At 37.9% G+C, this 64,436-nt stretch overlaps 1 pseudogene across 1 annotated transcript; it reads right to left on the bottom strand.

The window, feature by feature from the left end:
• Positions 1 to 4,055: 4,055 nt before the first annotated feature.
• On the bottom strand, positions 4,056 to 26,480 carry LOC147498043 (monosaccharide-sensing protein 2-like; annotated as a pseudogene). The gene is made up of 6 exons (XR_015195365.1): positions 26,241 to 26,480; positions 25,976 to 26,022; positions 25,604 to 25,874; positions 23,996 to 24,935; positions 23,268 to 23,455; positions 4,056 to 4,195 (listed from the first exon to the last, which is right to left on the bottom strand). The product of XR_015195365.1 is annotated as a monosaccharide-sensing protein 2-like (transcript).
• Positions 26,481 to 64,436: the final 37,956 nt, after the last annotated feature.

Raw genomic sequence — 64,436 nt, 5'->3', positions numbered from 1 at the left:
AATTAATTCGGGGCTGGGGGAAAATTCATCGTAGTGATAGCAAGAGGTGGATCTTCTTCCCAATCATGGGCAGATGACAACTTGGAGTCAATTAGGGGATTGTAGGGAGGTGGAGGACATGGGGGAATAGGGGATGGGGTCCTCTTGTGAGGGGGAGATGGGGACACTTTGGATTTCGCCTTGGGGGCAAAGGGTTTGCGGTACATGGGATGCTTGTGTTAGTTCTTTAATAGTAAACAGTGAAAGATTCGAAAGGAGGGGGTAACCCGTCTCATAGTCCAGACCGAGGACGTGGTTTTGTTGCTCCCCAAGATTGTAGATGTCAGCGAGAATGGGCGAAATACTCCCTGTATGACTTTTCAAGTCTGTGAACCAGCCTAAAATCAAACATGAAAAGATTAAGAAATAAGCTATCAAATGAAAATAACGAATAATGGCACAGAACTCACCGCGCCTTTGGAATTTAAAGTATCTCAAAGGAACAAGGGGTTGAGCCTATACGAACATCCAATTCCCCAACAGATACACTGAAAAGAATTCCCAATTTTTATCAGATTTAGGGAAAGACACTAGAAATGACTTCTTGCCAGGACGAGCGCAAAAGTAATGGTATCCAACCTTTTTGGCCTTAGCAAACCGTTTTAGATGATAATTAGTCACGAGGTCGTGAACTCCTATTTTATCTGAGTGAGTTTGATTGTAATAGTTTGATGCATAAAGGATTCGCTAAAAATTACCGGTTCCCTGGAAGGGAGCAATGCGGCAGTAATTACAAGCCTCGTGGTCAAGGTCTGTTAGAGGAACACGAAGACCGGCCGCAATTTGTCCAATGATGGCAACTAGTTTGTCTGTGTAGAATGGAGCCAAGTGCAGAAATTAGCTTTGATTGGGAACTAATTCCATATCCACATCTGTCGGAATGTCGAAGGGCAATCTTACAAAATCCAAATTGGGCAATCTAGGGAGGACAGCCGCCCTTTCGACGTCTGTCGAGACAAGCGTTGGTTAGGAACGAGAAGAAAAGGGAACCGACTCATTTGGGTGTTTTAAAATTGGTTTATTTGGTCTAGTGAACATCGTCAAGATGCGGAGGGTGAACAATTAAAAGTAGAAGTTGGGAACTTAGATCGGTGGATCTAGAATAACCTCAGCTAAAAAGGGAAATAATTTATCAAAACAGTAAAAGAAAAAGGGAGAGATAATAACTGACCTAGAGAACATAACGGCTACTCAAGGGGTCTAAGTAGAGCTCCAATATGGCGAGTGATGAGTGAAGGTCAAGGAGGCCGGTGTCGGCGCATTAGGATGGGGAGTAAAAGAGAGATATGTTTGTCTGCCATGGAAGAAGAGAAATGAGAGTAAAAAAAAGGTTTAATGAGAGATTGTTTTTTATCTTGATATCACTGATATCGAGAAACTCTTCCTAAAAACACAATGGATCGAAGGGTGTAACCAAAATGAGTTGCATAGTGGACTAAAGATAAAAGAGGATGGTTGGGGGTGGATGAGATTCCAACAATCTAGGGAGAGCGTAAGAACGTAGTGGACTGCTTCTTGGCACCGTGGACTAGCCTAGATCCACGATACCAAAGACGGGGCAACTGTTATAGCAATATTTCTGTCTATGGAGGCACATAGCCCAATGTAAAGGGTTTAGGTAACTAGGCCCAAGAGAACTCCACAGACCTAGGGAGTACGTATACCACGTGGCGTACCTAAGGAGTACACCACGTGGAAGAACAACAATGGAAGGATAAGTGGAGAGATCAAGGGTTGAGGAGAGACCGCGGAGTAGAGATATAAAAGGGGAAGAGGAAGAGAAAAAGAGGGAGAAAAAAGATAGAGATCACATAAATTTAGGTCATAGAAATATAGGTCATAACACAACTCAATGACCTTATAGCATGAGAGAGAGAGAGATGTTTCTTAGAATGTAATGATCATGTCGTCCAATTATGTTTGCTTTAATAATGGCTTTTCTTGTAAATTGGCCGAGAATGACTACGCTGAACTAAATCTTTACAAAATGATTGGTTCAACCAAATTCTAATTCAAATAACTTGAGAATGGTGCAAACAGTTCATAAAAATTGAATTCGGACTTTTGTGATAATCATAAAAGTGTTGCTCATGCATGGGCCCATTGTTATTTTGATTCCAGTTGATATGAGAATTGTAATATGCGGTGTTATTGAGCTCCATGTTTACAGAGTTTGCACTAATTAACCATCAATTTCACATAAGAGAAAATGGTGGGAAGGAATTTGAGCACCACCATCTTTGTAAATTTGATAAGTGTTAACCTGAAAAATGTCTTTAGTGCTATTGATTAAAACTTAAACTAATTTAATTAAGCAATAAAATATGTGATTCATTGAAGGAGAAGATATAGAGTGAATGAATAATCCACATAACGAGTTAATCCATGCAAATTCTAATTACTTCATTGTAAAACTATATTCTAATGATTTCCCAACAAAGTTCCAACAAAAGATTTGAACTTTCTTGATCCTCATCAATAACCTACATCTCTATAATCATTACTACTAGCATAATAACCTACATCTCTATAATCATTACTACTAGCATAAAGGAGAATTATGATTAAACATTTCTATTTTAAGCCTAACAATCATTGGTTCAATTTAATGTATAGTTTATCTTTAAGCACATATAAGAAACTAATGGTTAGGCTATGTTGACACCCCTAAATGACACCTTCAATTGACACTCTTACCAAAAAGTGCACTTTTACAATGAATTAATAGCTAATTTTTTGTGAAGATGACCCTCTTACCATGTTGATCATGTTTACAAAATTTCAATTCATTTCAACATCTCTAGCCTTGTCAAATTTATTTACAAAACTGAAAAAATATAGACCGTTAAAAAAATTGCAAACTTCAACACAACTTTTGACAAGGTTACACATTGAAATGAGCTGATTTTTTTTTCGAGATCATATCCATAGTGGGGAGATCATATCTACCAAAAATTGGCTATTAAATCTTTGTGTTTAGTAGGGGTGTCAATTCGGGGTGTCATTTAGGGGTGTCAACGTAGCATGACTGAGAAACTAAACATGTTTAACCTTATATAATGAAATAATTATCATCTACATTAAAATCCCTCTTTAGGCTTCATGATCATCCTCCCTAATGAGAAGATTAGCGTAAACTCATTGGAATAACAAATATACTAACAATTAAATAAGACATTTAACTAAATTAATGAAGAAATGAATGAACTTTATTAAAAGAATGGTGTTTTAATAGAGGTTGGAGGCAAGAACATTAAGCCCTAATTAAACTAAACTAATGGGGGAGGAGATGCTTAGGGTTTTGCCTTCATCCTCTTTAGAAACTAGAGGTTTAGGTTACAATTTTCGTGCATAGGCTTGAATTTGGAGCTGAGTTTTGAGCCACTAAATCAAGTCCAAAGCCCAAAGAATTAAATCCAAAAAGGTGCAAACTGCTGGACTTTACTGCACTGCCCTTTTCATCCACTTTTACTACTTTGATTGGGTCAAGGCCTGAATTATTAGAAAGCTATATCTAAGTCGGTCATTTTGATATAAAATAGGCCCAATTCAAAGTTCTGAGTCCAAAGATACGGCATGTTGAAGTTCTGTTGACTTTCTGTCATTTTTCTACCCAAATTGACTTTGACTTTTTAGTTTTAACTAGGTTTTATAAGATTTTTTCTTCTTGAAACTTGGGCTTTAAACTATATAATTTTTTTAGTAATCATTTTAACTCATTTTTTCATGTAAAAGTGATATTTTTATACACATATTCAGCTCTAAGACTTGAAATACACAAAACAAGTAAATATTGATAAACTCATACTATTATAAACATAATTGGGTGATTTTAGTGATTATCAGTAGGTATGCAAATTCAAGGTTGATCCCACCAAGAATGCACTTTAGAAACAATTGAGTACTAAAATATTACGTATCATAATTCGAACAATATTTTTAGATGGAAATTCTAAACTAGTATCAATTATTTTGCATCAAACTTCTCATTTCCCATCTCATGGGTGCTTTGAGATTGATTCAATTCCTTTACATTAAGCTCCTTATTTCCCGTCTTGTAGGTGCTTTGAAATTAATTCGATAGCTTCAGATTTCTCGTTGATTAATCAATTAAGGTGGTCTATAATAACCAACTGTGTAGATCCTCCTGCAGTGTCTGCAAAAAATAGCAATAAAAATCAAATTCACAAATACTTCTATTAGTTATCAAATGATAATTTCACAATTATGCTTGCTTTTTTACACACATCCAAAATCACAAATAATTTCCTATTATTGTTACTGGTTGCATACTATTATTGTATTATAAAAAATAAATAAATAAAAAAAAGGGTGAGATTGTGCCTCACTTGGAAAATTTTCCAGCAAAAATATAATCATATATTATCCTATATGCCAAAAGGTACATGTTTCTAACAATTATAGTATTAGGCTTAACTCTGTATAGGATTAAACATTTGATAGACCAATATCAATAATCATTTGGAATGCCCTATTCAATTCCAACCCAATAAATTCACTGCACCAAAACTGTTAAAATAGGACAAAATCGTTTTAACCCAAACGACACTTGTCATCTATCGAGCGCTTCCAACACAAATAAGCATCGTGTCCTGTCTAAAACCATTGATACGTACAACCAGAGGGTATGTTTGGAATTTACTCAAAAGTAGTAAAAAATATGAAATACGCCTTCTTCCTCATTTTTATTTTCCAAGTTGAATTTCTCTGAGATTTCAATGGCGAAAACCTTACGGTTTTGATTCGCTTATTTTCCCTCTACTCAATTGTTCATCTTCTCTCCCAAACTCCCAATCTTTTTCTCTCTGAACTGCATTGAAAAGCTTTGATTGCTACCTTCTGGTAAGTGTTCTTCTTTCCATGGTTGTTTTTTTTTAATCAATTTCGTCAATTCACCTATTTGTTCAAGTAATGCTAGTTAAAATATTATTTAGAACAAAGAATCGTATAATATATCCTAATTATAACCTTTAGCTTGGATTGAATTTATTTGTCTCATTTTTCATAATTGCAAATCAAGTTTTATGATTGAATGGAACTCATTGAAATCAAATTTTCAAGTTTTATATAAAACCTAGAAGAATCAATACACATACTAATTAAGTTGAAGCTCACAGTAGAATATCGAATATTCACAAGAGAAAGCTTGTAGCATGGTAAAACAGGTTTAATATCTTGTTATTCTATGTAATTTGAGTTTAATGTTGTTGAAAATTTGAAACTTGAGAGAGATTTGTTTTATAGGGGGCGAATACATGAAAAGCTACTCCAAGGTGAGGATGATGAAGTTGAATGAAGTAATGGTCAAGCAAGTGCAATACCAGCACTAGAAAAAATACAGAGCCTTCGAACTGTAGAAGAAGGAGTTGGAACTGGGAAGGGTACAAGTCCTAGATCTGATAATTTAGGATCTGAGGGGAAAAAAAACCGGCATGGGATGATGAAATGAGCAACAAATGTGGAAAATCAGCTAGAAGGGAAACAAGACTCAGAAATGGTTGTCGTACAAGAGGGAGAAAATGTCCAAGGAGTGGAAGGGAAGAAGGCTACATGAGCAAGCATTCTGAATAGGAAAGCTGTTGGTCAGGAGTCATTATCGTACGTGCCACCTACTATAGTTGATGGTAGACTAGTGATACATGTTAAATCGAGCCAGTTCACAAAATTGCAGAAAAAATTTGAGAATATAATTGTGGGCAGCTTTGTTGGTAAGAAACTGGGCTTCTCATATGTTAAGGAGATGGTTTCAAGAACTTGGAGGCTACAAAATCAGTTCATCATGAAGCCTTATGGAGATAATATGTTCATGTTTCATATTAGTAATGAGGATGATATGAATACTGTATTGGATATTGGATTCTTCCATATTGCCAGCCATCTATTTGTTAAGACAATTCCTATTTGGGTTATTATGAAGAACTTTCCAATGGAGATGTGGACAAAAGAATGATTTAGCCAAGTTGCTAGTGTTGTTGGTAACCTATTGTTTATGGATAAGCCAATGGAGAATATGTCACGAACTGCTTATGCCAGAGTGCGTGTTGAGATTAAAACAAATTGCAAGTGTCCGGAGAGTGTACATGTGGTACTTGATCAAACGAGAGCATTTGAAATTAAAATTGAATATAATTGGAGTCCTGCTAAGTGCTCACATTGCCAAGTTTTTAGGCATACAAATGCTACATGCCCTTACAATGTAAGAAAGGAACATGATCCAAAACAAGGGGTTTGGGTACAAAAGAAACATGCACTAATGAGATGAAGGCACATGAAGAGGAGAAGCAAAATGAGCCAAAACAAACAACAGTCCTAATAGAGGGGCCTAATAAGACACCTGATGAGATTCATGAAGTGGTAACAGTACAAGATGAAAAGGAAGAAGGGTGGGAAACACCTTCAAGGAAGCATAATGTTAGAGTACGAGAAGAACACAACATGCAATCAGGGGTTACAAAGGAACAAACAACCGAAGTAAGCATGAGCCAAGGAGGGAAAGAGGGTAGTCCAAATGCAAAAAGGAATAAGCCTATTCCTGTTAAAACACATGCATCTGGAAGTGGTTCGGGGATTATAAGAGCATCTTTAATAATTAGACCTGAAAAACACTAATTTTTTTGACCAAATAAACACCAAACAACTTCAGCCTAGACATCAAAAATTCGACACCAAACTACATTGCTTTGGATAAACCGTGCCAAAATAGCCAACGCAGCTTTTGAAACACTGCGCCAGAAAGCCCACAATTTATCCCAAAGCCCACACAGTGTTTCGAACACCGCGCGTTTTTTGAAACACCGCGTCGTACAGTTTAGCCCAAAGCCCATGTTATTTCGAAGCCCACGCTGCTTTCTGAAAATTGCTCCAAAATAGCTCATAGGCCCACGCGGTGTTTGAAAAATCGTGCGGCTTATTGAACACCGCGTCGTACATTTGATATGACATCAATCCAAACACCAAATGGGAGCCCATTTGGTGTTTGGTTTGGTGTTTTTTATATGTTTTTTAGGTTTGGTCTCACCACTGAAGATGGTTTTCACCAAATTTTCAAGAATTTGGTGTTTGGTATTTATTTGGTCTCACCATTAAAGATTCTCTAAACAAAACTCAGAAGTTGGGTGAATAGGTTACTGTGGTGAGAAGAGAGAGTAAAAGCAAAGATTTGACCAAGACAGGCCAATTAAAACATCCTCATTTGTTTAAATTATACAAATTTGATGTTGGAACATGAGGGGGATGAATGCGGGATTCAAACAAGTGGAAGTCAGAGAGATGATCAAGAAACACAAAATTAGCCTCGTGGGGATGGTAGAGACAAAAATGCAGCAACAGAACATGGATAAAACTGTTTGAAGGTGCTGCGAGGGATGGAGTATGGAACATAATTACATGTATAGTGACCAGGGTAAGATTTGGGTATGCTGGATACAAATATGTGCAAAGTTAGAGTTATGGAGAGGGAGTTGCAGCATATAACAATGGAGGTTACTCTAACTAGTAGCAAGGTGTTTATGGCTACATTTGTATATGCAAGTACTGATTTGGTTACTCAGAGAGAGCTTTGGCACAGGTTGGTTAACTATTCATGTGTGTATCATGGGCCATGGGTGGTATTAGGGGACTTCAACTAAGTTTTGAGCTCAGAAGAGAGTGGGAGGGAAACCTACTCATCCGATTTATTATACTGATTTTTTGGAATGTGTCACTATGGCGAGCCTCACGGATATGAAATACAGGAGAGGTGTTAGAATATGGCGAAAGCTAGATAGAGTTCTAGTAAATTCTGAATGGCAAGATGAGTTTGATGAAGTAGAAGCTGAGTTCTTAAACCTAGGTACTATATCAGACCACTCCTCTATGATAATTGACTCTTTGAAACAAAAGCGTCTGAATAAAAAGCCTTTTCAGTTCTTTAACTTTTGGACTCGAGAGGAGGGATTCTTGGAGACCGTCCAGCAGGCTTGGCCAAATGAAGTAGTAGGAAACCCTATGTATGTCTTCATGAGAAAGATTAAGCTTGTGAAAGGTGCATTGATTGAATGGAATAGAGAGAGAATCGGGAATGTCAAGACAAGAACTCAAACAAAAAAGGAAGAGATAGATGTCATTCAAACAAATATGCAAATAGAGCCTTTGAATAGGGTTTGGATTGAGGAAGAGAAAACATGTATTAGAGAGTATGTCAGAGCTGCAAAATTAGAGGTGTGTGTGAGACAGAAATCAAGAGATCAGGTGATCAGCTTGGGGGACAACAATACAGAGTACTGTTTGTCAGAGCAAGAAGATCAATGAATAAAATAACATGTTTGGGGGATGATGAAGGAAATGTAAAAGAGGATGTGGAAGCTATAGGCGCTGAATGTGTGCAGTTCTACAAGGAGCTCTATGCACCAGATGGGTTGCAGGAACTAGACTTCACTTATTTCGATACAATAGTCCCTACAAAAATTATTAGTAATGATACAAGTGAACGGTTAGTAGCAGATATCACTAGGGATGAAATAATTAAGGCGTTGGAATGTATAGACAGTGATAAGTCTCCAGGGAATGATGGGTCTCCTTTTTGTTCTTCAAAGTTGCCTAGAGAATTGTGGGTGATGAGTTTGTGAGGGCAGTACAGAATTACTTTAGGTCTAGCAGGATGTTTCGATAAGTAAATGCTATTTGTATCTCTCTAGTCCCAAAGACACAAACCCCTATAAGTTTGAATGGTTATAGGCATATTGCTTGTTTGAATGTGATGTACAAGTGTATAACTAAGGTTATGACACTGAGAATGAAACTTATCATGCATGATGTGGTGTCACTCAACCAAGCAGCTTTTATACCAGGAAGGAGCATACAGGATAACATTTTATTGTCCCATGAATTGTTGCACAATTATCATATAGATGCTTACCCCCCAAGATGTGTGGCTAAGATTGATCTTGAGAAGGCATATGACTCAGTGAGATGGGAGGTTGTGATTTTTACCCTCAGAAGGATTGGTATACCAGAAAAATTCATAAACTGGGAGAGAGAGTGTATGGGAATTGCTTTTTTTTCTATCATGGTGAATGACACTCCATATGGGTATTTTAAGGGGAAGAGGGGAATAAGGCAAGGGGATCCTATATCACCATACCTATTTGTTTTGGTTATGGAATTGTTCTCTGACCTCTTGACACAAGCAACCACAAGGGGAGAATTTAAATTGCATTATAAATGCAAGGAACCCTCTTATTACTCATCTTTCATTTGCAGATGATCTAATTATGTTTATAAATGGGGATGTTGCTACAGTTAGAAGCCTAGTAAGCACTCTGGGGAAATTCAGAACTTGTTCTAGACTTGAAGTGAATGTGGACAAGAGCTAGGTGTTCTTTGCAGGAATGAGTGAGGATATGTGTGAAGAAGCCAAGGGAGTTTTACAATTTCCAGTTGGTACTTTGCTAGTTAAGTATCTTGGGTTACCTTTTATCACAACTAAACTCTCATATTCTGATTGTTTACCTCTAGTTACAAAAGTGGCAAAGAAGATTCAGAGTTGGAAAGGGAAAAGTCTGTTATATACATGAAGGGCACAGTTAATCAAGGCTGTGCTATGCAACTTAAACATTTATTGGATCTCTTCATTTATTCTCCCTAAAGGAATAGTTGATGAGATTCATGAACTGTTTCGAAATTTCCTATGGAAAGGACCAGATTGTACTACAGCACATGCACTCATTGGTTGGAAAGATATATGTTATCCATATGAAGAGGGGGGCCTGGGCATAAGAAACTTGGAGGTAATGAACATAGCAGCTAACATGAAACATATATGGAACATTGTCAGTAAGAAAGATACATTATGGGCTCAATGGGTGTGGAAGAATTTAATCAAGACGAAATATTTTTGGGACATGAAAATCCCAAATGATTGCTCATGGAGCTAGAGGTGTATTCTACAGGGTCGAGATGATACCAAGAATATAGCATGCTACCAAGTTGGGACTGGAAATGAGATAAGTCTATGGATGGACCCCTGGCACCCAATGGGCATTTTGAAAGGTTATTTTTCTCCAGTTCTCACTTATGACTCAAATGCAAGTCTAAATGCAAAGGTATCAAAACTGATTCAGAATGGAGAGTGGCAAGTGCCGCGAACACTCAGAATGCACATGCCAGAGATAATGCAACAAGCTGAAGATGAGGTGGAAGTTTTCGGTGGTTCAGATAAAGTAATTTGGTCTACATCATTGCATGGGGAGTTTCAGCTAAAGGAAACGTATCACACTCTAAGGAGAAAGAAACAATCAGTTACATGGTGGAGTCTGGTATGGTTTGCGAATAAAATCCTGAGGCATTCTTTTATTTCGTGGATGTTGTTTCAAGATGGTATTAAAACGCTGACTAAATTAAAGGAGCAGAAGGTTGTAAAGTCAGATTTATGTGTTTTATGTGGACAGAAGGCAGAAACAGAATGTCATCTTTTTTATGAATGTTGTTTTGCATAGTACGTGTGGAACAATATGCTCATAAGAGCTGGATATCAGAGAAACATAGAGGGAGACTGGGAAGATGAACTGGAATGGATAATTGGAGTGTGCAAAGGCAAAGGATGCAAGAAAGATGCAATGCGGTTATGTACTAATGCCTTTTTCAATTGGGTATGGCAGGAACGAATTGCAAAGATCTTCGAGAATAAGTATCGCATTACGTAGCAGGTGGTGGAACTGATCATTAAAGATGTGAAAATTAAACTGCACAGTATGGAGCTGAAGATGGTGGAAAAGCCCAATATTATTAGATTCATGGAACTTTGGAATTTGGACGTGCAAATCATCACTAAGGAACCTATCCTTTGCAAATGGGAAAGAGCAGAAAATGGCATCACTATTCGGAACACTGATGGCATGCTACAGGGCATCATATGAGGGTGGGCAGCAGCACTGCGAGACAATGAAGGACATGTAAAGGCAGTAGCAAAAGGGCGATCCAGGTTTATCTCTATTGCACTAATAGAACTGGAGGGATTATACAAAGGCTTAAAGCTAGCACAACAACATCATATCAGTAGGGTGGAAGCTAGGACTGACTCGACCAATGTCATTTCGTTTTTAAGAAAAAAGAGTAAAGTGTCATGGACAACAAGAAAGATTCTAATAGATGTGTTAGAAATTATAGACCAACTGGAAATGTTTTCTATTAAGCATATTTATAAGGAATGTAATAAGTTAGCAGATGCTTTAGCTTATAATATTCCATATGTCAGATTCATTGAAGTTATCCCTAACTCATTTTCTGAGGATATAAAGGAAATTGTATATGATGATGCTATGGGACAAACTTATATCCAATTGTAACTTACTCTATTATTCTTATTAATGAGAAAGGGTAGGGGACCCTGTTAACAACCTCACTTGCCGATCAAAAACAAAATCGGTAAGTAAACAAACGATTGAATGAATTGCTTTGTTTTTGGGTGATTAGTAGTTTTTAGTAAGAAATAAGGCTTGGGTATGTTCTCAATTTGATTCATTTGAATTTTTGCTTAATTTGAATGTTAAAATATATAGCTCTAACAAAACCCCAAGTTTATCTCAGCAATGCAGGTTTACATGTTTAGTTTCTTTAATTTTACATGTTTGAATAAATTCCTCGGATTCACATCAGGTTTGAATTAATAACTAACTAAGTTGACTATTAGATTTAACTGATTAGCGGGAAAAAAAAATGACTCCTAGAGTTAACCTTGAAGGAACTAGAGTTGAACACCTTAATTTAAAATTTTGCTTAATTTGAGATGAATGTGGTAGTAATTCTAGCTTTGACGTCCCAAGTTTAAGTAAATTAATGAGAACCAAGTATGTATAGGTATATTAATGTAATATTATCGGTTTTATGTATACTTAGTAATTTATATTTACTTGTTCTATTTTTATGGGTTTCAATTCTTAAGTTATCCATAACTTTTATATGTTACATTAAGTAGGGATGACTTTGTCACCCCCAAACAGAGAGTAGATGAAGGAACCAGTGGGCAGTGATGTGTATCTAGATGGAATTGAATCATTCGTTGAATTTATGAGGGATAGTTTAGGAAAAGGAACTTGATCATCTTGTCCGTGTACCAAGTGTTGATCCAAAAACCATTTTTGTTCATTTAATTCGCTCTAGATTTGATGAGTCTTACACTACAAGGTATTTTCATGGGGAGTCATTTGTAAATAATGTTTGGAATTTTGAACCTTTTGGTTCATCCTCTCATAACTCTCCTGAAGATATCCATCTTCAAGAAATTAACTTTGTGAATAAAGAGCTTATGAATGTCCAGCTTGATGATTTAGATGAATGCATTGATAAGATTAGTGCGGATGAATAATTCAATGCAGATGAGAGTAGTTTGGATGGGGATTTGGTTGCGGATGAGATTAGTTTGGATGAAGATGTGGATGTCAATTGCCATAATGAACATCATAACCAAAATTCGGTTAATTTTAAAAAGGAGATGAAGTTCAATAATAGTTTTTTTTTTAATGCAAAGACCTAACAAGGAGTGGCTGGAATGTCGTGTTACATGCTCCGAAAGAATTTTCTAGTTTGCTTGGTGGGAAAACAAAGACACATTGTCCCATCTCTTATGAGAGTTTTAACAATATACCTAGTCCAACAAAAGACATGATTTGGAGCAGCTTTGTGGTTAGTCTTTTTTATCTTAATTTGTTATATTGAATCTTTGTATTTATAAGTTGCAAAGAGTCGTATTTTAACCGATCTATGATAATCCTGTACTTTTTTTTTTCTTACTATCTTTTCTCCTATAACATCATTCACCTTATAGTATCTGTTATTAGATTCTAAGTAATGCTCTCTCTTTTGTAGACTATCATTTTAACCTCCATAATTATTGTTACAAATTAAGAATTCACTGCTTTGAAGCATGACTTCGTAATTTATTGAAAGGACTTACCATTATCAATGTTTTGCCATTTTTGACAGATTTTTGGTCTAATTGTAACTGCTTTTAATATGTTTTCTAGTAACTATGAAGGTTTAAGATGAAATCTTCTATGTATTAATTTATTTATATAAATGCTAATAACTTATTAAGATAGAATTGATGAGGAATCCATCCCAATATGTCCTTTTTCTAATTATAAAGAAGGTTGATCTTCCTTGAAATAAGACTTGAAACCCCTTAGTAAAGTCCTTGATGACTCTGTAGGTTCCGAAAGCTCTCGGTTCATTCGTCAGTCAAATTAGAACCCACCAGAAAATTTTCTCATTCTCAGTTAGTGTGTTGTGCTAGGTGACTAAGCACCTCTTCCTATAAATGAATAGTATCAATGACTTTCAGGGAATGCTTATATTTTCTTGAGATTTATTTACAAAAGATTTCGCGATAGTAATCCTTCTATATTGAATGCTCTGGATATTATAGTTCAATCTGTATAATATGTACTTATCTGAAAGATGGACCTTAGACATTCCAAGGTTGTCAGACTGGTTGTTTAATTGTTCTAACATAAGCTATCCCAGAAAAATGATTTCCTGAAAATTTTGAAAGATGGGTTTATAGTGACTGTATGATTGCGTCCTAAACTATATTTATATTTGATAATCACCCAAAACTGTAATATTAAACCTCGTAGAGACATAGCAATTTGGTTGATTATGTGTTTAATAATTATGAAATAATTATATTTTCGTACTTTTGCAAGTTTTCGTAGTTAATATAAAAATGATGATAAAACATGTATTAAATCACGGGAATAGTATATATATATCTGAAGTCTTCTTACCTAGCCCATGGGAAGCCCAACAAAGCCGGACTAAAGCCCGGATACTCAAACAGGACAGAATCAAGTCAGAACGGGATTACATGCACAGAAGCATCAAACTTTTGAAGCTCATATCTTTTGAACCGGGACTCCGATTTCAACGAGTGAGTTGGTCAGACGATTAGTGCGACGAACTCTATGCAAAGGCGAAAAGTTGTAAAAATGCCAAAATCCAGACCCGCCATTGGACGCAGCACATAGACCCACTTTGCGGGCCCATAAGATTAGATGAGTCATCAATCATGGAGCAAGTCAAGACAAAATATGCAAATTATTGGCACAAATTGACACCTTGCATGACATTAATTAAGTTGACTAGACTTTAGTTGCTAATAGTGTCAATTTGTGCAAGGTGTCAATTGGTTTGTTTTAGAGATAAGATGGAATTGAATGTGGAAGGTGGTTTCACGTGGGAAAAATGAGGGAAGGCTCTAATATGTATTGAATGGAGAATGGGAGCATTCACTTTGATTTATGCATATTTTATTTGTTAGCAAAAACTTAAGTTCTTGGAATAGTGTTAATGGAAGCCATTTTTTAGTTTTCTTAATATAATCTTTTGCCTTCTAGCTTAAATTCAGCTCTTTACATTATTTTTATTATGTTTCTTTTCATTTTAACTCAGCATACATCAAACATCTTTCATAATCATTTCTAGGATTATGAAAGATGTTCATGTGAGGATCAAACTACACCAAGGGGAGGGTTAATGATGCTTATGTGAGGATCATGTTATGAATTAGGATTCCAGTTTCACTGCTTAGGTACTTAGGTTTTCTTTGACATCCTGTCACAAAATGACGAAGACCGACCAAATTTGGAGCCTAGATCTTTAGATTAGCTCACACACACGACCTATTGACACTGGGATAACTCGCTTGCGTGAGTTTCTAGCGAAACAGACCTTTGAATTTGACTGGCTGGTGGAAAATGAAACCATGAGTTGAAGGGATATTTCAGAGATGAAATATCAGTTTAACTCCTCATGCTAGCAAGATAGCCTCAGAAATGAGTACATATTGCTAGGGACTTGAGATGTAGTGATCTTGTTTTCTAAAAGCTATGTAACTAATTCTTGCATGAGTAGGTTAATCATTTCCCTATCTTTCTCTCTCTATCTCATTTAAAAAAATAACTTGTAATCTCTAGATAATTTGTGTAGTAAGTCATCTTTAGGAAGTAGAAATCTATCTATCAAATCCTTCTCACTAGTTTCCCCAAAAAGATAAATTTTAGTTGTGATAATTGGCCTAGTCCTAAGGTTTGGATGAACACCTTTACTCTAAGTATACACGCGAGCAAACATGAGTAAGGTGACATTGAATATTAGTATCTTTTGAGGATTTGTGTCTCAAAGACATTAAACTATCAAAAGGGCTAACATCAAATGGAGCCGCGACACGCCTAAGGACTAAAGGAACATCCTTAAACACCTGGATTAACTCAACGGGAACCCTCCTCCCCATCTCTAAACCCTTCATCTCTTTCATTTTTTATTTCCATTTCCGTTTGTTTGCCGCAACGTGCCTGACGTGCTCACTGGAGTATTTTTCCACAAACAGGTACCTCGGACCTAGACTTGGAAAAGGACTTGCAGGAAATTTTAAGGGAACCTGACTCGGATTTCATCAGTACGATCATATTTCACTAAGTACACGTGATCTCGATCGGACGCTTATTTCTTTGGCGGAGTTTCGGGACGCTCACAGGCAGCCTATCTTCTTTCATACTCTTTCATCCATCCTGGCAGACTTTATTGGATACTTCTCTTAGTCCATCAGGCGTGGCGGACATATTTGATTCCCTTGAGGTGGGACCTTCTCGTTGCTTCACGCAACGTGACTATTTCATTTGGACGTTTTCTTACATTGATTGATAGTCTGTCGGGACTCCCTGCCTTACCCCTCTTTCTACTCCTACTGAACTATCTTCATCAAGCATGGCTACACCACGAATCATTCTTGAGCAATCCTTCCAGGCTATGATGGATTTCAATGCTTATAACCTTCATTTTCGTGAATACATCACCAACATCGGGTGGTCTTCCCTACTTCTTCAACATGACCAAACTTATTCTCCAAGTTTGGCTGTATACTTTTATGCCAATTGATAGGGTTATATACTAAAAGCATTACTTTTGTATTAATTTTAATTCTTTATATTTTGAATGAGAATCATATGGGCAAATGTTAAGCATATTATATATGTTATTAGTTATATGCATGTGTTTAATACTTTATGTTGTAGATAATATGGTATGTGGTGACACACAAAGATCATATCATTAGTACCTTATAAAGTATAAGTAAACGTTCACAACCTAGATTGATTTGGACAAACCATTGGTACGGTTGTAATATAATCTTGTATTAGTCTATCTTGACTACAGGATTACACTAGTACACTTTGTGTGTATTGAACAGGACCAAGTGAGGTTGTTTCTCTTTATACTTACTATATAAGAGAACAAACACCTCTATTATTATGGATGTTTGTCTTCTTAATCCGGATATAATAACGAGCACTTACATGCATTGTACATTGCTTTAAATCATCGATCAATGAGTGAGATTCATTTGTGAATCAATAAACTCGATAGATTGGGTAATGACATTGTATGTAAGGTGTGTTGTTGATTATAGAAGGAATCTGTGACCCGTATGAAGTCAGGTTGATGATGTCCCCTTGAGGAGCTCATAAGGATTGTCATGTAAACCCTGCAGGTGGATTTAATCTGACTTGACAATAAGGTTGAGTGGTACTACTCAAGAACATAAGAAGTTGATTAATGTAGTTGTCAATAACTTGACTTAATCAATATGCATTCGATATCTTAAACATGGGGAGATCAACAAGCATATAATATGGAGCCCATAAACGTAATTTTGGGATTAGGGCGGTAGTGCAACAATGACCTTTAGTGGAATAAGCCATTTGTTGACAGACTTAGGCTGTGTGTTCTGGGCAAATATGGGAAGCCCAAGCCCGTCAGGAAACCTAATCCTAATTTCTCCTCATGGTCCTTGTTGTAGCCTATATAAAGAAATCCCTCTTTCTCTGGCCGAAATACTCAGGTTTTGCTCAAGAAAAGTGAGTTCCTAAATTCGGTTCTAAACTAAAAGAGTGAGGGAGGCCAAGAGAGAAAGAAGGGGTTGGAAGATCGTTGCCCACACAACGTCTTTTCTAATTGATAGGAATACAACAGAAGATCAAGAGGTTGCTGATTCGGATTCTCAAAGAAATCACAACTGATAAAAAAGGTATGATTCCTAACCAAACCGTGAACACCCCTTATTCTGCTGCGCATGGGTTTACGCGGTTTGTAATCATTTGATGCAACCATAACGGTTCCTACACCAATATGGGAGACACACAAGCATTTAATCATGCTTAAGGCTTCTTCTTAGATGGTTTCACAATCCAAGTTGGTGGCACACAACATATCTTTTCTGAGCCAACACTTGCCCTAACCTTGGATCTTCCCTATCATGAGCCGGCGACAACATGGTCATACATCAGCCAAAACTCTACTTGTTCCTTTCCATGGGCTACTTTTCATGGAACATATGGGGATGGTCTTGCAATTAAAGAAGAAGGCACTGCACCTGGCAGATGGTCAAACACCACTATTCCATTAGCAAGAATGACCATGAACGTGGGGAATGCGATGTTGTTTATCCTTTTGAACATCATGGGAGATTGGCATTTTTCTACTGCCAATGATGCTGCCTGTGTAGTTTTCAATGCGCTTGCTCAAGGTTATACATTGTTTGATATCATTAATTGTGTTACCACCAATCAGAAAAGAGCTTGCACTGTACGACATCAGTATATACTTTTACCTGTAACCACTTGCTGAATTATGAGCACACATTTCCTATAGTTTTTGGTTACTTTTCACTACTGGGTTAAAGTAGATTCTATGTGCCCTGTGAACAGAATTATTCGTTCATTAAGATTTCAACAATGGCGAGATCATCATTCACGGCTCCTGAGGAACGTTCATTGTTTCCCTGACGACGATGATATGTTGGCACATTTAAACGAATCGGGAGAACAACAATGGAGCACCATTTGGCAAACTATTATCTATTGGCGCGATGCTAAGGAAATGCATTTCACTCGAGATGACGAGAGAACAGCAGTATCGACTGGTTGGTAAATTTGAGTAGGCCACTGTGTATATATATCTAACTGTATATAGTTGTTTTTATTGTGTTATTGTTTTTCTTTGGTTATTTATGTATAATATATTATGTTAGAATAACTTTCTGTTACATCGATCCAGCCCTAATTTTGCTCACGGTTCTTAGGTAATTTCTTTCTTTATCTATTGATACTACGAGGACTAAACATCATTCTGTTTAGGGGTGCTTTGAATATGTAGAAAAAATTAGGGAACTTATAGGTTGTATATAGTTTCTAGTTTCTTTTTAGTGAATGTACTTAGTGACAAAGTCTTGTTTTCTTTTCTATGATGAAAATTATCTAGAAATCTCACATTAGCATTTGAATTAGGATTTGTTCTTAAGAAACTTAAGATAATACGTACGCAATAGTTTTTACATCTTTTCATGAGTATTCATGCACTAAGTATCATCGATTGTACATAGCAGTAAGTTTCTGGAACTCACGGATAGTCTACTTAAATTATTAATCCTGTGAGAATCTAACAAAAAAGCCTCGATATGTGTGATATATGAGTAATGACATAGAGGAATAGCTTTTCCGAATAGAGAAAATCACATGTCAACTTACTTGATCACCTTCCGAACCCTAGGCCAGAATTTTGGCCGTCTTTGGATTGACATAGCCAAAAATTCATATATGTTACAAATTTTACCCCTAGTCACCCCACTGAACCTTTCATCAAACCTTTCAATTTCACCAAAAATTCCTTACCCATCTATTAACCCCAAATAAAATAAACCTACCTAAATGATGAGTATGAGAAATAGGATGAAATGTAGAAAAATAAAGAGAAAGACTTGTCTCAAATTAGTTACTTGCCTCAGGAAAGAAAAAGAAAATAAAGATAGAATTATTTTTTCATAAGCTTTTGAAAATATATATATATTTTAGAACTCCAAAAGCTTAAGAGCAAAGTATGGAAACTTATGCAGAAGAAAAAATGGACATTTTGTACCATGAACTTTGATGGTTTTATCAATTTGGGCCAATAACTTTTTTTTTTTAGCAAATTGGGCCATGACCTTTCTTTTTGTATCAGTTTGGGCTACCGGTGTATTTCCATTAGAAAATTTGCTTATGTGTACAAACGGCTGCCTATGTGTGCTAACGGAAGATGGTGTGTCGGTATTGAAATGGACAGCTAACAAAATTTGATGTGGTGCTTACGTGACAAGCACCTGAAATTTCAAGGAAATTGAAATATACGGTTTTTGTTAGATAATCACATTGGGATACATTGAACGGGAGGAGAAAAGGAGAAGACAAGAAGAATCTATTTTTCTGAGTGATGAATTAATAATGTATGTGATACTGCGTTGGGTACCTGTTAAATCTTTATTCAGATTCAAGTTAGTTTGCAAGCAATGGAACAATTTAATCTCAAGGGATTCCGTCTTTATAAAATCCCAATCTGAAAGATGCTCAAGCCTACCTCCGGCTCACATGTATCGAGCAGTTACAAAGCACGTATGTCTCTCTCCAACTCAAGTGATTGGCCTACCAGTACCGGATCCAACATTAAATTATGTAAGGAGATTATGTAGAGAGTCAATGGCTTCAAGCAATGGGCTTATTTGTGGCTACTATTACGAAGAACGAGGTTGGAAATTCTTGGTGACTAATCCTATCACCGAAGAAACAGTATATATTACCAATCCACACAGCATTCAACCAAACAGTGAACGACACACTGTTGGTTTTGGGTTTAATCCAAACAGTGATCGACACACTATTGATTGGGGTTTGATTAGGTTTTTTAATTTAAGAATTTGGGAATTTGGGAATTAGGGTTCGAAACACTTTGAAATTTCAGGTGCAACTTCTGTGAAATTTCGGGTTCAAAACACTTTGAAATTTCGAGGCCACATCACCGGTGATTAGGTGTGCACTTCAACGGTGACACGTGAGCATTTGGTCGGACACATATACATCCGACATGCCACATAAGCATGTGAAGTAACGGAATGGTAATGGTAGCCCAAACTGATACAAAAACGAAAGTTCATGGCCTAATTTGCTCAAAAAAAAGTTATTGGCCCAAATTGATAAAACCAGCAAAGTTCATGGTACAAAACGTCCATTTTTTCTATGCAGAAGCAGGAAAGGAAAACAAGGATTTCTCTAGTGTAAATATCTTGAAGACCTTATTCTCTCATACTTGTTATTTTTTATTTTCCATTCACATTTTCTTTTACGCCACCACCTAAGCCCCACAATACCTAATAAAGACCTCTAGTTCAATTAGGAGTAGGATGATGTGATATTAAGTAGTAGATGTGATTGATCGACCTTGACTCCTCTGTTTTTCATTGAGATGTGAGAAAACGTGTACCACTGCACACTGGAGTTAGCGAAACTTGAGTGGAAAAATTAAGATCGAATTTGTGTTTCGACACATACCTGTGAGAACCTAGTTAGGAAACCTGAGTGGAAAAATTTGTGTTTCGACACATGCTCTCCAAAGGATCCAGAAACGGCCCTATTTGTACATTTCAATGTAAAGTTCACTGTATGCATGTTTATATGTAGATGCATATTTTAATTATTATATACATATTAACTTGAGTTTCAAAGGAATTAATCATCGTTCCCCGCTAAGGAGATGTATAGATATCTGAAATTAATTTATGAAATAAGTTTTTGTTACTGAGTCATTGTAGTATAGATGAAGTTTATGAGTATCTTCTTTGAAAAACTCTCACGAGGCTATAACTCATTGACTAGGAAATTCCTAGTGGTTTAAGGCAGTGTTATCAGACCTGGCCCGGTGGGTTTACCCGATAAATCGACGAACCGGTCTCCTAACCGGATTGGGTTGATAATTAGATCTTTTAAACACTTAACCCAGTGCTGAACCGGTTAACTCGGGCAGTTTTCTATTGAACCCGACTAAACCGGATAGTAAACTAGCGGGCCGACTTATCACTCAACTATTAAATTCAAAATTAAATTGTTCATACCAAGCATCTTACACATCAAGAATTGCCAACATATCACTCAACAATTACTGATTATTGGTTATATATAAATATATATACTATATAGTCCAAATAGTGACCCACTGGTCTAACCAGTGAATCACTAGTCCAACCACTAACCCCGTGACCCAGTCCCTTCACCGGGTTGACCTCCGAGCTGGGTCTGATAACACTGGGTTTAAGGCCTTGTTGTATACGGTCAATGCAACCGCACTCTACGAAACGAGAATTAGCTTAGGGCTGCACATTTTTGGCCACTTATCTATTTAATGTCTCTTCTTTGCTTAAGGACAAGCAAAGTGATGTTTAGGAGTGGTGTGATAAGCACCCAAAACTGTAATATTAAATTTCGTAGAGACATAGTAATTTGGTTAATTATGTGTTTAATAATCATGAAATATTTATATTTTTGTATTTTTGCAGGTTTTTACAGTTAATGTAAAAATGGTGATAAAACATGTATTTAAGCACGGGAATAGTGTATATATCTGAAGTCTGATAAACGATAATTTGTGGTTTGATTTACTTAAGTCCGATAGTCCATAGTCCGAAGTTCAAAGTCCAAAGTCTGTAAACGTACGTTTAGTCAAGTTACCTTACTCACGTGGGTTTGTAAGATAGGTCGAGTAAGGGATCGTCCATACAAGAAACAGGGTCTTTAGCGACAAAAATAAACATCGCTGAATATTGATAAAACGTCACCCATGATATTTAGCGACGATTTTTGGAGTGTTTCCACATCGTAGCCAATGATATAGTCGGCAATTATATAGAGCTATGCTTTTTTAACATCACTAAATGTGGCACTTTCAACGGCGATGGTAACTGTCGCCATTGTCCGAATTTCGTCGCTAATTTATTTTCGCATTCTCAATACAATAACGTCGCAAAAGGTGAATGTTTTGCGACGTTTGCCAAATCGTCGATAATGAGGCCGTACTTAGCAACGTTTCATCGTCGGTAAATGCCCAAAAAATTTGAAAATTTTAGTATTATTGGCGACATTTTGATAATCACTACAAATCCAAAAAATTTGAAAAATTGGTGTTATTAACAACGTTTTTATCGTCGTCAAAGGTCTAAAATATTTAAAATTTTAGTGTTTTTAGCGACATTATTACCGTCTACAAAAGTCTAAAATATTTGAATTTTGAGTATTTGAGCGACGTTTTTATTGTTGTCAAAGCTCTAAAATATTTGAATTTTGAGTGTTTTAAGCAACATTCTAATCGTCGCTAGAGACAATAGATATGAAACTATTTTCATTACTAATATTGTCGTTAATTTTGCACCATTTGTACAATTTTCACCTGTCCCCCCTCCCATCCAATTACCATTCAACAAATAAACCTAAAATAAAACAACTAGAACATCAATTATTTAATAATATGTAATACACAACAAAATTTCAATAAATAAAAATAAGTCAATTCACTCAATTAGAAACAAAAGAGAATTGCATCATCCCCTTTCATAATTTTTTTCTAAAAACAAACACAATTCTAAACATCCATCACGTAAGTTGCGAATGAAACCGTCTTCGCAAAAAAAAATAAAAAATTGACCAATAACATTTAGATTCATCGGAAGCCTCTTGCAATTCCTTATCACCATTTCTTCACAAAAAATAATACCACTTCTCTTTTGACATAAGATTATCTGCACATTAAGATGTTATCTATTAAATCACCAAAAAAAAATGTGAAACAAAAAATATAATAGTTTCATCACGTCAAAATTAAAATCCAATGAACACAACTAAGAAAGCAAGAATTCAACTAAAATAGGCCACCAGACATGATGTAGCACCACTACCAAAAGACATATAAATACACTTACACCCATTTGCCAATGTTGATATCCAATCGGCAAAATAAAAAAAAAGATGAAGGATTAAGGATTACATAGTAAAATATTATAGAGAATGTAGAAAATTTAATGTGTTTCTACGAAATTGATCATCTATGCATAATATTAGTTTCACAGTTACGAAATTTAAGTATAAAACACTTCCACTTGGTTGTTTAACTACATAAAAAATATCAAAACCATCACACTGACTTGACTTTACTCAAGGACACAATCATTTATATGAATGGACTTTTTTGGACTGGTAAAGCGATAAAGTATAATAAAAAAGGATATTTGTCCACGGTAAGAATTCAGCAAAAAACTGACACTGGAAGGAAAATTGATTGGATTATGCTATGCAAAAAGACGAGGGAAGAAGAATCACCTTCTTCCTGAGATATCCATGAGCCTCATTGCAATAGCTATACAAGGAAGCATCAACAAGGTAGTCACAGCACTAATAAGTAGAGATGCATAATCTGAACTGATTCCCATGTTTGAGAGAAGAACTCCAACTCCTGCTTGCTCAAGAATCTGAGGGGTGTAGTAGAGGACTTCATTTATGCAAGAAAACTGCAAAATAAATATGCATAAAAGTTTGTCAGAAAACAGAGGGTCATTAAAAACATAAACTTTGGCCCCCCTTATATAAAACTGATTAAAGTAACTAATTTTCTTCAAGATTGTTAAAATCAAAAGTAAAAAAAAAAAAAAAAAACGAACAAAGACGGGCTGCAAAACAAACACCACACCTAATTGAACATAATTCCCACTGTCCTATGAGCTCAAAGGAAGCTCACGAGTTTCCATCCATATATGTGCTCTCAAATGAACAAAGTTCTTTATGCTAACATATTTTTAAGAATAAAGATTATAGTCACTCGGCCTATTGGCATATAAAGATTCTTTATGCTAGAGCTTCTTGTTCTCTTCTTAAAATAAGAAAGCAAAAAATCAAGTACAATTTCTGCAGCCAAAGAGACTATGAACTTCTCAGGTGCTAAGTTGGGAGATCCATAAAACAAATGCAACCTAGATATGAGCTTCATCCAGACACGTGTTACAATAGATAACAAAACTTCTAAAGGATTTCAGTAGAAACTATTCTCTCACCTGCTGAAGGATTTGAATTCCTATGCCAGCAAACAAAGCATGCTTCACTCCTGGCTCTAAAAGATCACCCCATTTTGGCCCCTTAACGACTTCAGATGGGTAAAGCATAGCTAGACCAACCGGATGCTGGTTAATTAGATCCTTTGAATACAAAGCAGGTTGACTTACGAGAGCTGCCACCTAAATATACTCACTTTCTACAGGGACATCGCCACCAGGGAGTGAAACAAGAGACCCACGACGAGATGCGGGAGCACATTCCTGGTGCAAATAGATCCTTTTAAATCCTCCTTCTTTCTGCCCATCTTCACCTTCCCTTTCCGTCCATTGCCAAGCCAGCTGCCAACCACCACCAATACTTATACTACCAACTGGGTCCCCAATGTTCCCTTGCATGAGACTACTGTTACGTCTCATGCTCAAAATGCTGCCATGAGAAGCAGGTGGCACCATGTCTTTTTCCATGCTTGTAGTCTGACGAGACAGCAGCGGGCTTTGCAAGTTGTCATTAGAATCATTGCCAGCTACATCAGATGTGTAGTCTTCTCCCTCCCTCTGACTCTCCTCATCCCTTTGTTCATTTTTAACTTGATGTTCTGCCACACTAAACATGCTGCCAAAATTGGGAAAAAGCATACTTCGCATGCTTCCTGTCTCGGGAAGCTTTTCATGGACACTGCCAAAGAGGGTGACCAAAGGATCTATATGAGGAATGCTCTGGCTCTCCATGCTTCAATGATGAGACATGAGACCAAGAGTACTCTGCCCAGGGATAGGTCTTGCAACCCGTGAGAGTCCCTCTTCGCCCATATAACCCCGATCCGTCATTCTCATCAATTGGTTCCGTCATCATGAAGTTCATTGTCTGGGCCTATTATGTACTCTTCTATAGATGTGTCACCTCCAAATCCAAGGCCTTCAACTAGCAGAGCCATCTCAACTGCAGATCGCTAGACCTTTCTAAGTAACAAGCTTATTTCAACAATTAAAAAATGAATAAATAAATAAATATAATAGTTAACTATCATAAGTTCCAAAGCATATATGATAAAGTAGTTTTTAGCTCAAAAGATATAGTTTAGAAGGGGTAAGCAGCATTAATACTTTAGTATGACAAATCATGCCTCTGGCTGTAGAGAGCACCAAAAAAATGTTATATTTCCATAAAGCATACTTTAAGTATAAAGCACAAGAAATGAGTTTCACATTCAACATTCTGAAAACAAAAGGCATAAACAACAACAGGAAAAATGTTTGAGTCATTGTATAGGAAGCCGACAAGACAGGACTCTTCATCATATGAACCACCTAAACAGAACTAAATGTGGTCTAGATTTTTAACCTGAAAATTTATTTGGACCGCACTAGTATTGTCTGTCATAAGTATTTACTGGATAGGTTATTTCAACGTTCTAGATTCAAATATATTATCTTTATTCAACAATTTGAATTTTATTACGGGAAAAAGTCTGGTTTACAGAGCAGGGCAAAGTGAGAAGGTAAGAATAGTCATAACCACTGTTCTGTTACATAGTCGAAGTAGGGTCAGATCCAGAATGCAAAACCGAGTAGCACGTACAATCTACTACACAGGAAAAATTGCCTTACATTTGATGAATTATCAAAATGAGTACTACTGATGTGTCCAAAAACTAAGTTAAGTTTCATCTAAGGTGACAAAAGGTTAAATGGCCTCATATATAAGCTCCGATTACACGTCCGGAGATCTTATCTTTATGAAGAGAAACCACTTCAGCATGGTTAAGCATTGAAGCACCAGCTAAAGTCACAATGCAAGCTATTGCAACATTGAGACGTGAATCATCCATCTATCCATCAAAATACACAATTGCACCTCTCAGCTTTAGCACCTAATTAACTGAAAGAATCAAAAAGGTAAATAAGCTACTAGAATTCTTGAATTGGGCGAATAAACCCAAATTCAAAGATAAAGGTAAAGTATATCAAACATAAACTTACCTGCCATTAATATTTGGATCACATAGTAAAAAGATGACGAAGAGAACCTGAAACCAGTGGCAGCAACGACATTTTAAAAACCCTAGCTTTCAAAATCCATAGAGAAATCTCAGCAATGGAGTGAAATCTCAACAAACAATCGAAACCGAATTCAATTAAATATAACCCTAACCCTTTAATCAAAAACAAAATAATTAAATAAAACCAAAACTATTAGAAATTCTAAATCTAAAATATTCTAGATTTAAGGGCGGGGAAAACTCACAAGTGAGCGAGACTAGCTAGAAAGAGAGAATAACAAGGTGAGAGAGGAGAGAAAGAGACGTGCTTTCCAGTTGCTTTGAGAGACTTCGTTGGAGTGACGGTGTTGTTTCCTTTCTTGGAGAGACGACGCTGAGAGAGGAGAGACGGTGGTGATTTGTTTCCTTAGCTTTTAGGTCTTTTTCTTTATTTTATTTTTCCTGTTTTTGTGCGGCCGGGTATACTATTTTTCCATTTTCTTTTTTTATTCAAATTATTTCATTATACAAAAACATAAGAGATGAGGGCATGATTGAGATACCAAAACCCCCCTTCTTCAAAATGATCTAATTTTTCCATTTTTTTATTCAAATTATTTCGCAAAAACATGGGATGATAAAACCCTAGGCGGCAAGATCTAATTTTTTTTAGCAATGGGATGAGAAAATTTTAACGACGAAATTTTGGTCCCAAAAGCCACAAATTCGCGATGTTGTGTAAAAACCACACCAATGACAACGTTTTTAAATGTTGCCTTATGTCAAAAGATTTTTCCAACGCTCATTACGTCGCCGAAAACTAACTCTCGATTTTATTATTTTACAGAATTTGGATTATGACTTTTGGCCACATTAAAAACGTTGCCAAATATTGGTTTTAAACACCGTGACAAAAGTTTATTCGTGACGCTTGTAAACGTCGCCAAAAGGAATCATTACCTACGTTTGTCCAGCATCGCTAAAACTTTTGTCGCTAAAGAACCAGTTTGTTGTAGTACCTTAGGGCTCGACAAGGTTTATAACTAATGTAAAATAATAACAATTGATTTCTACGTAAATAAACAGGGAAAGAGAAACAGAGAAAGGGTTAATTGTACTCATGCAAGAATCAGTTTCAACATTTATACTACCACATCACTACAACTCTAATCCGTCTCGAGTTCATAGACAAACCCGGGACGACGTCGAGTATCGATCCCTAGCGAGATGCACGCATCTCTGAGCTCATCTCACTAGCATAAGGAGTTGAACTAATATTTCATCTCTAGAATATCATTTCAGCTCCTGGTTCGATTCTACATCAGCTGGACAAATCAAAGAGCTATCTGACACCATAGAGTCGCGCGCGAGACATTTTGGGTCTCTCGCAAGACTGTTCTGGAGCATTAGCACTCAAAACTTGGTCAATCTCAATCATTTTGGGACTGGATGGATAATCTACACCTAATTCCTAAGTAGTGATTCTAAAACATTAAAGTGTCAATCCAGGATCGTCACACGAGCATCATAACCCTCCCCCTGAGCGGGGGGGATTTAGCTCATGGTCATTAGATGATTAATTGAACTTGCTGTATACAATAAATAAGTAAATGCAGAATAGAAATTAAACTTGAAAAGAAATTACTTTTATTAAGAAGAAGGACTTACAGTACTGAAGCTTGGAAAGCTACTAGAAGGAGAAATAACAAAATGAAACAAAATGCCAGAATATGAAAGCTACAGACTATAGTCTAAACTTAAAACTAAAACTTAAAAACTAACAAAGGTAAGGTCCCCCTCTTGTATATATAGCCTGGTCTCCTCTCGTGAAGCCCTTCCCCATTAATTGTTTTGTTCCTATTCAAATTGATACCTCCAAAACTTTGAAAAAGTTTTGTCTTAATATGTTTTAATTTGGTTTTTGTCTTTTTGTCGCATAATAAACCAAGCTTTATGTTTTGTTGTTTTCTTCAAATCAATTCAAACATTGAATTGATCCGTCCCTTTCTTCTTGCAAGGTGGCACACAATTGTGACCATCATTTGCCACCTGCCTATGCTGACTTGTTATGCCTTTTAGGCCCGCATAGTGGGTCCACGTGGTGTGTCCAGTGGCGACACCAATTTTGGAGTTTTTACAGCTTTCTGTCTTTGCGTAGAGTTCGTTGCCCTAGTTGCTCTGGCAATTCACTAGCCGAAGTCGGTGTCTAGGTTTGAAAGATGTGAGCTTCGGAAGTTTGTTGCTCCTTTTCATGTGGACCCGTTATGCACTGGTTTTGTCCCTTTGGAATCTTCGGCTCTAGTCAGGCTTTGTTGGGCTTCATTGGGGCTAAGTGGGAAGACTTTAAGTATTCCAGTATTCCCGTACTTTGATGTATGTTTTATCATCATATTCACGTTAACTACTAAAATCTGCAAAAGTACGAAAATATAATTATTTAATGATTATTAAACACATAATTGACCAAAACACTATGTCTCTACGGGGTTTAGTATTACAGTTTTGGGTGCTTATCACACCACCCCCAAACAACACTTTGCTTGTCCTCAAGCAAAGAAGAGACATTGAAATGATAAGTGGCCAAAAATATGTTATCCTAAGCTAAGTCTCATTTCGCAGAGTGAGGTTGTATTAACCATATACAACAAGGCCTTGAATCACTAGGAATTCCCTAGTGGATGAGTTATATCCTCGTGAGAGTTTTCCAGAGAAGATACTCACAAACTTCATTTATACTATAATGACTCAGTAACAAAGGCTTGTTTTCTTAATTAATCTCAGATATCTATACATCTCACTAGCGGGGGAAACAAGGATTAATTCTTTCGAAATTAAAGTTAATATACATACAATAATCAAAACATCTATATATGAGCATGCATGTAGTGATCTTTACAATGAAATGTATGAGCATGGCTGTTTCTAGATCCTTTGGATAGCGTCCTTACGTAGGTTCTCACAGGGATGTGTTGAAACACAATTTCTCTATTATTTTTCCACTCAAGTTTTCCTAACTCCAGTGTGCAGTGGGCACACGTTTCCTTACATATTCAATGACAGTCAGAGGAGCCGAGGTTGGGAATTTACATCTACTACTTATTATCACACCACCCTACTCCTAATTGAGCTAGAGGTCTTTATTAGGTTTTATGTGGTTTAGGTGGTAGTGTAGAAGAAAATGGAATGGAAAATTCAAAAATGATAAGTATGAGAGAATAAGGTCTTCGAGATATTTATACTAGAGAAATCCTTATTTTCATTCCTGCTTCTAACATGGGTTTCCATACTTGGGTTTTTAAGCTTTTGTATTCCCTTTTGATTTGATTTTGGGGGAAATTCTAACTTTGATATTTCTTTTGATTTTTGGAAACATATTTCTATTTTTCTTTTTCTTTTTCTTTTCTTCTGAAGCAGGTAACTGATTTTGATTTGTGACAAGTTTTTCTCTTTATTTTTCCGCACTTCATCCTATTTCTCATACTCATCATCTAGGTGGGCTTTTTTTATTTGTGGTTAATAGATGGGTAATGAATTTTTTTGGTGAAATAGAAAGGATTAATGAAATGTTCAGTGGGGCGACTAGCGGTAAAAATATTACAGGTGTGAATTTTTGGGTATATCGATCCAAAGAAGGCCTAAATTCTCGCTTATGATTCGGGTAGTGATCAAGTAAGTAGACGTGTGAACTTCTCTATTCGGAAAAACTACTCCTTTGAGTCATTACTCACACATATCACACATTTTGAGGCTATTTAGTTAAATTCTCACAGGATATGGAAATTAAGTTGTCTAACCGTGGGTCCCAGAAACTTACTGCTATGTACATTTAATGATAGTCAGTGCATGAATGTTCATAAAAAAATGTAAAAACTATTGCATATGTATTAACTTAAGTTTCTAATAACAAGTCCTAATTCTAATTCTAGGGTGAGATTTCTAAATAATTTTTATCACAGGAAAGGAAACGAGACTTTGTCACTAAATACACTTATTTAGACATAAAATAAAACTATGAATGCATGCTTAATTTTTGCGAAAGGTTCTCACCACCCCCAAACAATCAAACGTTGTGTCCTCAAAGTGTTAAGAGGAAGAAAGAATATACCTGAGAGGCTTTGAGCTGACATCTTCCACAGAAAATTATGGTAACACACTATATATTATACAACATAAAAGTGAAAGCACACTGTTAGGTTATTTATTTTTCACATCAAAACGTAAAACAAATATGTACATCAACTCACATTGCCCCAATTAAGAACTGGGGGTAGGTCCATTCTCGCTTCATCTTTATAGAAATGGCATCTCTTTGCGTCACGCTAATCTATCATAGTCTTCCAGACTTCGCTCCACTTCCTCTTTCTAGAAGTGTCCAGATGAGCTATCATGTTATCGTCATTAGGGAAACAACGAACTTTCTTTAGATACCTTGAAGGGCGCTGCCATACCCGAAATTGCAAAGAACAAATTATCTTGTTTGTTGGACACATAGAGTCTACCTTTACCCAGTCATGAAAAGTGGCCGTAAACTGTGGGAAGTACATCCTAATTATCCTGCATGCTGTAACTGGCAAAGTGATATAGTGCTGCCAAAAAAACCGAGCCCTTTTAAGGTTCTCAATTACTAGGTCTGTGATGTCGAAGGTGTTGCTGGGCCAGAGCATGGAAAGTCTTACAAGCTGATTTTAAGGTAGTGGAAAAATGTCAATCCTCCATGATGTTCAGAAGAATAAACAACATGGCAGTCCTAACATTCATGGTCATATTGGCTAGTGGAATAGTGTTGTCTGGCCATCGGCTAGCTTCTGCACGTTCAATGACTTGGGCGAGGAAATCGCCATAACGGGCGGCGAAATCTTCCTAAGAATAGTCATTAAAGTTGTTTTGTATGATGTATTGAATGGGGGTGTCTGGCTGAATATAAGGAAGGTCCAAAGCTATAGCAACTGCTGGCTTGTACAAAAGGTGTCTGGTGTTACCAATACGAATTGCAAATATGTTCAACACGAAACCATGTACAACAGGTGGATCCTCCATATGATCAATAAAAATAAGTTGCCAAACCTGGAGAGTATGTCTACTCAAGGTGTAGAATGAATGAGTTCTAACCAACTTGAGTGATAAAATATCTAAAAAGATGTCCATATGGAGGAGAATTTAGCAAGCATGGAAAGATTGTTCTAGAATAATTTTTAGAGATGCCATTGTAGAAGACGTGTGAAGAAAGATACCACCTGTAGACAATGATAAACCAAAAATTAGAATACGATGGGAATGACTAAGTAAAAACAAATGGTATTTATAACTATAGGAAAATTGCACTATATTACCAACTAAAAAGAAAATGACAAAGAACATAAAATTGCAAAATCTAATAAGTGTCATGGGCCCAAGTAACAGCGAGGATCCTTTGGTGAGAGAAATCCATTTATAAGATTCTCGATGTAGTCAATCTGTGCAACAGCCCGTTGCAACAGGGCAGTCTATGTCTGGTAAATCTCGGCGTGGTTCTCTATAATGAGAGTGTGATTTGCCAAGAACTGGTTGTGGTTGTGCAAGAATTGTGCTTGTTCCTCGTCTTGTATTGTCCGCAGGTCGTGAAATTCAAGAAGACTAGTGATGATGATGTTCTGACGTGAATATAATGTCATTAGTCCTTGGTGAATTAAACAAAGGCCTTCCATAGGATTAAATACGTTGTGTATTGCATTTTCAGTGAAGATGTTGACAGAGGAACAAGCTTTGCCGGTTTCTGCACCGGCATGTTTCTTAGCAACGTCGGGAGTCCAAAAACCGTTCATACAAACTGAGTGAATGGTGAGAATGTTAGCTATTTTGAGAGGTGTATTAGGAGTAGTAATAGGAAAACCCCAATGCATCATGATAAGAGTCACAATGGTTGGCAAAGGAGTTGCCTTTTTCCTGGTACGTGCGATCGCGTTCCAGAGAAATTTAATTATGCAAAAAATCATTGCATTTAGTCTACAAGACCCAGAGTAGATGGAGGAGGGGTTTTGTTATTTCGGAAGTCTTAGATATGCCGAGCACATTATGAGCTAGCCATTGGATCACAGATAATTGGTTTCTTTGCAAGGATCGTTGATAAACAATGCGGTTTTTCCGGTTGTATTCGCCGTAAAGGATAGTTGAAAACATTAGATGCCTGATATTGTCGAATGGTGAATCCTGAAGGTGTACCCCCGGGTTCTTAATGGGAATTTGAAGTACCTTGAAGATGATTTCCATAGTCAATTCACGCTCGCAACCGTTTGCACGGACAAAGAATTGCCCATTTTGGAAATAACCGTGTTTATAGAATAGCAGGACCAATTCTCTGGAATAAAGTGCCTCCTTATGATGTAATAGAGGGAACCATCCTCGACGTAAAATTTCAGTATCAAAATATGGGTGAAATAGACCGCTCTAGAAATTTTCCATAAAATTTTGCTCGGGCATGAAAATTCGAGTGAGGGCCATTAAAGATGGAGTGGTGAAGAAAATTTAGTGGAAAAGAGAAGATTGGATTTTAGAGGTGTCTAGCCTATCTATAAATAGGTACCAATCCGAAGATGTAGAAAATACAAATTGAGGTGTCACAGGGTAGTTAGACCACGTGTATCTTCTGAAACAAGTCGCAAAAGTTGATGTAGTGTGGATGGAAAGAATGGGGCATGTGACTACAAGGAGTGCCCTTTCTTTTTTTCTTTTTTTTTAACGTAATAGATAGCGTAAGTAGAAAGACAAGGAAGATGTAAATATAATATCACAATAAGATGTAACAACGTACGGAGATTTGAAAACACACCATAATGACACGGGGAATAAAATACAAGCCTAAATATTAGATAACACTATATGCCACATTAACAACATTACTATAATAAAACAAACGAGAATGAAGACTTGAGTAGCATATTCAATTTGCCGCTGCTCAAACTTTTCTAGTGCATCCATGAAGTTTGAAAATTGGTACGAACTAAAAATAATATTAGAATTAAAGAAAAAGTGTAGAGGGAAGAAGATGAACGGAGTGAATCTAAAGGATGTGTTGAAGTTATTTATAGAAAGAAAATGGAGCCATTTTCTGACCGTTTTGGTGCGATTTCATGACCGTTTTCTGCAAAACGTTAGCGGACGGAAAAATTTGCTGTTAAGTGTGACGTCAAAAATATATATCTATATATATTATTATTACTAATATTATTATATATGTTTCTACCTATATATAATATAATATTGGAGATAACTAATATAATATTTGACAAGGCAGAAGTTTTGGAAAATGTAGGAAATAATAGGCATCCTAGGTTGGAAAATTAAAATGCAAACACGTAAATAAAATATCCGACATAAATAATATACAAGATCAGGAAAATAAACTGTCTACTGAGGATCCTCATGGGCTGCAGAAGAAGAACCAGGAGTCCTGCGACGGCGTGCAGTACGAGCTCCCATGGAGGCTAACTGTTCCTGGATATCGCCTAGAGTATCCATCACCTGAGCTTGAAACTGGTGTTGGTTTGCCATGAGAATTCACTGGAACTGGTTATATCGAAGTAGCATGTGATCCTAAAATGTATTCATGGAAGTTCGCATTTCTTGCTGAAATTCTCCCATGCTGTCTGTCATCGACTCGTGGCGAGTGGTCATATCCTCCTAGAACTCGCGCATGGTATGTTTCATTGATACCTGGCGAGTGTACATGTCTCTCATGCCACTGTTCATAGCACGTAAGGCATCCATAGGATGGCTCATCTTGCTCATAGTAGTCTCATCAAAGAAGGGTGGGTGCGTTGGACCTACATTAGCGTGTTCAGCTGCCATTGGTGCTGTGGGTTCCCATGGGGACAATATGCATTTTTGAAAATAGTCATATTCTCATATGGCACAGCATAGGGACTAACGGGGTAGCAGACAGGAAACCCAAATTAATCATAACTTGCGTTACAAGAACGACAAAAGGGGCTGACCTGAGTGTGGCATGCGTAATGATATCAAAAAGAAAGGTGACTATGCAGAAGTTACCCTTGCGCTCTTGGAGGATCCAGAGTAGGTGGAGAAATGTCTTGTTGATGTTTGAAGGTTTCGAGGTGCCAATGACATTCTGTCCCAGCCATTGAGTCACGGCCAGCTAGTTCCGTCGCATTGAGCCTTGATACACACATTTCCCATCCATATTATACTTGCCCTCGATTAGCATGTCGAGCATTAGGTCATAAGTCCGTGGATACACGAACTGCTGCTGAGTCAGCATGTGCTCGATCACCGGTATGCCCATGATCTCGGAGATCAACGCAGGTGTTACTTGGCGGCGCACACTGTTAACGGTGACCCAAAAATGGTCGCCATTAAAGCTACCATTGTCATAAAACTTCAACACCAAATCCGTTGAATACACTCCGCCATTGGCATACAACAAATACTCCCATTCTCTAGAGTGTATTTCCGTATCAAAAAATGGCGCAAACATTCCACTTTCAAATAGTGATCCAAATTTTTTTTCCACCGAAATTCGTCTATTTCCGGCCATTGGGGATCGTAGGAAGGTGATGGGTATTGATTTGAGATGAGGGGAAGAATTGGAAGTTGCTGACAGAAGGGAATTAGATTCGGAGTTGTGGTGGTCTCGCGTGAGACTTGGTTTTAACGTGGGCCTGTCTCATGCGAGACTGAATCGAGAGGGAACAAGATGCGATTTTTGTGGGAGACGAAGGATGGAATGATGACGCGTGTGGTTGGGTGTGTCGATTTTAAATGGGCCGAGAATAACGAGATTTGGTCGGGCCCAAAATTTTCCCAAGCCCAAATCAAGCCTAAAGCCCAATTTAAAGCCTAAAAATATAAACGCTCACACACGACTCGTTCGGACTCCGAATTGGATAAATGAGCTACCGAAATGATCGGCACGAAAAATGCCATCCAATTATATGAGTCATTCTCAAAGGTCACAAGAGTTTTGGAAAAGAAGGAGGGTTGTTTTATTTATAAACAAGTTTTTATTTCTATACAAGGGAGATTAATGTGAACACTAGATGTCCAGAAGAGTCACCATCTAAATTCATAGGCAACTGTCATGTCGGCTCTGGAGCGAACCTAATCCAGCCAGACTGTGGCTTTACCTTTATGTAATATGGGGTTAGGGGCAGGACGGTACCATCCCAGACTGTGCGCGCTACGGTCTAATAATATTGCCCTTTTTACATACGACTATCCTCAAACCGCCCCAAAGGGAACTCAAAGTAACCAATTCTAGGGGTTGGTCTGGTGGAATCCATTACCTGTACGTGTTCCAAGTATGCAACATCTGAAGTTGAACACGAATCTCTATGTGCCCAACTTAATGCAAGGGGAATTTTTAAAAGACAACAATATATACATATATACAAGGTGAGTCTTTTAACGTCAGATCCTCAAGACGAATCGAGTCTTTTAACGTCAGATTCTCAAGACGTTTGCGAGTCTTTTAACGTCATATCCTCAAGACGATTCCCAACCCGTGGGAGAAACGTCACGGCAACGAAGTTTATCATGCGTAGCTGGTGTCAGGCAAAAGTATACATTATACCGGCTAGTATCGGATAGGAAGTCAAGACCTAGACCGAAAGGTGTTTGACAATACATACACCACCCCATCATTCACGCACGTCGTTTACGAGCAAAAGTAATACGACCATTACCTATTCGTGATGAGTGAGACTTACACCAAATGATTAGCTGAAGTTCGCGAGGCAAAGAGTAGAAAAGGGAATAGAAAGAAGGAGGTGAAATTTTTGGTACCCATCGTTTACCAGTAAGAACATTTTCTCGCATTGCAGAAGACATTTATAGTCAGTTCTTAAATAGAGTTTTTGTGGACTACGGCTCCAGCACTTGCAACCACACAGTTCAAAGACTTTTGAGATCATAAAATAGAATATGGCCCGGCTACCAAAATGGCGTACCCTCTACAGAAACAAGATTGAGTATGCCAAACAAAACATCTAGTCTAAGTAGACCGGTTCTTGGAGAAGAGTTTGTCAACAGTTGGAGAGCGTAACTCGTGGTAATTTTTGAAGCGTTGTCCATTTACTTGAAATTCACTGTTATCTTGTGGATTAAGCAAAGAGATTGCCCCATAATGGGTCACAGCTGACACAATGAAAGGACCAGACCATCGTGTTTTCAATTTACCAAGAAAAATGTGTAATCTGGAGTTGTAAAGTAAAACCTTTTGGCCAATTTCGAAATCTTTATGCAAAATATGCTTGTCGTGCACTATTTTCATATTAGCTTTGTAGGATTTCAAGAGATCATAAGCATCACTCCGAATCTTCTCAAGCTCATTTAATTGCAGTTTTCGCTTCTCGCCTATTGCGTTGATATTGTAATTGTGGCTTTTTGTGGCCCATAGGGCACGATGCTCAAGTCCAACTGGCAGATGACAAGGTTTTCCAAAAATGATGCGGTAAGGAGACATCCCTATAGGTGTTTTAAAGGCCGTTCGGTATGCCCACAAGGCATCTGATAAGTGGAGAGACCAGTCTTTTCTTGATGGATTGATAGTTTTCTCCATAATGGACTTTATCTCTCTGTTGGAGACTTCCACTTAGCCACTCGTCTGTGGGCGATATGGAGTAGCAACTTTGTGAGTCACTCCATATTTCTTCATTAAAAATACAAAATTTTTATTACAAAATTGTGTACCTCCATCACTGATGATAGCTTTGGGGACACCAAAATGAGAGAAAATATTTTCCTTTACAAATTTCTCGACAGTCTTATGGTCATTTGAGCGACATGTGAATGCCTCAATCCATTTGGACACATAGTCCACAACGACTAGAATGTAGAGAAAACCTTGAGAAATAGGGAAGGGTCCTATAAAATTAATGCCCCAAACATAAAAAAATTTCCACAATTAAGATAGGATTTAGGGGCATCATATTGCGTTGGGTAATTTGACCTAGGTGCTGACAACGAATGCAAGCTTTGCAATGTTCGTGTGCATCACGAAAAAGGGTAGGCCAGTAAAAACCACATTTTAAAACCTTGGCTGCAGTTTTCTTCCCACTAAAATGACCACCGCAAGATTGTTCATGGTAAAAAGATAACACGTCGGTGTGTTCCCAGTTGGGAATGCAGCGACGAATGAGTTGGTCGGAACAATACTTAAAGAGGTAGGGGTATCCCAGAAATAATATTTTACAGTGGATAAGAACTTTTTACGATCAAGACGTGACCAAGAGGAATGAACTTCCTCAGTAACTAGGTAGTTAACGATATCCACGTACCATGGAGAGGAGAAAATGGAGTACAAATATTCATCTGGGAAGGAATCATAGATGGCTTCAGAATCATTAATAATGTCACCAACCAGTCTTGATAAGTGGTCGGCCATGACATTTTCGATTCCTTTCTTGTCTTTGATTTCCAGGGTGAATTCTTGCAAGAAAAGGATCCAGCGGAACAATCGCTATTTCACATCCTTTTTGCGAGTAAGTACTGAAGAGCGGCATGGTCAGTATATACAATGGTGGATGATCCAATCAGGTAAGGGCGAAACTTATCCAAAGCATAGATAACAGCTATGAACTCTTTCTCAGTTGTTGTGTAATTACGTTGAGCATCATTAAGAGTTTTACTAGTGTAGTAAATGACAACAAGTTTGTTATCACATCGTTGGCCTAGTACGATGCCAATAGCAAAGTTGCTAGCGTCACACATCAGTTCGAATGGTTGAGACCAATCAGGGGATTGAATGATAGGAACGGTAGTCAGGGCGGTTTTTAGAGTTTCAAAAGCTTGTTTGCAATTGAAATTGAAGTCGAAGGGCCGCATCCTTAAGCAGGAGATTAGTTAAGGGTCGAGCAACTTTAGAAAAATCTGGAATGAATCGCCTGTAAAACCTAGTGTGGCCTAAAAAGGCACGGATATCGCAGACTGTTCGGGGGAGAGGTAGCGAAGCAATTTTAACAATTTTAGCTTTATCATCCTCTATCCCGTCTTTTGAAACAATATGACCTAGAACAATTCCTTTGGTCACCATGAAATGACACTTCTCCCAATTAAGTACCAAAATTTTCTCTTCGTAACACGTTAACACTTTAAAAAGGTTGGATAGGGAGTCGTCAAAGGAATTTCCATAAATGGAAAAGTCGACCATGAAGACTTCCATATAACGTTCCATCATATCCCTGAAAATGTGAAGCATGCAGCGTTGGAAAGTACCTGGGGCATTGCAAAGACCAAAAGGCATTCGTTTATATGCAAAGGTTTCAAAGGGACCTGTGAAAGTTGTCTTTTCTTGATCGGCGGGGTCGATGACAATTTAGAAATAGCCAGAATAGCCATCAAGAAAATAGTAGTAAGCATGACCGGCTAAATGTTCTAGCATCTGGTCAATAAATGGAAGAGGGAAGTGATCATTACGTGTTCTGGCATTAAGTTTGCGATAGTCAATGCAAATTCTCTATTCAATGGAATGCGAGTGGAGATGAATTCACCATTTTCATTTTGTACAACTTTAATGCCGGACTTGTTGGGAACAACGTGGACAGGACTAACCCAGTCACTATCAGAGATAGGGTATATGATACCCGCATTAAGTAAACGTAAAACTTCCTCCCTTACCACCTCTTTCATGGCGGGGTTAAGGCGTCTTTGTGGTTCTAGCGATGTCTTTGTGTCGTCATCGAGATGTATATGATGCGTGCATACACTAGGGTTTATTCCTTTGATATCATATAAGGACCATCCGATAGTACGCGGAGCAGTGTTCACGAATGACATGAATCAAACGTGTTTCTTCGTCGGTAGGCAAGTGAGAAGAAATTATTATAGGGTAACTACCATCAGGATCGAGATGCACGTACTTCAAATCAGAGGGTAGAGGTTTTAAATCCGAAGTTGGAGGAGTGGGGATCAAGGATTCGTGGGGGGTCATCTCTTCAATGGAAAAGAGTGAGTCCGGTTCTTCTGAATCCGTTGGCAACACAGTAGTAGGGTCAAATAGTGGTACTGACTCTAATAATGCGTGGACATCCTTAATGTACGAGTCATCGTCAAACTCATGATTATCAAAAGAAAGAAATTGGTGTACCTCATATGGGGGAAAAGAGTTTTTGAAATATTCCTGTGCCAGACTATCGACCAAGCTAATTTCACTCTCCATTATAGGATCGAGAAATTGTTTCATTAACTTGAACATGTTTACTTCGACAGAAAGGTTCCCGAAAGACAATTTCATTTAACCATCCCGACAATTGACGAGAGCGTTAGCAGTTGCAAGAAATGGACGTCCCAAAATGATAGGAATGGAGTCATAGGCTACTTCGGTATCTAAAATGACAAAATCAACTAGGTAGTAAAAATCTTGGACTTTGACTATGACGTTTTCTACTATGCCCTTTGGGTACTTGATGGAGCGATCCGTGAGTTGCAGGGTCATATTGGTAGGTTTTAATTCATAAAAACCTAACTGCTTAAATAAGTAGTAAGGAAGTAGGTTGACACTGGCGCCTAGGTCTAAAAGTGCAGTAGCAGTATACTTGTTGCCCAACGTGCATGGTACAGTTGGTCGACCTGGGTCTTTGTATTTGACCACACCATTGGTAGTAGTAATGGAGGGAAACTGCTCAGTGAGGAACACTTATTGAGGAACATTCGTTCATCGTTTGTTGGTGCATATGTCCTTCAAAAACTTGGCATGCTTGGGCAAATGCTTAAGCGCATCTAGAAAAGGTAGGTTTATGGTCAAATTTTTGAAGGTTTCACGGATCTCATCAAAATGTTTATCAAGTTTGTTCTTTGCCAAGCGGGCAGGGAATGGAGCTTTTGGGCAGAATCAAGCATATGGATCAGTAACGTCTTTCCCTAGGGACGTGGATGTAGATTTGGAAGGAACAACTTCGTCCGTTATAGGTTACGAGGTAAGAGTTGGAAGGATGTCAGCTGCGGCTTTTGTCGGTTCAATGTTTGGCATACGTATGTGATTGTCAATGGTTCGGCCAGAACGAAGAGTGGTGATGACATTTACCTCACCCTGGCTAGGAATACTAGATCCTGGTGCATTGTTGAGTTTAAAGGCAGTGTTTGTGGGCTTAGGGTTTGGAACTACTTGGCCAGGAAACAGGCCCTTTTGACTTTTATCCTGTGCTAACAGCTAAAGAGACTGTTGGATAGATGCGAGGATTTGATTCTATTGATTCATGTAAGTTAGAAAAGTTTCAGCTGTTTTATCAGCAGTTGATTGTACCAGTGGAGCAGCAGGAACAAGTTCATAGTTATTATTTACGGGTTGATTTTGGTAGCCATATCCTTGATTAGCGGGAACAAGGCCACGGTTGTTTTGGTACCCTATATTTGTATTGTTGGGAAAATGACTTTGCCCTTGCTAGAATTGTGGAGGATTTCCTTGATGGTAGGAATTGTAGTTTGCGGGTGGTCGTACAGGAGCATTGTTGACACCCGGAGGAGCTTGTTGTTGGGCAGGGGGGCCCCAAGCCAAATTCGGATGTTGTCGCCAAGGTGCATTAGGAATGTTGAAAACACAAGCCTCTTCAGATGGTTGGGGAGGGAACTCGTATGCCAAATGACAATAAGAATCGGCGTGCTCAAGACTTAAGCAAAGAGGACATGGGGAAGCGTTGGTAGCCATGACTTGTTTGGGTTTTTGATCATTTACTTGAACCGAAAGAGCATCGACCTTTTTAGTTAGGGACTCGATCAGAGTTTTTAATTCTGGATCGGGTTTGATCTCGAACATAGACGTAACTTTGGTAGGAGTGTCTTTAGAAGATCTGGAAGAATCAGTGTTACCCTAATGGGTGCTTCGTGAAGCATGTTTCTCAAGAAAAGTGTATGCTTCCGTAACGCCTTTGTCCATGAAACAACCACCGTTCATGATATCTAATGTTTCCTTTTGATGGTCAGAGAGACCATTAAAGAATTAACGGACCAAGACAGCGATGTCGAGTTGATGATGGGGACATTCGAGAAGCAGATCTGTAAATCTGCTCCATGCTTCCGTAAAGGATTCCTGGGGATGCTAGCGAAAGAATTGAATATTCTAAAGCATTTATGTAGTTTTCTTCTGAGTATAGAACTTTATCATGAATGCTTGTACGAGCTTGGCCCATATGTCAAGAGATTACGGCGCTTCGCCTGCGAGCCAAACTGAAGCTTTATTAGCTAAGGTGAAGGGAAACAACCTAAGCAATACTTGTTCGTTGGTAACGATTGGATGGTGGAAAGTGGTGACTACTTGCTGCATCCGACGAAGATCATTGTACGGTTTTTCATGGTTTAGATCATGGTAAACAGGTAACAAACCGAAAATGTTCGGCGGAATGCGAAAATCACCTGCAATCTCATCGAGTTTAATACAGGAAGCAGGTCCTTCCTGTAAGGCAGTATAGAAGTCCGAAAGGGGTTTCTTGACTGTGGGATTTTTCTGGCCATAACTAAGGGAGATAATGGCAACGTAGATACTTGACAAGGTTGGTTTACGGAGGAAGAATTATGTCTAGGAGATAACTGAAGTAGTTGTTTATTGTATTTTTGACGACGATAAGTAAGTTCTAATTCCTTATGTTTACCAGACCGTAGTCTCATACAAACATAAATGTTAATTCAAGGCTCATAAGGAACGAATTATGACAGGGGGATTGAGAATTAAGGAAGGAGGGAGGTGAAGCACGTCTTCTTGAGTTGTTGCTAACTTGAGTAGGTAGGCTAGGATAACGTGTGAATATTCCAGTAGCCAGGTCACCTGAGATAATTGAGGGAGGTTGTCCATGCTAGCACGTTCCTTAATTAGGTAACCTCATTCTCGCAAGTTTGCTAGACACTGATGGAATAGGAGGATGATTTATGATGGTGTATTATACGGGGTATTATAAAGATGATTATGATGAAATTTTTATTATTAGGATTTTTTTTTTTTTTTTTTTAATTTTTAGTGTATGTAATTAATGTATTATGGAGACGTGATTACGAAACATGCTATTAAAGACGAGAGATGCGAAAATAGAAAACTAAACATACAATTAACACATGTTAGTTTTACGTGAATAGAAATATGTCCTACACATGCAATAATCTAGAGCTACCGATACGTGCAACTATATGCGAGCTAGGGGAATATCAAGAACGAACTTATGCAAAGTAATACCGCGTACGTGAATGGATATAATATACACATACAAAAATAATCTAAGCAGGTGGTTTGAAATTACTCAGACATCCAAATATATTCGAATCATTTTAATCGTATTAACGTGAGTATATAATGACGAACCATATTTACTTAGGAAAAATTATATACATGCAAAGAGTTCTTATGCCAACACACAAATATGCGAGGTAAAATAGGTTATAGCAATCAACCAAATAATATCCTTGACAAAGTTTGAGGAGTTTAAGAATTCGAAACCTGGCGTCCCGCGATTCCTCGTATAACGATCGAACTAACTCCTGAGCTCGTGAACTTACTGGATGGTAGATTACAGGTCTAGAGAGTCCAAAATAGTACTGAGAAGGAAAGTGGCTTGTACCTAAAAATCGGAGTGTTGATACTCCATATTAGTCTCGCGCGCTACTATTATAGTCTCGTCCGAGACTGTGATATCAATTAAGTACTTCAACTTTCTATGGAATACTTAGACTGTGCTAATAATGATAAACAAGATCTGGTTCACATATATCTGTTAGTAGAAAAAGAAAAATTGGGGCAAACAGGTACGTAACACGTTATTATCGCAAAAGAAATGAAAATAAAAAAAATGAAAGGGTAGGAGAGGGGTTTTTTTCAATAATGTATTACAGTTATTACGTTAAATGTCCAGAGTCCTTCGGCGTGCAGCGACGCCATTTGATAAACGGTAATTTGTGGTTTGATTTACTTAAGTCCGATAGTCCACAATCCGAAGTTCGCAGTCCAAAGTCCATAAACGTCCGTTTAGTCAAGTTACCTTACTCACGTGGGTTTGTAGGATTGTAAGGGATCGTCCATACCTTAGGGCTCGGCAAGGTTTACAACTGGATTTACAACTTTTGGTGAGTATGATTTTAGGTTATTTAGTTGGTTTAAGTAAATTAGCGGTATGCAAATAACGTAAAATAATAATGATTGATTTCTACGTAAATAAACAGGAAAAGAGAAACAGGGAAAGGGTTAACCGTACTCATGCAAGAATTAGTTTCAATAGTTATACTACCACATCACTACAGCTCTAATCCGTCTCGAGTTCATAGATAAACCCGAGACGACGTCGAGTATCGATCCCTAGCGAGATGCACGCATCTCTGAGCTCATCTCACTAGCATAAGGAGTTGAACTAATATTTCATCTCTGAAATATTATTTCAGCTCCTGGTTCGATTCTACATCCGCTGGACAAATCAGAGAGCTGTCTGACACCATAGAGTCGCGCGCAAGACATTTTGGGTCTCTCGCGAGACTATTTTGGAGCATCAACACTCCAAACTTGGTCAATCTCAATCATTTTGGGACCGAATGTATAATCTACACCTAATTCGTAAGTAGTGATTCTTGAACATTAAAGTGTCAATCCGGATCCTCACACGAGCATCATAACCCTCCCCCTGAGGGGGGGGGGGGGATTTAGCTCATGGTCATTGGATGATTAATTGAACTTGCTGTATACAATAAATAAGTAAATGCAGAACATCAATTAAACTTGAAAAGAAATGACTTTTATTAAGAAGGAGGACTTACAGTACTGAAGCTTTGAAAGCTACTGGAAGGAGAAATAACGGAATGAAACAAAATGCCAGAATATGAAAGCTACAGACTATAGTCTAAACTAAAAACTAACAAAGGTAAGGTCCCCCTCTTGTATATATAGCCTGGTCTCCTCTCGTGAAGCCCTTCCCCATTAATTGTTTTGTTCCTATTCAAATTGATACCTCCAAAACTTTGAAATTGTCTTGATATATTTTAATTTGGTTTTTGTCTTTTTGTCCCATAATAAACCAAAATTTATGTTTTGTTGTTTTCTTCAAATCATTTCAAACATTGAATTGATCTGTCCCTTTCTTCTTACAAGGTGGCACACAATTGTGACCATCACTTGCCACCTGCCTATGCTGACTCGTTATGCCTTTTGGGCCCGCAGAGTGGGTCTACGTGGTGTGTCTAGTGGTGGCGCCAATTTTGGTATTTTTACAACTTTCTGTCTTTGCATAGAGTTCGTCGCCCTGGTTGCTCTAGCAGTTCACTAGCCGAAGTCGGCGTCCAGGTTTGAAAGATGTGAGCTTTAGAAGTTTGCTGCTCCTTTTCATGTGGACCCGTTATGTACTAGTTTTGTCCCTTTGGAATCTTTAGCTCTAGTCAGGCTTTGTTGCGCATCACTGGGGATAAGTGGGAAGACTTCAAGTATTCTAGTATTCCCGTACTTCGATGTATGTTTTATCATCATATTCACGTTAACTACGAAAACATACAAAAGTACGAAAATATAATTATTTCATGATTATTAAACACATAATTGACCAAAACAATATGTCTCTACGGGGTTTAGTATTATAGTTTTGGGTGCTTATCAAAGTTTTCCTACCAAGCCTATGCGAAGCCCAACAAAGCCGTACTAAAGTGCGGAAACTCAAACAAGACAGAATCAAGTCAGAACGGGATTACGTGCACAAAAGCATCAAACTTCTGAAGCTCATATCTCTTGAACCGAGACTCCGATTTTACCGAGTGAGCTACTCAGACGATCATTGTGACGAACTCTACGCAAAGGCGGGAAGTTGTAAAAATGCTAAAATCCTAGCCCACCACTAGACGCAACATGTGGACCCACTCTGCATTTAAGATTGGATGAGTCATCAATCATGGAGCAAGTCAAGACAAAATGCACAAATTATTGGCACAAATTGACTCCTTGCATGACATTAATTAAGTTGATTAGACTTTAGGTGCTAATAGTGTGAATTTGTGCAAGGTGTCAATTGGTTTGTTTTAGAGATAAGATAGAATTGAATGTGGAAGGTGGTTTCACGTGGGAAAAATGAGGGAAGGCTCTAATATGTATTGAATGGAGAATGGGAGTATTCACTCTGATTCATCCTTGTTTTATTTGTTAGCAAAAACTTAAGTTCATGGAATAGTGTTAATGGAAGCCATTTTTCAGTTTTCTTAATAAAATCTTTTGCCTTCTAGCTTAAATTTAGCTCTTTACACTCTTATTATTATGTTATTTTCATTTTAACTTAGCATACATCAAACATCTTGCATAATCATTCCTAGGATCATGAGCTAAAACCCTCCCCTCCCAAGGGGAGGGTTAATGATGCTCATGTGAGAATCAGGTTACGAATTAGGATTCTAGTTTCAATGCTTAGATACTTAGGTTTTCTTTGACATCCCGTCACAAAATGACGGAGACCGACCAAATTTGGAGCCTGGAGCTTTATATTAGCTCATGCACGTGACCTATTGACACTGGGATAACTCGCTTGCGTGAGTTTCTAGCGAAACAAACCCTTGAATTTGACTGGCTGGTGGAAAATGAAACCATGAGTTGAAGGGAGATGAAAATATCAGTTTAACTCCTCATGCTAGCAAGATAGACTCAGAAATGAGTACATAATGCTAGGGACTTGAGATGTAGTGATCTTGTTTTCTAAAAGCTATGTAACTAATTCTTGCATGAGTAGGTTAATCATTTCCCTATCTTTCTCTCTCTATCTCATTTAAAAAAATAACTTGTAATCTCTAGATAATTTGTGTAGTAAGTCATTTTTAGGAAGTAGAAATCTATCTATCAAATCCTTCTCACTAGTTCCCCCTAAAAGATAAATTTCAGTTGTGATAATTGGCCTAGTCCTAAGGTTTGGACGATCACCCTTACTCTAAGTATACACGCGAGCAAACGTGAGTAAGGTGACATTGAATATTAGTATCTTTTGAGGATTCGTGTCTCAAAGATATTAAAATATCAAAAGGGCTAACATCAATATTCTTATGCATTATGTTGTTTCCTTTTTGTATATGGAAGTGAAATATGTGGAGCGTACATCAGATCGGTTAAAATACGCCTTGGATATAAATATTTGATCTGTGAATCTTTTATTGTAGAATGCATGTTATTTACTGATTCATGTTAAACACTTGGCATGTATACAGAAATAATACAATGTGGATGACGCATACAAAAAGAAAAATCTTGAGAAGGTCGCCTAATGCTTTAGGGAGTTTAAGCATCGTCTCCAGGTGAAGTACTATGATAAGTATGACAATGATGTCAATAGGAAAAGGAACTGCCCAACAGAATTGAAACACGAAGATTGGGAAAAGTCCATGGATAATGAATCTAAACCATCAAGAAAAACACATGTGGTTAAAGGGCAAGGTGGCTAGAGAAGTTGTGAAGGCTTTACATACATCAAGCAAAAAGGGAGCAGCAAGAACAGTCCATGATATGGTATTTCTCTACCTTGTCAATTTGTTAGTTTAAATCTTAGCACCGTGGAGTGTTCACTTCTAACATAGTTGGTATTGTTTTGTAGAAAAAAAAAATATGAATGTTGAAGTGACTAGAACAGATTCATATATGGTTATCCATACTCACAAGGATGGCTATTTTATTGTGCTAGAAAGGATGGTGAGTTTGACCACTGCCTATTTTTGTTAATGGTGAATCTGACCATTGCCTACTTTTTATTCTCGTTAATGGTGAATGTAACATGTTTTACATACTTTTGAAACCCATGACAACAAAGAATCAAGGAATTAACTGAGGGTGATCCTGCTAGCATAAACTTGGACTTAGACCCTGATCCAGTTGCTCAAGTATGTGGTTGGTGGCCCTGATAATCTGGTAGAGTGCGGGGTATGAGTGTTGGCATATCAAAGACATCCCTTTCATCATCAGCTCCTGCAAAAGAGCTTCGCCAACAAAAGCAACAACACTCAATGCTTGAAGAGCGGTTTGGAAATATGGAGCAACAAATGGTCACCCCCACCAAGATTTTGAAGGAGACAAGAGAAGAAGTGGCTGGTCAGCAATCACATAGAAGGATCGTTGTGGATGCATCATTAACATCAAATGTATGGTTTTGAGAATTTGTGCCTAGTGGCATAGGCTATATTATAAAATAACTAATTTGTGTATTTAATTTTGTTAACTTATTGCTTGTAGGCGAGGTAATGAACATGCTCACAATCACACGGTGATTCTTATTGGGGGATGGAATTATGTGAATAATTGATGAACATGCATCAAGAAGTTGTTGCCAAGAGAAAGACAACAAAAGCAAATATCATTCTTGATGCTACTCTGGATACCCCAATGGACATTTACAACATCCATGTATGCCTTGTCATTGACCGCACTAAGCGCTTATTTGGATCCAGAAGAACATTCGGGGAGCTACACCTTCCTACAACAGTCAAATGACCGAAGGATTTTACTTGTTTTCTTTAGGTACGATATTATATTTTTTTTCTTTTCTCCTATATAATTGAGAAATTAACTAAATAAGTCTGCATTATCACTGCCTTACTTCTTGTGTGTGTGTGTGTGTGTGTGTGTGTGTGTGTGTGTGTAAATTTCTTATTTGTCCTTAAGGCTTAGCTTTTGCCTCAGCTAACAAGTCTTGACCAACCTTATACTTGTGTTTTGACCGAAAAACATATGTAGAGCTCAGGAAATGAATTATTGGAACCAAAACTTAGTACTTTGGAACCAAAACTTTGTACTGAAGAATGTGGCATGGTTGCACAGATCTAGAACCAAAACTTTGAAATGAATGAGACTATTTTGATACATTGCTCTGGAACGAAAGTGTTATTTGTGGTTCGTTCTATTGCACTATACTATGGTCATCTTCCTGGAATTGTGACATTCTTATACGTTTTGGGCCTAACAAGCCCCGAGGGAATCTTTGTACTTTTTTTTTTTCTGCACATTCTAGGCATAGCATAGTTTGTAGGCGAGCAATTATTGGTGTAGTATTTGGAGGGAATCCTAGTATAAAAAACACTTTCTCCTGATATATCATGTAAAAGGTGTGGTAGGGGGCCTCCCCTCTAATTTAGGACACGGATATTCATTCTAAAGTATTTATTCTTTTAGTTTGAGGGTGGATGTGATTTATAATCTTGTATCACGGCTAAGCTGCCAATATGATCCCTAAAACAATTGTCTACTTTCATCACTTTCTATAAGCATATTATTGTGGCTTCTTGTTTTTTTAAAGGATGCCTTATTCAAGTCGGGGGATGTCACTAAATCATATTTACATCACTTTCACCACTTTTTGTTTACTAGACTTATATATTGTTTCGATCAATTTGATTTGTAGTTGGTGTCTAATCAGCTATCAAATATGTGTTTTATTACCCCTTTATTAATGCATTACAATCCCTCTTGCGCTTAACGAAAAGACAACTCATAACTTTTACTGCCCTTTTCAGGTTAAGGAGTATTTCAGACCACTTATCATAAAAGCTGTGTCTTAGCACCAAAAGGAGCATCAATTACGCTTATTATGAAGACTAGTAGCTGCTATGGAAAAGTGTTGAAAATGTTAAAATCAACAGTCAAAGTCAAAGGTCAAAGTCAACAGTCAAATGACTTAAATCAGAAGACCAAAGATGGATGCCCTTATCTTAAATTATGAAGACTTATTCCTAAACCTATCTTGGTCAAGAATGCACCCATAAAGCAAAAGCAAAAGCAAAAGTGAAAGGGGTGAGGTGTCTAGTTTAGAATAGATGAGGGCAAATCTGTAATTGGTAAAATGAGGGGTATATAATAAAAAGCAAAGGAGAGAGAACTCATCCATTGTATTAGGATCCAAACCATTTGGTTTGCTTTACTTTTCTAGCCTTGTTTTTCAATTCAAGTTTTACTTTATTGTTCTTTATTTTATTGTATTTCAATCTTGTTATTTTATCTTGTTTATTTCAATCAATCAATATTTCCTTGTTCTTCTTGTTTTAATCTTTCATTTAATCATTTGCTTTCAATGTTTTGAGTCATTTCAATCTTCAACAACTTGCTTTTCAATGTTTTCATTCATAACTAAACTAGCTAAGTCCTAAACTAAGAGTCTACCTTCTTCCCTAAACTCCCAATCTCTCAATTCTAAACAATCTAGGATGAACCTCAACTTTTTACAAATCTTTGAAGTATACTTTCTATAATTTACAACTTCAAATGGCACCGCCGTCATGGATTGAAAGAGGAGAAGAGCTTCGTTGAGCATCTAAGGAGGAAGCACCCTTCTCACCCTTTCATTTCTATTTCTTTAATTTTTCGTCATTTTATTTTGCAGTTATTTTGTTACTAATCTATTTTCTTACAAATCAGGGTGCGGAACCAAGAACATGAAGAGGCACTGAAAAAGTAGCCGGAAGATGATCGACTTTGGCCAGAGTCAAACGGCGTCCGCGGGTTAGCCAAGGGCGATCGCGAGTTCACATCTAGTGACGTGGGTCCAGTTTTTTGGATGCGTGGTTGGTTTGTGATAATAATAGAGTAGGATAAATCATTGGAACTTGTTTGTAATAGTTAGAGATAAAAACAAAAATGAAAAAAATTTAGGAAAAGTGGTTTTTGATTGATTTCTTATGATGAACATGAGTTAAACTTGGTTTAAGTTATACACTTACTAAGGGGTTATAGTTTTAATTGTCTTGGGAAGTTCAAGTGTGTGAGGCAAGTTGTGGACCATAGCTCACACACTATGGATCAACTTGGTAATCAACACTCTAAGTCTATTTGACTCTATTTAATCTAAGGGATTAATCTAACTAGTTAATTAGATTAGTATAATATTAGTTTAGTTTTAAGTTTGGGCCCTTAAAGGCAAAATTGTATAAATTGTCAAAAACCCAACTTGTGGGCTTTTTAAGTGGACCTTTCTTATAACTTAAAACAGGGTAAAGCTCGAAAGGTTGGGCTTGATTTTCAGATTAAGCCCCAACCATCGTTGCCTTCACCCCAAGGGTCGTGTATGCACACCTTGGGCGGTAATTTCTAAACCTCCTCGCTACAAAGTGTAAGAGGGTACTTGTGTGTTACTAAGCATGCTTGGATGATTGTGTGATTTACATTTCAATCTCGTCTTTAAATTTAACGCTAAGGCTGAATCCGAGCCCTAAAATAACAAAAAGTGGGGTTAAGACCCACTTTAGAACGGACGTTGTGTGAAATGTGTGTTATATAGACCAAATTAAAAATATAAAATCAACCAAACAGAGCCAATTTAGCCACGTCCATCAGGACAAACATCTAGCACGAACAAAGAGAGTAGTAAACTACCAGATTCCAGTGGACCAACCACCTTCCTTACTCCCCTCCCTTAGAAATATCGTGGGTGAGATTCTTGGTGGCACACCATCTAGTGAAGTAACAATCTTCTCCCTCAACGCGTGTAGAGCCAAAATCCAAGTTTCGCACCCAACTGTTCCTTTGAACAGAGCATAGTAAAATATAGACCAAAAGCAAAGTTTTCAAAACTCCATACTTGCAAAAAACGAATTTCAATTTCTTGAGCATACATTGCACCGTTTGTGCATGTTAGGATAGTTTTGTGGTCTTACTAAAAGTGTATGATACTGCTTTTAGGCACTTCTAGTATTAGCAAGAGTAAAACATACTCACGTAGGAGAGTTCGTCAACCTAGATAATCTCCTTTTTTTAGTCTTCCATCTCATAAGATGGCAGACGAGATAGTGCAAGCTGAAGAGCCTCTCTCCAACTTCTACACATCGTTGCAAGATGGACCTCCATCTTGTATACAACTCACACTGCCTACGAGCGATTTTAGGATTCCACAGAACGTGTTCAATCTTCTACCTATCTTCCACGGGTTAGAACATGAGTTACCTTATGAGCATCTATGCCAGATACATGAAGTATGTAATACCTTTCATTATCCGGGTGTCACCGACGATCAGGTTAAGCCACGAGTGTTTCCTTTCACTCTAGCTGGTAAGAGTCACGCTTGGCTTCTCTCACAGAAGGCCGACTCTTTCGATACATGGGAAAAAGTTGTGTTCTCCTTCATGAAGAAGTACTTTCCACCGAAGAAAATAAAAGATATAAGAAGCAAGATACAGTTCTTCAGGCAGAATACGAGTGAGATATTTTTTGAAGCATGGGATAGATTCTCTGACCTACTCCATTCATGTCCTCACTATAGGGGAATTTCCGAGTATCCCTTGATCTTTCTCTGTGCCTTGTGGTCTAGAAGCTTTTACTAAGTAGAGAAGGGATAAGATGATTGTGAGTCAAGTTTGAACCACCTAGTGGCTGCCTATGTATATAGGAAGAGCTTTGAGAGCTTTGCATAGCTCCTAAGAGCAAATTCCTATAGTTTATATAGGAAGAGCTTTGAGAGTCCTAGGGTTAGGGCGAACCTCACCGCTTGTGAGTTCCCTTCCATCTTTGGACTCTGCCTTCCTATTAGGAATCCTCTTCTTATGGAAGTCTGAATCTAGACCATATTTTATTAGAGGCAGGTTTCCTTGTTGATCATAATGTCCCATCGTATATGGGAAGATTATATCTAAATGGTAACTCTTAAGATATGTCATTACGATTCCTTCCTTATCATCAAAGATCACCCTCTTCAGTTTCCTTCAGTTCAGGAACTATCCATATTAGTTCCTAACTGACTTGGAGAACTGTTATGCTTAGAGGCGGTCAGTCACGTGCCTAGCACATGCCTACTAAACACTCATGCTAAACACGAGATTACTTATTCGTAGAACTAATCCGATGGTCCTCATCTCATTCTGGACATCTATAGTCGTCTTGGGTTATTTCCCTTACACGTGTCATCTATCCAATGACAGGAAATCACCCTTACAGATTCCCCCTCTCGTGCCATCTAGCACATGAGCGCTTGAAGCGACACTACTTTTGGCGCAAGAATATTTTTGCTAAATAGTTGTTAGAATTGATTACGTACTCAACTAATTAAGGTTCTGAAAAGATGGCTCGAACAAACACGCCGTTTCCCAATAAAGGTAATGATGGCAGTTCCATCCCGAAAAGAAGCAATGCTTGGGCTAATCGTAACCGTTCATCTTATCTGTATATAAAGGATTTGGTGAGAGAACCCTCATTATCTCTTCCGCTACTTTTTCCCTGTATACTGAACCCTTTGATCTCCCGTTTAGGGTTTAACCAAAACTTGTAACTTTCTCTTTTTTCTGATCGTGAATCCCAACTGGTCATTTGTAAACTTCAAAGATCTTTCTTCTCTGGAACTGATCCGAGAGAAATTCCACATCCCTGATGATATTGGCCTGGAGTAGGGGAGGTTGTCTGATGAGTTGGCCAACAAGGAAGTGGCGCTCATCACCATTGGTCAACTCAGGGCGGACTCACTCTTCCCCTCCATCCACTGTTAAGAGAGTGTCCGATTCACTTCAATATTGCTCTCGGTCAAGCAGCACCTCTGTTCTACATAACTGTTATGTACTCTGCCATATTGGCCAAGAGGCATGGATTCGTTCTGAATCGTTGGGTGTTTGGGTACTGATAGTCATTAAAAAAAGATAGTCTTACTCACAAATAAAGCGATGAACTCTAAACGAAAGTAAAACTACTAACTGTACTTATACTAGACTTATCAAAGATATTTGTTTTCTACTCTCGAATCTATTGACGTAGAGTTGGAATAGAAGATTCGTTCCACTCCTAGTCGGTTAGCATTCAAGTTTTTTATAATTGATAGTATATCCAAGGTCAATGAGAGATTTACGAAGGGAATTTATACTACTGGTGAATTCAAATAACAAGATACAAATAACGGAATGACAAAATGCTAAGAGTTGAATCTAGATAAAGAATTAGGGGAATTTGATTCCACCTTGAATCCAACTTAATAAACTAGCATAGATTTGTTGTAAACCAATTCTTACGTTCTTACGGTAAGAATTGGTCGTTCTAATCCCTAATTATACATGACATTTCTACCAATTCATAACTAGCATGTGAGGTCGTCCACCCATTCTCATGGCAAATCAACGACTTTCTAGAGTGGAATAGATTCTTACAACGATTCTATACTACACAATCAAGTTTTCATCAAGACTTCATCAAACCCCTCTAATGGAGGTTTAGCCTTGATTCATCAAACTATCATTTCCAATTGAATTAAAACTAGACATAATATAAAGATTTGAACTTTACTAATTTAACTACTCAAGAATTGAAATCCAAATTAATAACTAGGAAATGAATAACAAATAATAATTGAAAGTAGATCTAAACAAATTTAAATGACAAAAATCGAAATTAACAAAAACTACTATTTTATTTTTCTAATGAATGAAGAACAATGATTCAAATAATTAATCTAAAACAAGGAATGAAACTAATTAATTACTCATTAAAATTCAAGAAACTAGATCTACAAGCTATTCTAATGGCTACTTTCTATTCTACGCTATCTAACTATATCTTTCTTAAGAGCTAAGTCTTGTTTTATGTAAAGGAGGAGACCAGATCCACAATTTCATGCATGGGCTGAGGTGCCATATTTTGGGCCGGAAAATCGAGCCCAAAGCCCAATTTCTTTAGTCCACAGAGCCCGTTTCAGTTGGCTTTGACTTTAGCAGACTTTTCATCCACTTTTGATCCTCCTATTGGGTCAAGGCTTGGACCATTGGGAAGATCTTTCCGAGTCGGTCGTTTTGACGTAAGGTAGGCCCAAATCTGAGGCCTGAGTCCAAAGATATGGTCTTCGGAAGTTCTGCTGACTTGTGCACTATTTCTACTCGTGTTGACTTTTCAGCTTTTGACCGGGCTTTATAAAGGCTTTGTCTCCTTGAATCTTGGCCTTTATCATAGAACTTCTTAGCAACCAACCCTTTGCTCCTTTATATCGCCAAAGTGGCACATTTCTGCACATAATTGAGTTCCATGCCTGAAATACATAAAAGCACGTAATTAGCATTAACTCTTATTTATTACTCGTATAATTGGTCTAAAAGTAGTATTATTAAGGGGCTAAAACTACAATTTTGGGCTCTTATCAAACCACCCTCGAACAACATTTTGCTTGTCCTCAAAAATAGAGTTCTAACTAATCTCGTTTCGCCGAGTGCGATTGCATTGACCATATGCAACAAGGCCTTAAACAACTAGGAATTCCCTAGTAGACGAGTTATAGACTCGTGAGAGTTTTCCAGTGAAGATACTCACAAACTTCATCTATACTACAACTACTCAGAAATAACTATTGTTTCCTTATCTATGTCTCAATTATCTATACATCTCACTAGCAATGAATATAGAATAATCAAGTCAAAACCTAAGCTAATATATGCATAATAATCTATCATCTACGAATAAATATATATACAATGAGTAATACTATGAGATGAACTAGCACGTCCGTTTCTGAAAACTCGGAATAACGTCCGTAAGTAGGTCATCACATAAATGTCAAGACAAAAACCACTCTGATTTTTCCGCCAAGTTTATACTACTCCAGGTGTCGCGATGGGCACACTTTACCTTACAATCTCTATGACACACAAGGAAACCGGAGTCGATCAAACACATCTGCCACTTACTATCACACACTAACCTATTCCTAATTGAGCTAGAGGTCTTTATTAGGTGTTGTGGTGATTAGGAGATGGTTTTAAGAAGGAAGGAAATGGATATTCAAAAAGGACAAGTCTGAGATAATAGAGGCTTCATATTATGTAACTAGAGAAACCCTTGTTCTTTACTTTTGCTTTTACACTTTGTTTCCATCCTTAGCCATATTTGTTTTCTTTGGCTTTTGACTCCTTTGATTCTATTTTTTTTTTTTTGGAGTTCTAACTCTTTATTTTCTTTTATTTATTTATTTATTATTATTATTTTTTCTTTGGATGAAAACTTCTTTTTCTTATCTGAAGTGACTAACGAATTCTTGATTTCAAAGGTTCTTCTCTTTTCTATTCTCAGACTTATTCAAAGAATTGGATAGGTCGATTTTTTTTTTTTTTTTTTTTTTTTTTTTTGTAACAAGGTAAAGATTTGCGGTTTATGAAAAGCTAAAGAAAGGCTCAGAGGGGCGACTAGCGGAAAATAATTTATAGGTTTGAATTTCTGGCTATATCGATCCAAAGAGGGCCTAAATTCTCGCTTAGGATATGGTATAGTGATCAAGCAAGTGGACGTGTGGTTTCTCTATCCAGATTTTACTTTTCCCTTGTGTCATTTCTCAAATGTTTCACTCATATAAGGCTTTAGGTTATATTCTCACAGGATTTGTAAAATAAGTACTCTAGCCTAGGTTTTAGAAACTTACTGCCAAACAATCAAAGATACTCATGTAATATATTTATAGATAGATGCAAAGATTATTACCTACTAATTAACCTAAGTTTCTACAAATTATTCTAAGGCAAAAGCTAGGTGAGACTGCTAGATTATTCGGAGCATAGAGAAAGAAAACAATACCAATATTCCTAAGTGTATAGCGTAACTTTTATTTATTTATTTTTTGAAATTTTTGAATTTTTAACTAGACAACAAGTGTATATTATACATATCTATATCCTAACAGATGTCTTAATTACACGTGTTTCTATGCCCCCCCCTAAACAAGAAGCATGCTTTGTCCTCAAAGTATTTTAAATAAAGAGGGTAAGAAAATACCATTGAAACGCGAGAAATTCCGGAACATCTGCAAAACAAGGTTATAACATACTAATATAGAAAAGAAAACTGACGCAACTCTATAAGAGTTCCACCCGTAATGGGGTTAATGGGAAACAAATTTGCTTGGGACATAAGCAGACACTAACTGAAACTAACACTTACATGAACTCCCGTTTAAATATTGTCCTCCTCATTTCCCTCTTCAAAGAGATGAGGTTCCTTCGCATCCTGCCATGCCATGATAACTTGTCAAGCCTGCCGCGGTGTCGCCAACTTGTAACTAACTTTGTCTAGTGTTACTATGTCGATGGGGTGTAAGGAGCAACCAAATGAGGTTGCACCTGCCATCCCGGCCAAGTCATTACTCAAAATGAGCGAACCACCCAATTGGTGGGTCTCATGACTTCAACCCTTTTCCAATCCGTGAACTGAGTACATAATTCTGGTAGACAACTGAGCATGATGCGACAAACCAAAACAGGCATAAGAAGATACTTATGTCGCATGCTTTGGGCTCTCTTAAGACTAGCCACTAATACTGAAATGTCATATCGGTGGCGCCCCTCAGCCTAAAGCAAGGAAAACGTCACCAGCGGTACTATTTGCAAAAGTAAACTGCCACTCCCCTAGAATATTCATCAGGATGAATAACATGGTGGTGCCTATATTTAGGGACAGGCTACCAAGGGCTATGTTGTAACGCCCTTGGTCCATTATACGAAATACTCCTCCCCCATAATACTCATGGAAATATGTATAGTCATAGAGGTATGAATTATCGGTCATATATCCCCACGTGTGAATAGGATCAGGTATTGGTATTCCCGAAACTAATGCTACCACATACTTATTAAATTCTAGGGGTGTGTCATCAACCGTGACGGAGAATTCTTGCTCTCCATCCTGGTTACAATAGAACTTAACATTATTGTAGAAAAATTTAGTAAGCTTAGGTGAATACGAGTCGTCTTCACTTACCAGAAGATGCCTCCATCCTAACTACATGATCCTCTAGCGGAACCAATGTCCATAAGACTCGCTCCTCAACAAGTGTTCGAAAGACTGCTCCGGTATTACTATAGGAGAAGTCATCACAAAACTACTCTCTAGAACAGCTGCAACTATCCTAGAACAACCCTCGGAAAATTGGAAATTTTTGGTGCCCACAGGGGTCAGGGCACAGGTGCGCTCAAGGTATGCCTGGGATGGGCACGGGTGCGCTCTGTGGAATTTCGAGTTCCATGCACTTGGGCGCAAGGTGCGCTCACTTTTAGCCTGGGATGGGCGCGGGGTGCGCTCCGGATTAAAATTGGAATTCCAGTGTTTTGGGCGCAGGTGGCGCTCAGGTTTGGTTTTGGAGAGGCGTCGGTCGCTTTAGGGTAGAATTTCTCGGCGATCTTTGAAGGCGGTGGCTCCATTGGGAGCAGGTGCTTTCGAGGGCTGTTAGGCGGGCGTCTGAAAGGAAAAATAAGGTAAAGTGGGAATGAAACGTGAGAGATGAATGTGAGATGTAGTTGGGGTTGTGAGTGTAGAATGAATGCATTTTTTATAGGTTTTAAATTGCTAAACCGAATCGGGAATTTGCCAAAAAGCTTTAAGGCAATTTTCGAAAATAATAAAATTTCCAAAACCGAAAACGGAAACAACTCATATTCTTGATTCTAAAACAACCCTAATATCTTTTAGGTTGAATTTAAGAGAGAAACTGCTTAACTCATCGAGATTTCATCCTACCACAATATCTATTTATAACGATGCCCATATCGGCAATATTCTCAACCCTCACTCCAAAACAACTTCTTAAAATAGATGATCATATAACGAATTATGCTAGGTTAAATAATACCACCCCCAAACAATTCGGGAAGGTGGGATTAATGATAAAAACAATGCATAATTCGAAATTAACCAACTTATATTAAAATTGAATTCAAATAACATACAACAACCAAATTCAAATTTAATTACTGAACTAATCTTTTTACATCCATACTAAATAAAAACAAATCAACTCATTAGATCCATAAACCACTCGCTGCTAGTAGTGGAATGCGCTCAAGAAGGAGATGGCTCTTGGGCTTCCGGTGGGCCAGAGCCATCCGTCTTGCGGCGATGACGCTCGTGCCTCACAGACTGCTCCTCCGAAGAAGAACCCCCCTGGGGTGGGAAGCGTGCAAGCATGTCGTCTCAAAACTGGCGCTGAGCTTCCATCTCGGCCCTCGTCTGTTCCCACCGCTCATCCTCGCGCCGGGCACGAGTCTCGAAGTTATGATGCATGGTAACCTGCCGAGTTCGGAGGTCTTCACAAATAGTATTAAGAGAACGCATGCCACGGTGAATCACAGCCATGCTCGTGATCCGACCTACACCTCTCCAAGGCATCGGCATCAAAACATGCCGTGTCATCCTCATCCTCCGAAATCGGTCTCCTCGACTACCCTCTCTTCAGGCAACCTCCAAACTCTCTGGATACACTCCGTATAAATATGATGATTTCGGTGCTCCTTCAAGCCAATCCTATCAGACCTTGGAGTCGCTCTCAAGGTTATCATGATCTTCGTTATTAAAATAGGGAGAGGTGCAATACTCTTTCCAACTCCCCTAATCATGTTACACAAAAACTCCAAAATACATAACTCATACTTCTGCTCTTGGAGTATCCATAGAATGTGAAGGCAGTTCAGACCGATATCGCTGACTTTCCCCTTCCCTATGACATTCCTACCAATCCACTGAGCTACAACCAGCTGGTTGGTTCTGAGAGACGACTGGCGAACACAATGCGAGCTCGCATTGTAGTTCCCTTCCGCAACAGTTGCTTTCATCAAAGGTTCTACAGCAGTAAACTGGGAATCCTGTAATATGGCATCGAGATGGCGTCTAGGCGGAATGCCTAAAATCTCAACCAACAACCCAATAGTAACCTCTCTCCTCCTCCCAGCCACCTTAACAAAAATTTGATTCCTATTCAACTCCCTTGTCCTATAAAACTCTCGGACCAAATCTTCGTGGTAAAAATCATTTGTCAAGTACCACAAACCACTCCAGTCTCTCCTAACCATCTCGTCACCGTAAAACGGCGTGAAGTGGTCGGCAGTAAAAGCGTGCTCCGGCAATATCCGACATCTTTGAGCCATTGGAGTTTTTATAAGATTTGTGGGTCTGAATAAGGTAGGGAGACTTGTTTTGAAACACTCTAACTAAAAATAATGGCAGGAGGTGCGGTGGTGGTGGTGGCAGTTCGAAATTCTTGAATTTTCGGTGGGTTTTGGTTGTTTAAATTGGTGGAGGTGGTGATGGGTGTAGTTAGGAGAAGATTTGGAGTGGGTTTTAACTTTGGGGGTGTATTTGTGTTTTTTTTTTTTATTATTTTTTTTTTTTAATTTATTTATTTAGGTTAGGTTTTTAAGCTTTGTTGTTTGTTAATGGCAGTTTGGAGAATGAAATGTGACTGTTGGTGGAAGAAGGAGACGCACGTGCGCGCGAGGTTGGGCCCAAGCCCATTTGATTTTCCGATTTTGTTTTTCAATATTTAGCGCAACTTCAAACTTAAATTGCCGCTTCGTTACCAGGCTAATTTTTGCGAATGAGGTATGGAAATGATCAAGAGAGAATTTCCAATCCAATGATCCATAAAACGCTTTAGTCCGACCTTTGGTGACATGTAAGAAGATGGAAAATGCCTCGAAGTGCGTGCATGACGTAAGTTATGCGAACGAATAAAATCTAATTTAATAGATAATGTCAACCTGGATCGGAATACGATTAAACAGCCTAAACAACACAAATGGACAGTTGAACAATCCAGGACGGAAACCGGACACCCCACCCCCAAACAAATTTTTGACAACAGAGTTTAGAAAATTTGTTTTTTTTTTTAAAAGTGGGTCTTTTAAAGTCAGATTCCCGAGACTTCTTAAATTACTATGTTTGTGATTTTAACAATTTTTTTTTTATGAATAAAATTTAATATAAGAAAAACAAGAAGGCAATAAATGCATAATTCACACCATAGAGAAACATGACTCAAAAACCGAGAAAACATGCAAGAGTGGAAAAGGTGAATTATGTCAGCATACCATGGTGCAGAAAATATAGCATACAGATGCTCATCCGAAAAAGAGTCCGGTATGGAGTCAAAATCACTATCATCGTCGTTTGTAAGTCTAGATAAGTGGTCGGCAACTATGTTTTCGACCCCTCGTTTGTCCTTTATTTCTAATATGAATTCTTGCAGGAGAAGAATCCATCGGATCAATCTCTGCTTAGCATCCTTCTTTGCGAGAAGGTACCTAAGGGCTGCATGGTCCGTGTAAACTAGAGTCTTAGAACCAACCAAATAAGGACAAAACTTATCTAAAGCATAAACGACAGCTAAGAATTCTTTTTCAGTAGTTGTATAATTCCTTTGAGCATCGTTTAGAGTTTTACTAGCATAATAAATAACGGTGGATTTATTATCTAGTTTACGTCCCAAGACAAAGACTAACCTGCATAATCACTAGCATCACACATAAGTTCGAAAGGTTTAGACCAACCGGGGGGCTGTATAATGGGTGCGGAAGTTAAGGCGGCTTTCAAAGTTTCAAAAACCTGTTTATAGTTAAAATTAAAATCAAAGATGGCCTCCTTTAAAAGCAGATTAGTTAAGGGTCTAGCTATTTTCGATTTTTTTTTTATAAAACGCCTATAGAAACCTGCATGGCCTAGAAAGGCTCTAATATCACGGACAGTCTGTGGTATAGGTAGAGTCGCTATTTTATCTAGTTTGGCCTTATCTACTTCGATGCCATCACTAGATACGATGTGACCTAGTACTATGCCTTTTTTCACCATGAAGTGACATTTTTCCCAATTTAAAACGAAACTCTTCTCTTCACATCGTGTTAAAACTTTAGACAGGTTAGTCAGGCATTCAGTGAAAGAGTCTCCATAAATAGAAAAATCATCCATGAACACTTCCATGAAATGCTCTACCATGTCACTAAATATATGAAGCATACACCGCTGGAAGGTACCAGGAGCATTACAAAGGCCAAAAGGCATTCGTTTATAGGCGTGTTCTAAAAGGACATGTGAAGGTAGTCTTTTCTTGGTCATCAATATCAATAATAATTTGGAAATAGCCAGAGTAGCCATCCAAAAAACAATAAAAAGCATGACCCGCTAAACGTTTAAGCATCTGATCTATAAAGGGTAAAGGAAAATGATCCTTTCGTGTTATGGCATTTAACCGTCTGTAATCAATACATATCATCCATTTCATAGGACCATGCGTGGCAACATATTCACCCTTGGCGTTACGTACCATGGTAATCCCTGATTTCTTTAGAACTACATGAATAGGACTTACCCATTCGCTATCAGAGATTGGGTATCTGATACCCGCATCGAGTAACCGTAAGACTTCTTCCCTGACCACTTCTTTCATGGCAGGGTTTAAACGCATGACCGAGGTTAGGTGGGAAGTCTTTCGTTATCCTCTAAATGGATACGATGAGTGCACACATTAGGGTCAATTCCCTTAATGTCGGCTAGGGACCAACCAATTGCAGAACGATGTTCCCTAATCACCCTGATCAACCGTGTCTCTTCCTCCTTAGATAATAGAGAAGATATAATTACCGGATGACTACCATCCGGATCAAGTTGAATATATTTTAACTTAGGAGGAAGAAGTTTAAGCACCGGGTGGAAGGAATATCGATAAATGCTTCTGGAGGGTCATCATCTTGAGTAATGAATACTTGCTTAGGCAGCAGGTCTTCAAACTTTGTATAAGGAGCAATCGAAAGGTCTACGATTTGTGTGGACTCGAAGATGGTGTTGACTTCCTCTATGTAGGAGTCATCGACAAAATCTGAACTTCCAAAAGAAAGGAATTTATGCATATGGTTTTCTGGAAACGTGTTATTAAAGTAATCTTGAGCTAAGCTCTCGATCATGCTAACCTCTCCATCTATAGATGAATCTGGTAACTATTTCATCAGTTTAAAAACATTTATCTCAACCGAAAGATGGCCAAAAGACAAGGACATCGACCCATCGCGACAGTTTATAAGCGCGTTGGCAGTCGCCAAGAAGGGACGCCCTAGAATGATCGGAACAGAGTCGTTAGCGACTTCTGTATCGAGGATTACAAAATCAGCAGGATAGTATAAATCCTGGACCTTAACAAGCACATTTTCAATCACACCTTTAGGGTACTTAATTGATCGATCCGCTAATTGCAATGTCATTTTAGTAAGTTGCATCTCTTGTATACCTATTTGTTTGTATAGATAATACGGGAGTAAGTTAACACTTGCCCCCAGGTCTAGTAAAGCGGTCGTCGTGTGAGAATCTCCTAAGGTGCATTGTACAGTAGGACGACCAGGGTCCTTATACTTAACGATTCCATTGTGTTCCGTTAAAGTTAGAAATTGTTCAGTTAAAAAGGCGTCTTTAGGAATATTTGTCTTACGCCTTTTAGTGCACAACTCTTTGAGAAACTTAGCATGGTGAGGTAATTTTTTAATTACGTCCAGAAAAGGTAAGTTTATCGTTAGATTTTTAAAAACTTTCCTAATCTCGTCGAAGTTTGTATCCCTATGTAACATAGCTAATTTATGGGGAAACGGTGGTTTCTCTCTATATTTAGCGTATGGATCAACTGGATGCCTTACCTTTGCTTTCTATTTCTTAGGTTGTGGTTTAACTAGTACCTCCACAGGGGTAGGCTCTTCAGTTTCTATTACGGTATCTAGTACAATCTCCGGTGTAGGGACAACTGGTGGGGTAACTATAGGCATAGTTACTTTGTTATCAACCACTCTCCCAGAACGGAGAGTGGAGATGGCATTTAGCTCACCTACATTTTCATTTTTCGTACTAATATTACCATTTACCTCAAAGGCTGTATTTGTTGTTTTAGGATTAGCTATCGCTTGTCCTGGAAACACCCCTTTGGGTTGCACTTTCTCTTGAGCTAACTGCTGTAAGGAAAGTTGGATGGCTTGTAAAATTTGTTGTTGAAATTGCATAAAGGTATCGAAACGATCCGGTTGTGGAAGAGTATTAGCTATAGATTGTGTGACAGGAACTATGGCACGTTGATTATTAATGGGTGGATTTTGATAGTTATTATTTACCGGAACGATATCTCTATTAGCATTATAATTATTATTGTTATAATTATTATAATTACCCTGACCTTGTGCTTGACCTTGTCGTGGTTGCGCTTGGTTGTTATAATTATTATTATTACCCTGACCTTGTCCTTGTCGTGGTAGAGCTTGGTTATAATTGTTTGCTTGCCTAACATTTTGATTATTAAACCCTGGAGGTGTTACTTGTTGATTATTTCTCCAACTGAAGTTGGGATGTTGTCTCCAAGGGGTGTTAGGAATAGGAAAACTATTAATCGAGCAAACATTATCTTGTTGTGACTGTTGTTGTTCATAAGCGAGAGGACAATAGGAGTCGGGATGCTCTGGACTCAAACAGAAATTACATGGATTGGAGTTGACATTCATAACGGGGATAGGCGTTTACTGAACAGAAATAGCCTTTACCTTTTTAGTTAGAGATTCGATTAAATTTTTAAGTTCCGGATCGGGTTTCATCTCAAACATACCGGCGGCTTTTACTGTTGTAGAAGAACTAGCATTGCGGGAGATATCGTTACTACCCCCCCAATTATTATTATGCTTAGTCTGATCTTCTAAAAATTTATAAGCCTCTGAGGCTCCTTTACTTAAGAAACTACCCCCATTCATTATGTCAAGGACTTCTATATGGTGGTGTAGAAGTCCCCTGAAAAAGGCACGAACTAATGTGTCTTTCGCGATGTTATGATGTGGACACTCTATAAGTAGATCGGTGAAACGATTCCAAGCCTCTAAAAATGATTCATGAGGATTCTGTCGGAAGAAATGAATTTTGGAAAGCATTTCATCGGTCTTCAGTGGTGGGTAAAAATGTTCCATGAATAGTTGAACAAATTTAGCCCACGAGTCCACAGAATTAGGCGCTTGGGCAGTTAACCAAGACGCCGCCTTATCGGCTAAAGTGAAGGGAAATACCCTTAGTTTAATTTGTTCAACACCAACCATAGGATGGTGGAATGTAGTAAGGACTTGGTCAATTCTACGCAGGTGCTGATAAGGTTTTTCATGGTCTAACCCATAAAAAATGGGTAACAAATTAAATATATTTGGGGGAATTTGAAAATCCCCCACTGGGTCTGATAGAACGATGTAAGATTTAGGGCTATCGTTCAAGGATTTGTAAAAGTCCGAGAGAGGAGACTCTCTTTCTTCAGCCATAATTTCAGGTGTGGTGTGTGGTATGCTAGCTAGAGGTGTAGTGAGTGGTATACTAGAAAGATGTGTTTGTTGCCGTTGTCGGTTAATTACGTTAGGCGTTTTTCTTCGGCCTGACCTTAATCTCATGCAAGGCTAAGACCAATCTTAATGAAACACAACAACACTCCAAACAATCCTGATATACTAGTATGAACCTCTAACAGAAGATGCGAGGTGTGGAAGAAAAGAGTTCCTGAAAGCCTCTTTGCTTCGCTTATAAATAACGTCTTGTTTACGCGTGCTTAGTGTATATAACAAGTTAGAACACTGAAAATCTTGAAGAAATGGAAGTTTGAATCAAACCTGTGGAAATCGTCTGCGGTTTAAAAGAGGGGGCGGGTCCACGCGGAATAGGCCTAGGGTCAAGCAGTTGCGTCCGAGTCAAGCTGGAGTTCCAGGCGTGTGGGCGCAGGTCACGCTCCAAGTTAGCCTTGGTAGGGCGTAGGTTGCGCTTAGGCAAAAAGTGGAATTCCAGGCATGTGGGCATAGGTCGC

This window comes from Coptis chinensis, chromosome 5 (assembly GCF_015680905.1).
Source record: "Coptis chinensis isolate HL-2020 chromosome 5, ASM1568090v1, whole genome shotgun sequence".
Lineage (NCBI taxonomy): Eukaryota > Viridiplantae > Streptophyta > Magnoliopsida > Ranunculales > Ranunculaceae > Coptis > Coptis chinensis.
The sequence above is the reverse complement of the archived record's forward strand: the minus strand, read 5'-3'. Positions and strand labels throughout refer to the sequence as shown.